Genomic DNA, 72,089 nt, shown 5'->3' with positions numbered 1-72,089 from the left:
TCATTGAAAATTAGTCCTCTACAAGGTTTAATTAATACGTTACAGTGTTTCTTTTTATTTTGTATGACCTCTGTATTAATGTTTAGAAAAGTGCATTTGAATTCGAACTACAGCTAATTACTAACAACAATTTTATTGTTTTTATGAAACATTTGTATTGTACTTTTTAAATTATAATTTTTAAAACAAACTTTTTTAAAGCCCTTCAAGTGGGCTCTGTGGAAGGTAATTTAGTTAACTAAGTATATTCTTATATATATATGTATAAAATACTTCATACTTTTTATTACAACTAATTAACTATAGTAAGACAGTAAGCACTTTAAATCGATTATTTCAGTTTTAGGAAATAAATTTTAAATACGTACACTTTTTTCGCAGCTTCTATCGTTACAGTACTAAAATACCGTTTATTAAATGACGAAAAAAAAAATGCCCAAAATAGTTTATTCTAGGACCTGGTACACGAAAAAACGGTTTAAACTATGTTTACACAACAAAAATTTATAATATAGATATCTAAAGCCAAAAAAAAAAGAATTAGTTAGCTGGTAAAAATTAAAACTAAAATTCCTTGCTGTTTTTAGGCAATTAAATAACGCTTCAACCTATTTTGTCTTTTTATATTTGATTTAGTTTAAAAGATTTCGTAAGTAGCAAAGTTATTACTTGATAACCGAATTATTTTGTGCACCAGGTCTTAGGACCAAATTGTTTGAGCATCTTTTTTTGTTGTTCAATAAAGTATATATAACTTAGAATAAGTAAGTATTGTCGTTTAGATATTGTGTTAAAACTTTAACTAACAAACCAAAAGAGTTATAGCTACAACATTTGCCTTTGAAGACTATATCAAATTTATATCAATATTTGGATTGAAAAAGAAAGTTTAGTGTTCTGTGGTATAATAACATTAACATTTTGTTAACCTTGGTCTAAAAAGTTAGTAAATGTGTCAACTTAAAAGTTTCAATTTGTGTTAAAGTATTGTCTGTTACTTATCATAAGTACTAAAACTGTAATAGTTAATCTTTTTTAGTATAAACCTATTTGAAATAAATGCAAAAACTATTTTTGCTTAAACTTACAAGTAATCTAAGGAACTTCAGATTTTATTCTAAACCAACAAAATTCAAGTTAACAGAGTTAAGTTGTCTTTAAAAATAATTGAAGCTGTTTCAAAAACTTTTGATTATCAAAAGTTGATCTTATTTAAAAAAATATGTTTAGTAAAAGTTCTTTTATAACAAAAAAAAACTTTTAAGTTTTTTATTTATCACTATTTTATTTTACTTGAAGGGGTAGCAACTTTTTTGTCACCAAAGCCTGGTTGTAAAAATGTATTTAATTTGCACTTCTCTATTTAAATAACTTTTTTACATTTCAGTAAATTGAGCACTCATTTTTAGTTAACAAAAATAACTATTAGTTTTAAGTATTTTTTACTTTATTTTTATTTTTAGGAAAGTGGGTTGGGAATTTTGCATTAATTATAAATTAAAGGTAAAAATGGTTAGCAATTAGGAATTATATTTCATCATCTTACTTCTGTAAAATAACTTTACCTCATTTTTCTAGTGTTATCAATGAAAAAGATTACAAAACCTTACAACTGCAGCCGATTACTTTACGCCACAACTTTATGGCTTTTAACGTAAATTTGCCACTTTTGCTATTATGGGGATTTAAAAGTTTGTTGTTTTGAAAGAATTGAATTTACTAGCACCATAGTTCACACCAAACAAATTACTGACTTTAGATGTTATTAATTCAAGTCTTACATAGCAAAATGAAAGAAAGAAAGAAAGAAAAAAGTGAACGCTCACAACTATGGTCAATGGATTGGTGTGGAGAAAGACCTTTCGGTCATCGAGCCTCACACCATATATGTATAAATAACTTTGATAAGTTTTATTTAAAACTTTGATAAAATCTAATTTAAAGTTAAATATGATTTTTTTTTTTAACTTAAACTAATTAAAGAAATTAATTCTTAAAGGAAAAAAAAATGGTATGCACTCTTTTTTAAACCCATTACTGCCAATATTAACCATGAAAATCATAGTCTACCATGGGCACCACACCGTCTCCTCCCAAAGATTTCAATTTTTATGATCATGTACGTTCACATTTTTCTTGTTGCCCTCTCTACAAGAGCAACCCTGAAAAATGCAAAAAAAAGGTCAATAATAGAACAAAAGGGAGAAGTTGTGAAAATGCTATAACTAACATATTTTCTTTTTCTAAAACTAAATGTGTTTAAAAAAGAAAACAAAAATAAGAAAAAAGACTTAACAACTACTTAAGTAAAAAAAAAAATTAATTTAGATCTCACTTAGAAATAAAAATAAACAAGGTAAGTTTCAACTATACCTGTTCAAAAACCCTGTTACTCTAAAACAAACTCAACAATTATTTTTAAAAATTTAAAACAATAATAATAACTAAATAAAAAAATAATAATTCTTAATTATAAACTCACATAAAAAAAAAAATTAAGTTAGTAAATAAAAACTGCTTGTTCAAAAACTATACCCAAGACCAAATCAACTCTGCTCATACCCAGCCAACACAGCTGCCATTGATTTTTTTCAAAAAAAATAAAAAATAAATAGAGAGTAAAACCTAATAACTAAGAAATCATTTTATGAGATACTATTTAAAACTGAAAATTAAGATTGACTTTTGTCTGATTGATTTCTGAGCAATACATTTTTCAGTCCAGATTGAAATGCTATAAGATAGTTTTGTTCTTTTAAGCTTTTTGGAATTTCCTCCCATATCTTACATCCAAGATATGACAAGGACTTAGAACCGTAAAGACTATTTACTCGAGGAAAAAAGTAATTTGTCTCTGAAAATCTCGTTGAATGGTTGTGAATCTTGTTTATACTTGTAAAGTAAGGATTGAAATTAACAGGCAACATACTTTTTTTGAATTTGTACATAAAGACTCCTAACTCATACCGAAACATGTTTTCAACATCTAAAATTTTTTCGATATTTTTATATTACTAATATTTTCCTTCCAACTTTTAAAATGTATGCACCTTACAGCTCTATTTACAAGTTTATTGATCTCAGAAATTTTGGTTCTGCTTGCTCTACCCCAACAAAGTAATCCATATCTAACATGACTCATAAGAAGTGAGTTAAAAATGTAATACAAAGAGTTTTGATTTAAATAGTACCGTGTTTTGTATAAAATACCTATTGTCTTTAATAATTTTGTTTTTAATGTTTCAATATGGTTAGACCAATTAAGATTACTGTCAATTGTAACACCCAAATATTTATAATTATTTACCTTTGATATAGTTGAATTACCAATTTTTATATCTAAGTTTATGTTTTTCCAAATATCAATCTTGCTGGAGTGAAAGAGCATGTATCTTGTTTTATTTACATTTAGTCTAAGCCTGTTGTCCATTAACCATCTTGATACGTTTTTTAATTGGGAGTTTAGGTATTCATTATCTTTGTTATAGGTGTTTTTCTTAAATGTTGTATATAATAAAGTATCATCAGCAAAGTTTATGATTTTTAGTGTTGTATTATTCTGTAAGTTATTGATGTACACCAGAAAGAACAATGGTCCTAAAACCGAGCCTTGTGGCACTCCTGCTTTGATAATTTCACAAGTTGATGTGTACCCTGCAAAATCTACAAATTGCTTTCTTTCAGTGAGATACGATTCTAAAAATTTAAGCATTTTCCCCCTAACTCCATAATATTCCAACTTGTTTAATAAAATTTCTCTGTCTACACAGTCAAATGCCTTACTTAGATCTAACAACACTCCACAAACAGCATTACCTTTATCAAAAGAAGTTAGTGTAAACTCCACAAACTCTGATAAGGCTAGAGTAGTAGAATGTCCTTCTCTGAAACCAAACTGGGAGCTATTAAGTATACTATATTTACTAAAAAAACTATACAGACGACTATATATAGCCTTTTCAATGATCTTATTGATATTTGATAGGAGTGAAATAGGTCTGTAATTACCTGGAACTGTTTTTGAACCTGATTTAAATATTGGTAATACTTTGGCCAATTTTAAACAACTAGGATATACACCTTCTTCAAATGCCAAATTTATTAGTTTACTAATTATTGGAGCTATATGAGAGTTCATCAGTTTTAGCATTTTAACAGAGATATTGTCAGCACCATTTGCTTTATTTGAATCTAAACTTTTAATTATATCATATATTTCTTTTTCATGAATCTCAAACCAGACAAAACTCTTATAGTAACTTCTTGGGCCATTTATAGAAAATTTTTGGTTGTTTATGGAATTTAGACAAGTTTGTTTTCCAATATTTGAAAAATATAGGTTTAAATTATTTACAATCTCAACTGGGTTAGATAAGGATTTGTCATTAATTTCAAGTTTGTGGGGAAATTCATAGCTTTTCTTTTGTCTGTTAGTAATTTCATTAATAACCTTCCAAGTATCTGCTGAACTTTTATTACAGTTTTTTAATCTTTTTTCAAAGTATTTTTTTTTTGAAATAGTTTTAATTTTAGTTAATTTGTTTCTATATGTTTTGTACTCTTTTACTTTCTGTGTATTACTAAAATGATTTTTGCACAGCATTTTATACAGTCTATTTTTATACCTAATAGATTTCAATATACCTTTAGTTATCCAGGGTTTCAACATTAATTTTTGTTTGGATTTTGACAGCTTTTTTGTAGGAATATTTTTTTCAATTATTTCCTTAAGTTTTTCTAACAAACGTTCAAACTTAAAGTCTATAGAATCCTTGGAGTTAATTATCTTATATATTTGGAATTTATTAAGGATATTAGAACTATCAGTTGAGAGTTTGTTATTGTTAATTTTAGAATAATCCTGGTAAAGTTGAGTTTTAACATTTTTTTGAGATTTTGAAAAGTTACAATTTTTAAGTCTTACATATAATGGAAAATGGTCAGAAATATCGGATAAAAAAACTTGGGTATCTAGAACTCTTTGAGGATTAGTATAATAAAAGTGGTCGATTAGTGTTCCTCCTTGTTGGGTTACTCTAGTTGGGACATTAATCAAGTTTGTAAGGCCAAAACTAACAATTTCATTAAAATAGTTTCTGATTGATGTTTCTTTATCTTTCTTAAGTGAATTTATGTTAATGTCACCAAATATGCAAATTTCCTTATTTTGAAGTATATTGTTCATTAGTAAAAGATCTGAGAACTCTTTAGTAAAGTCACTTATTGAATTTCCTGGATGGCGATAGATTAATCCAACTAAAAGATTTTCATTATTTTTTCCTATTAATATCTCTAACCAGACAGATTCATAATTTTCACTAGTGAAAATAAGATCTGTTCTTAGTGTATATGTTACAGAGTCACTAACATATATACCAACTCCTCCTGCTTTTGATAAGGAATTTGTGCAATGAAATGTGTATTTGTTTAATAGTATAGAGTCCAGATCAACATTCTTATTTAACTTTGTCTCACAGACCCCTATTATGGATGGTGAAATTTTATAAGATAATATTAATTCTTCTAGTAAAGATATGTTTTTGGATAAGCTTCTTATGTTTAAATGTAAAAAACTAAAGTCATTATCAACTTCTTTGGTATCTAATTTGTCTGCAGAGGTGTACTGGGTATAAGCAGAATGTGGTTCAGTACAGGTATCTGTAATAATATTTTTAAAAGCAAGATTATAATTTAACAGCATTAATTCTGTATTGTTTATTTTGTTAAAGGGAAACATGGCATTATAACAAAGTTTACAAAAAAAAGTATCATTCTCATTTAGTACATAGTTTTCAAATTGGTTTGATGTTAAGGCTGAACATTTAAAGTGAGTCCATACGTTACATAAGTTACACTGAATACAGTTTTGAGATATTTTGCATGCATTATTGCATACTTGACATGGATATTTTAACTTTTTATTATCATTTTTATTGCAAACATAAAGATCATTAAACTCTTTTTTATTTACTAAACTAAAAGGTATTACCTGCATTAAACAACTATAACAAAAATAGGGTTCATTAGATTGGCTTAACAAAAAAAACTGAGATTTTGATAGGTTGCTACATCTGAAATGCAACCATTGGTCACATATATTACAACAAATACAATCACTATTAACATATTTTTTACAAACTAAACATATATATACATTGTTATTATTATTTGACATTATAATTACTGTTCTTTATAAATAAAAACAGATAGTTCTACATTATCAAACTAATTTTTCTAAATCTACAATGCTTCTAATTGGGACTGCGTCAGAGCTTTCAGTTTTCCTTAGAAAAACTATTCCATTTGCTGTCCAAACATATCTCCAGTTGTACTGTTTCCTGAAACAGTTGGCATGATAAAACATTTTTTTGTTTTGGGGAGTAAGATTTTCATTAATAAAAACTTTTTTAGCACCATTGATGACCTTTTCAAGTTTAGCTTCAGCAAGATATTTTTTATTTTTGAATACGTAGTTTCTTTGACTTATGTTTGTAAATCTTACTAAGATAGGACCATATATTGTAGCATTATTACTGTCTTTTTTCATCAATCTTCTTGCATATTTAATATCACCTTCCCTTAGCTGAGAGTCAACTTTAGTCATTACTTTAACAGCTAAATCAATTACTTTCTCATTTTTTGTGAAGGGTACTCCACTAATTTCTACATTCTTCCCTTTGAGATTCCTTTCCAAGAAGTCTACCTGTGAACTCAAAATATTATTATCCTCTATCATACCGTTTAACTGCTTTTTTACCACTTTATTTTCATCAACCAACTTGCTAACTTTGTCAGTTAGTTCTTTATTTTGGTTCACAACAGTTTCGAATTTTGCATTCATAAATTGAATTGTATTATCTAAATCTGCAAATTCCTTTTTTATTTCAACTGCAAATTCTTTTTTTATTTCAGCTACCAATTCCTCCTTTAGCATTTTCTTCATCTCAACCATCAAAGCATCCTTCATTGTTTGAAGTTCTTCTTTAAAAACTTGAGCGTGTCTTGTTTCCATTTTATTCATTTTATTCATATTATTTAAATAAAACTCACCTTATTCAAATAGAATGAATGGGTTTGTTAAGAGCTGTTATATTACAATTTAGTTTTATTTATACGTTTATTTGGTTTTTAATTGTTTTTATATTTTTGAAGTTTCTAATTTTATTTTATTTGTGTCTAAATTTTTTGTCAATTTTTTTTAAGATGAACATTAATAAATATAAAGTTTATATTAATTTTATTCTAATAGGTAAATTGTAGTTAATTTGTATTAATAGTACAACCACTTGTTTACAATTTTTATATTCTTCAAAATACATAAGATCTACAGAATGGCCACAAAACCTGGAATCCTGGAACTTGACAATTTAGGCTAAAAATACCTGGAAAAATCTGGAATTAGAAAAAAAATTAAAATAAAACTGAGAAAAACTCTAATATTAAACAGTTTTTATATGTTTAGTTAAAATTTTGATTTGACACAAAAAATCTACCATATTTATTAGATAATTTTTTATTTCATCATCAAACTTTTTTTTATCAAAAAACACATTTAAAGTAGTTTTACAGTATCTTTTAAATTAAGACAGTGATTTCAATCTTAAGTTTAAATTAAAATACTACAAATGGACAAAAAACTATCTTTATTTAAACCTGGAAGAAATTAACAAACAATATTTGGCAGCCCTCTTTTACTGAGAATATATAATAAATAAGTACAAATTTTTTGTACACTATAACAGAAATATATCTAAATTAAACTATTTTTATGTTTTCATAGTGGTCTTTTTGTTTATTTTTAATATTAAAAAGAGAAAAGTTTATTTTTAATATTAAAAAGAGAATAGTTTAACTTTGCTTATTCAACTAGTACTATCTATATTTTTAAACAGGGCTGCACACATTCAGATTAGTTTAATATTAAAAAAAAAAATTAACTTATACATATTTTTTTTTGTAAAACTCTTAAATAGTTTAAATATTTCAAATTTCAGGCTAGCTTTTTACTTGGAAGCTTTTTTTCTATTAAAAATGTGCTTGAATTTATTCAATTTTTTTTTTGGTACCTGTATATATATATTAGCTTGTAGTGTGTACTTTTCAGTATTTACAGAGTTGCCAAAAAACCTTGAAACCTGGAAAAACCTTGTATTTGACAATTTAGGCTAAAAACCTGTAATTTGAGAAATTTTGAAAAAAAAACCTATAAAAATCTAGAATTTTGAAAAAAATATCACTAAAAAAAACCTTGAAGTTTTAATATATTAAGTAGTAAAATTTCAATTTCACTCAAAAAATCTAACATATAGGCAAGCATTTTTGTCATCATCAAATTTTTTTTTATTTAAAACACATTTAGAGTAGCTTTATAAAGTTTTTTTGATGTTTTCATACTATTTAACACAGTTTCTTAACTTTAAACTTAATATATACTAAAAAATGTGTACTTTTAAAACCCTGGAGAAAATTTTGAAAACTTAGAGTGGTTTGCAAAAAACATTGGCAACCCTGTATTTAGATTTTTTTCCAATTTTCTCTTAAATTCAGGCTAGTTTTTAATCAATCACACTGGTCTATTTTTCTTGAAGACAGGTAATTCAACAGGTAATTTACTAACTATTTTTTGAAATATATGCTTATTGTTGTTTGAAAAACTTCTTAGTTTTTCATAAGTACTCTAACTTTTACTACAGTTCTTCCATACACTTAAGCTAGTTTAGAATTGAAAAAAAAAACAGGCTATTTTAAAATTCTATTAGTTGGTTTAAAAACCTAAGCCTTGAATGAAAGTTTACTATGAAATGAATTTTTTTCAAGAAAGTAATGTTTTTCTTCTATATCTAGATCATTAGTTTAGTTATATTACTGATATTATTTATTTTAATTGTTCAAGCTGGATTAACATTAAATTTTATTATTTTTTATTTTATAACATATAACTTTCTTTTTATTTGACTTGAATGATGCAGCTCAAACTAACTTCTAGTCTTTGATTTTGTTTTTGTATTTAAGAATGGATACCCTCATTTGAAAACTTAAATATCTTAAAAAACTAAAAATTATCAATTAAAACATTTTTGCGTTTTTTAACTACAACATAAGTATATATTTTTTTAAAGTTTTCACAAAGTTTTAATAAAACTGGTGAATAAATATTATCTCAAAAAGATTTAAGCATTAGGTTTTATGGAAATTTGTATTTATGAATAAAATAATTAAAAAAATTTTTAAGGGTCTCTCAAATACTTATAGAAGAAATAAATCAAAACAGCTGCACAAAAGAAAGCAGAAAAGCTGTATACAAATATACACAAAACTAAATTATTAAGTTTCTTCAAATGTTTTATTTTCTAGGAGTAAAGACCACAATCGTGTATACATTATTAATTTACTAATTATTTAACCTAGTTAACTAGTTTATTTAGTTAAATGTTTAGTTGTATTTGTTTATCAAACTTTGCTATGTACACTTTTACATCCTTGTTAAAAATAATTGATACTACATTATAAACTATTTAAACAAACTAAAATTATTGAAAATCTAAATCCAAATTCTAGTGATCTAAAAAGATGTAAATTAAGCTTAACTTTTCTACAAATCTAATGAGTGTTTACTTGTATTTTTATTATATAGTTTTCAAACACATGTTCTGTATATTACAGAGTTCTAAATATTTATAAAAAAAGAGTGTTATTAAAAATTCTTTATAAGTTTGTGCTAAAATAACAGTTTTGTGCAAAAAAAATATGTTAAAAGAGACAATGCAAGCAAAAAAATAAAAGGCAAAATTGATTCACATTGCCAAAGTGACCCACCATGTAAAGTGACATTTTGTAGTTAAGTGATACCATGCAAAAGTGATGGTTTGTGTAAAAGTGACACAACATGCATTTTTTGACACTGCAATTCTGACCAGCTCCCATTTAATTTAGCAAAGTAGTCTTTGCTTTAAATATATATAACCCCTTTTTAAATATATCAACTGTTTCCATTTTTTTCATAATACTAACTGTTAATTACATTTCAAATAAGGTAACATCATAACTTTGTTTTATACTTAAACAGTAAACTTATTTTTGTAATTATTTTAAGTATTTTGTTAAGTTTGTTAAAATGAAGAAATACTAGATTTGAATAATTTTTTGTTCACTTGTTTTTTTTTGAAGTTGAATTTATTTTTTACTTTTCTAGATATTAAAATGTTTTCAATAAAGATAAACAAAGTTCAATGAAAATAGATAGCTCTGTAAAGGATTTGAAAAGTTTGTGCATTGAAAAAGTGGTGATCTATTACAACAAAGATGTAAACTTTTCTGTGTTAAATAACTTTTGTAACGTTGAATTTATTGTTAAAAAATTTGGTCCATTGTTATCTTATCAGAGTTTTTACAAAACTTTTGGAGAAAAAGATGTTGACTTGAGTAAATTTCTTTGGTTTTTTCATTATTTTGTTAATAATTTTAGTTTAAGAAAATCTTATATAAATGACTGTAGAGCAAATGTCATGACTAATTGGCTTACAAGCACCTGTACCTACTTGTGTGAAATTAACTTTGTTGGTTTTAATTATAAATGTGGAAATATATGTGTTGGACTTCCATTTATGTATGAAAATGGTCTTGGATTCAAAAAAGTTGATTTAAACCATCAAATGATTAAATACTGTGGTAGGGTGCCTATTGAAATCAAGAAAAATTGCCTTAAATTAGTAAAACTATCAGTTATCAATTCTAGTTTAAAACGTTCCATACTAGATACACCTCTTGTATTTTTTGATATTAAAAATGAAGTTTTGTTTGATTATTATAAAACTTTGAAATTTATAGATTACCCTGGAATTGTATGTAAAGTTGAGATGTACTACTACTTTTTATATAGACTGTTCAATGAAATTGCTCCTAATTGTGATATTTATATGGGTAAAGATACACTTTCAGTTCCAGAAGATAGCCTTAACATTTTCAAAGTTGTGAGCAATAACACCAGGAAGCAATGTTGTTTTAACTTTTGTTCAAAAAGTAATAGAAATTTCTCCAACTTGCAAAATACTCTTAAAAGTCTTACTCATGTTGAAGATGCTGAATTGAACTTACTAGGAATTACAAGCAAACAAAAAATGTCAACTATAAATAGTTTAAATAAAAACTTAAAAAGTCTCAAACTAATATTTTTCCAGCCAATTAGTTTTTTGTTTTATGTTGACCAAAGATTCAAAAAGTTAGAGGCTTTGAGTGTTGGCTTTCTAGGTGCTCAGAATGGTGAAAATGAAAGCGATGACTTCAATAAACTTACTCAAGCTAATCATTCTGTTTTTAAAAACTTGAAGCACTTTAGGTTTTACTGTAATTGGATAAGAAAGCCCAATCCTTTGTTGTTTAGTACTATTATGGCTGTATTGGATGGGTGTCAAGAAACTTTGGCTAAGTTTGAATTAGAGTTTTATGATTTTAGTGACTTTGAAGAAATAGTTGATTTCATTTGCACTAAAAGTATGCCTCTTAAACTTATAAGTTTTAGGTATGTTAAGTTTTTTACTAATATAGATCTCATGCGAATTGCTAAGCTCAATATCAGCGTTGAACAAGTTATTAAGATTGAAAAATGTTGGAAAATCACTCGGAGAGGAATAGAAGCTGCTTTGCTTTATATTGAGCAAAATGATTTGAAGAAAAAAATAGTACAGGATATATTTTGAACTTGTGTGGTAAACCATACACAGTTTGTATTCTATTAAAAACAATAAATGCATTAGTTGTAAAAGATTAGCTATCAATTAACTTTTCTTTAACTTTTTACTTCTTATACAGTTAACTGCTATGTAGTTAAAAAAAAACTGTCTTTATTGAAATTTTATTTTTATAAGACTTGCTATTGCAATGAAACACTAAATTTCTTTTAATTTTTTTAAACTACAACTAGGCTTCAAGTTGACTATACTGCAGTATTTTATAGTACATTTTATTAAAATTAAAAAAGAAATTAAGTCTTGCTTACAGGTTTTAGATTTTGTTCTGATTTTTTTTTTGAAACTGTACATATTATTCTAAATTATGTTTAAAATACTTTTTATCAATTACGTTATGTTTTAGTTGCTTACTCATTTGGTGTATTGATGCTTTTAAAGCTGTGGTGGTTTTAAAAACGATTGTCCGTTTCAATTTAAAATGCTATAGTGTTTACCTTTTATTATGTAGTTTTTTTTGGAAGTGTGCATACAAATTTTAAAACTTATATCTAAATTAGATGAAATAGCTAGTTTTAATCAAACTGTATATGCTGTAGAGTTTTTTTTGTAAATATTACATTTGTATACAGTTTTTGCTATGTGTAATGACTACTTTTAAGTGTAGGAGGTTATATATGCTCTGAAATTGATTGTTATAGTTTAAAGTTAGTAGTAAAATATTTTTATAGTTTATAACAATATGTACAATTAGAAATCATGATTTCTACAATGCCAAAAATCCTTTTAAACACCAAACAGTATCTTGATTTTGATTAATCACCTAATTATTTTGTTTAACCATTAGATTAGATATTACATGGCCAATTTTAGAGTTTTCAAATCATAATTTGTTACAAAAAATTTGTACTATGCAAGCGTCTACTGCTATCAAGTGCATTTAATTAATATTAAATGGTTATACACAAAAAACAATAATATTTTTTAATAAAAATAAAACTTCTAGATTTAAATTGAGACCAAGTTTACTTTTCTTAATAAGTTTTAAGCTATTTATGTGTAACTTTAATGCCTTTTTATCATACAAATATAATCTAGTACTAGTTTTGCCTTGAAAAAATATTAGCTGCCACGTTGTTTGTACTTCTGCGACATTGACAATCTAATACATTCTTCTAGGGTTGTTTTATTGTAAACAATATAATCATCTGTAAAACTATCATAATGAGTATGTCTTGAACAAGGTTGCTACTCACTTAAGCTGGTTCAAACTTTTTTTAAAATTTGATTTATTAAAAATTAATTTTGTGGAGCACAATCTAATTTCAAGTTTTATGACATTATTTGTTTGTCTCTTAAAATTTCGTTTTTGTTTTAGTAAAAGTTTTGTAGTTGATATTAAAAAATAAAAGCTTAATTTTTCGTTAAATTGAATATTTTGTAACACAACTGCTTTTAAAACTTTTTATTTGCTTCCTCATAAACTAAGAAAAGAGTAGCTATTTTTGTGCAAAAAGTAGCAACTTAAACAGTATTTTTTATCATTCTTGGTATATTGAATTTGTTTAGCTTTGTTACTGATGAAAGAAAGTGCTTTGTTTATTTCATTTCCAAGTTTTTGTTTTCATTTAAATTGCAGTGAAAATTACATTGTATAAATTTGTAACATTCTTTTCAGATATTTGAAATATAAACAAATATACTGTTTTCAAATTGGAATGTGCTAAAATTCGAGTTTTGTATTAACTATATACTTTGAAACTTTTTTAATAAAAAGTTATTTTTTTAGAAGTAAGTTTAACAAACAATTTAACGTATAGTTATAAATATGGTTAATGACTTGATAGAAGTTTAATAAAGTCTTAAACTTTACAATAAATATTTAAAATCTGAGTTTATTAAGAATTAAAAATGCTTTTAAATATTTCATTTAGTATTTTAATTTTTTAATAATCTAATAAGTATAAAAAAATTAGTTTAATTTCATATAAATATAATTCTGTTTGTTTAGTACTTAAAGTTATTTAAAGAAAAAATAGAACAAGCAATAATCTTCACTAAAACAATTATTTATTATTATCCTAGAAATTTAAATATTGGTAATTGCTTAGTTAGCAAAATAGTAAAGATTGTCAACTAAAAGATATAACTTACACTAAAAAATGTAATTTCTCTAGTCTAAAACAAGTATTATTAATAGTTTTAAGATTTCTTTAGTCTATAATTGTTATGAATTAATTTTTAGAAAGGTAACTCGGAAATTTTAATAACATTTTAGGCGACAAAGGTGGTTAAAGACATTTTTAGTCTAAGTTTCTAATTTTTATGGATTTTATGCTATCTATGAAGTATTAGCAATCAAAGTTTGAGAGTAACGTAGGTTTCTTAGAAAAGGTCCGAAAATAAAAGACAAAAAAGAAGGATGTTTTACTAATAATGTATCACCTCTTTAATTAAAAAAAATCATCAGTCTAATCTTTTACATGGAAAAACCTGAAGTTTTATACTTTTCGAAAAAAGTACTGAATTTTTAAAAACTTTTATATGTAATTAGAATTTTAAATTTTATAAGATATAATTAAAAGAAAAATAACTAAGTTTTATTTTTAACATTTTATATTACAGTATATTTCAAACTATATTTTACTATTGATTTTTTTAAATTTCTATCAAAAAAGTATTTTAAACAATTAGGAAAAAAATCAAAAACCTGAAAAAGTTCTAAAAAAACAGTGGCCACCTTAAGCTTTGGATGCAAAACTGATTTAATGTATAATGAGTTTTATACAATCAAAAACAATAAAAATTTCTAAAAAACATATTCTGATAATTTTAAAAACTGTTCTTATGAGTGTGAAACAGGGTTTCCCAAAGTGGGCGATATCGCCCCCCTGGGGGCGATTTTAGTAAGTTGGGGGGCGATAATTAGTAAGGGGGCGAAAGGGTGGGCGATAACTAGTAAGGAGGCGAAAAGGGGGCGATTTTAAAATTTTGGGCTGTCATAAAATTTTTATTTTTATATTGCTATTTACTAACTTTAGCTTGCTATTAAATATTTGACCCTGAGATAAAACTTAAACAAAAAAAAATTGTTTATGTAAAACTTAGAGAAAAAAATCAAGTACTTATGACTCCTACTTTCAAGTAAATTACATATTTTCATTCATATATTTTCTTATTTAACAATTACATAAATCATAGACGATCGGAATCCCTTTAACCATTTTATAACCTGACATATATGTTATTTGTGATCATAAATGGTTTGTAAAAATCTATGTTATATGTTATTAAATTTCTAGGTAAACTGGCAACCCTGTATAATTTTATTTTTATTGGAAATGTCATGAGGTGATAGTTATATCACCTCATGATGTTTCCAATTGTTTTTTGATAAGTCACTAAGTTAGACTAAGAAATAAAACTATACAGGGTTGCCAATTTACCTAGAAAACTGGAACTTGACAATTTAGGCAAAAAAAAACCTGAAAAATCTGGAATTTTTAACAATTTCAACATATTAAGTAGTAAAATTTCGATTTGACACAAAAAAGCTATCATATAGATAAAAATATGGATCCCTTCGAGGCAGATCTTTTTGAAGTAAACGACTTACAGGAAACCTTCTCAGACTTACAAACTGACCTTGAACTTAAAGTAAATTTTTCCAAAGAACATTATGAAAGCTTTTGGACTCAACAAAAACTAAGGCAAAAGTATCCGATCATTTGAGAGGAATTTAGATTGTTGTTCATAGTTTTTCTTTCTAGCTTTGTTGTTGAGAAAGCTTTCAGTTCAGTTATCAACATCTTGAGCAAAAGATCTAATCTAAATATTTGTAAAGGAGACTTTACATTACTGATTGAGAATCAGATAAGAAAAACTTGCAAGCAGTCATGAACCTCATCCTTCACATCATATTAGACTTCAGTAGCAGACATTATTTTATGAAAGTTTTTTTTATTTTATTTGATCTTTTAAAATACTTCCTATTTAACCTGCTTTGTTTTGTATTTAAGTAGTGTTTTTATAATAAAACTTTTATTAAGTTATTTATTTTACAACAGGTTTGCATAATGCCTAATTAATAACAATTACGGTTTACTTCCTCTTGAGTTCGCACATTTTACCCAAAAAAACGTGTAAATTTATATTTTCTAAAGTTTAACTTAAATAAAGTCTATTACTAACTAACTATTAATAACAAAAAAAACATAATATTTAATAGCTTATATAAATCTTTTTTTAATAAATGTTTGTTTTATGTTTTAGTTGGTTTCATGTTTATGCATAACGTTATTGCATACAACATATTTAAATTTTGTATAAAAAATAACAATAATTTTTGAGCTTGCACTTTTTGATTTTGTTAAAAAGCGAACTCAAGCGGAAGTCTACTGTATTTTTTAAATGGTTTATGCTTTAAATCTGATAGTTTTATTTTGACCTGGTTAATTTTGTAGTGTATATTTGTATATAATTAGCAATTAGATTGTGTTGTTTTTTATTAGTTCAACACTAGCTGTTAGTTTTTCACAATTTACTTCTGGTAAATTATTATAGGCTAATAACTAGAGAAAAAATAAATTTAAACAGTATTAAATAAGTCACCAAAAAGAATGCGACAGTTGCAAGACAAAATTTTAACCTAATTAAAAGAACTTTCTAATCGACTACTTTTTGTTCACAAAAATAACTGTAAAAATGTTGATTTTATTTTTTTGAATTTAAATTAAGATTAAATAAATTGTTAAAATTAAGGTTTAGTTTCCTAAAGGTTATTCCACGTCAAATACTATTTAATTGTATTCTACTACAAAACATATAGTTTAAAAAGTTTAAAATTAAGTTTTTAACTTTATAACTAACTTGCTTATAATATATCTTTGTATTGAAATTAATAATTTTACTGCATTTACTGAAGCTGTTGATGAAACCACTTTTAATGTGAGATAATTAACCAGTCGGTCAAACTTCCTCAAACTAGATCAAAAATTATGTTTTATATATATTTTATTATATTTAAACGAAACTGTTCATTCTTTTATAGTTTTTTAATCTCTGGTATAGTAATTTTAGAGTATGCCTATCTATAAAATAATTTAAGTATTTTGTGTGGCTTAAATAAGTCACTTATTATTAACTTCTAAATGTCGGAAATTCGTTATATGAGATATTATTATAATGTCAGGTTTAAGTTAAGAATTTAGATGGGTAACTTACGGTTAAGATCCAGTCAAATTTCGACCCGCTAAGTAACTTGAAAACTACTTGTGCAAAATAAACAAAATTAAGTCTTTTGATACTTAATATTTTGAAATTTGGTTTTCAGTTCACAATAGTATTTCCTAGATCATAATAATACTAATTAATTTTATTACAATTTTGCTCGAGTTTTTTAATTTTCATATATGTTATTTTTTTAATTATGCAGCCCGCAATTACATTTTTTTAACGAGTTGAAACTAGATCTTTTAGTAAATATGAATTGCTGATTACAAAAGTTGTCCACCACTACCCTAAAAGTTTCAAAACAATTCATATCTTAACAGGATTGATTACAGATTACACAAGGCTTTTAAATAATTAAATATTTTAATACACTTTACTGGACTTATAAGAAAACAAATGTAACTCATTTTCTCAAGCCCTGTAAACCACTTTGAACACAGCCCAAAAGTGCGTGCATAAGTAGTACCAAACTAAATTACATTTCGAACACAGCTTTTCCGGCTCAGAAGGTTTGTACTCAAGAGAAAAACTATTTTATAAAATCGTGGGGGCGATTATTTTTTAAATATCTGAAAAGGGGCGAATTAGAAAATGAGTTTGGGAAACCCTGGTGTAAAAGTATGTTGAGATAAGGTTAGCGAGCTCTACTAAATTTTTATTACTATATTTCAAGAGCATATTGAAAATTATTTTCTATTTTAGTAACTATTTTATACCCTTTCTCCACCTGTTTTATATAAAAATTGAACTTCAGAGAATAAGATGTTCATTGACATCATTTTTTATAATTTGTATTTATACCAGTCGGATTATTGTCTTAAAAATTTGAATGACGAAATATTTTTGCAACTCATGTGCTGGATATAAGTATAATGAATGTCTTCTTTAGCTTACTTGAAAACTTTAAATTTCACTGCAGCTCAAGCTTGTTTGCTCTATTAAAAAAAAACTCAGGGTACCATGGATTTTTTTCAAATTCTCAAGCTAGTTTTTATGACTTCAAAATAAAATAAGATACTAATTCTTGCTCTCATCTTTATGATTTTATTTAGCATTCAAGCTTAAATAACAGTATTTTTCAGTGTTTTGCTAATGCTACTTATTTTTTAATTTACACTGTTGTAAACTTAGACTGGTTTGATGCAACTCAGGCTGAATTTTTTGCTGCATTGAGTGGCAACCCAGGACCTACCTGCAAAATATTTGTCTAGTAAATCTGGCTGACAACTAGAAAAGTTATCCGCTTTTATTAAAGATAATAAACAAAGAAATATACTTGATCAAATATTACAATTAGCTTTCTTAATTAAAAAAATAATAATAATCTTCATTTTATCTTGGCTGTATCTTGATTTAAAAAAATATTGGTATTATGATTGATGTCATCTGTTTTTCAAATAAAGTTTTTATTGTTTAGTTTCTTAATTTTTTAGCACTGTGTTTCAATTAATTTATTTCCAACTTTTTTACTACTACTTTAAACGTTAACTTTTAGTTTTTACTTGAGAAACAAACTCAGACTAGTTTTTAGTACTCTAATTTTTATTTTTGCTTCTAAGAGTGACAACTAAGTTTATATATATTCGAGTAGTATATTTCGTTCACAAATAAAAACTACTTTTAATAGCTAACAATTATCTTTAAAATATAGTTTATTTTTGTTAAGAAATTTTTATACACCTTTATCATTTAAGTTATAATATTTAAATAATTTACAATATTGGGCACTTGCTGTTCTTTATTTTTTATATAGACATAAAAACAAGATATAGACAAAAATAGACAAATAAAGTATATATAAGAAAACTCCAGGTAACTTCAGTTTAGTTCAAACATCTAGTTAAATTAAATTATTTACATATTTCAAAAAAAAAACCTTAGTCCAAGTCTATTACTATATTTATTTAAAATTTAGTACTAACGATTTAACTTGTTTGTATTTAAACATGGTAAATAATAAACAGGAATACTTAGATTTAATTTAATATTTATTAATCATAATATTGTGGGAAGAAAGTTTATGAAAAAGCAGTAAAGTTTCATCTTAAGTTTCTTTACTGTTTGATTCAACTCCTTTAAATTAAGTTAATGAAAAGTATTTTAGGTCTTAATTATTTTAGCATCATATGTTTAGAAAATAAAGAAAAACAAAGTTCCATCAACTCACTTGAAAGTCAATGGTGTAGTAAGTTTTAACAATTCTTATTGATACAGTTATAGAATTTCACTTTAACCATACTTAGTACAAACAGTTTAAGACTCTGTATACTTTTATGATTATTTTGTATTTTTTTAATGAAGTTAATTTTCTTTAAATATTTTTGCAAAGTTTTTTTTACAAAAGCTTTGTTATTAACAACTTAAATAGCTTTTTCCAATATGTAAAATGTTTTGAAATAAGTATGATTTTTGTCTTAAACAATTATTTACATATATTATATTGTGCAGTTTAAAAATTTGTGAGTACTAAAGTTTTGTGAACATTTTAAGTTGTTGGTGGGATTGAAAGTAAGTCAATTCAAATTAGTATGTAAATACATGTTTTATTTAAAATATTAATACATATATATGTATGTATGTTCACTTTTTTCTGATTTACCTGAAAAAATTATCTAGCTCATAGATTGAGTTTTATCCAGGGTTGCTACTGAATCAGGATTGTAGTTTTTTACTGGTATCTAAAACTCAGAAAATTTTAGGTGGTTTTTAAGACATTAACATTATTTATCCATAATATGTTTTATACATTTTGTGTAATGAGATAACCTATAGAAAACTTATATAGTAATATTGGGTTACTTTATTTAGCTTGTTAAAATTAATTACAGCTAGTGTTTTACATGAGCTAAGTTTTACGTATAATTTAATAATTTAACAAACTTTGAATCACATGTGCTTTAAATGCAAAAATTGAATGTACTTGTTTTGTTGTTATACCAAATGAAATTGTATATGAATATATATTTTTAACTTGTTTAACAATAGATTTTTCTTACTTTTGTTACTTTATTTTGTTTAATTATAATAAAGTAGGTTTAATCTTGAAACAAAATTTTAATAACAATAAACTAAGTTAAATTAGCTATATACACTGACCAAATATTTGTTAATAGGAAAACATAGTAGTAAAATTATTAGATAAAAATTGTTAGTTAAAAATTAGAACGCATTTAATGTTTTCAGACAATTTGTATTTGTTAAAGATAAACAAAATAAAAGTTTCGTAATTTTTTGTTAGATACTTTTTCATTTTATTTATGGTGGCAACCTTGGTTTAGTGATGTTGTAAAGTAGTAAACTATATTTTAATTAGAATAAATTTATTTTTAATGCTTCAAACTTGTTTCATAGATTAAAAAATGATAAAGTATAATTAAACACTTAGATTTTTTAAAATCAAATATTCAATACAATTTGTTTTAAATATACCACATTCTTTCAAAAAATAAGTTTATGTTTAAGAAATTATGTACTAATTGGTATATATTATCTTAAAATCTAACTAAAAATCTGTTTCTAAAAGTGTAATCTAATCTTTAAAATATGTGTTTGTTTCTGTGCTTCAAATAAGTTATTGTTATTTATTGTTAATGTAGATCAGTTACAATGTGAGATCAATTAGTTTTTCCCAATTTTGTTTTTAAGCTTATGCTTATTTTCAACTATAATACTATTCAAAGGATTATAAATTTTGGTGTGGTATACGAATATGTTAATTTGGTTATTAGGAGTTTCTAAATTATATATTAAGCTGTCCAGTTTACTTAAGTCTGATTATTACAGAATAAGTATACTAGTAAGTTTGTTGTACTCAATTAAACTGAAATAGATTGCACACTCTTGAAAAAAAAATCATGGCGTCATTAGAACAATTACTTTTAGACTCTAAAATAACAAAATACAAAAGTAATGTCAGCAACAAAAGAGACAAAACAAAGCTCCATAATGAGCTTGAAAGAAAAGTACAAAAGAAGACAGGAGCTTAAGAAGGCAAGTTCTTCGAGCAGTTATAGAGCAAGCACGAAATTTATTGAACCTTCCGCGGGAAAATCCTCAGAAAAAGTTGAAGCATTTACCCAAAAAATCTCCTCTGAACCTGAAGTGAAAAAGAAGAGGCTCTCCCCACCCCGAACCCAACCCAAAAGTTCAAACGGGTCCAGAAACGACAAAAGACTTGAGAGCAGCAGCAGAAAGTCAAGCGGCGGGATTAAGGTCGAGAAGAAGAGAGATCACCAGAGACCTCGGCAAGATCACAAGGGCGAGAAGAAGAGACCCCAGCTGGATCACAAGAAAGATCAAGATCGCAAGAAGGAGCATCGCAAGGAGGGAGAGGACGAGCTGCAGGAGCTGCTGTCGATCAGGACGACGAAGGAGGAGGAAGAGACGAAGGTGAGCGACGACATTCAGGATCTGCTCACCACCAGGTCGTACCAGGAAGACAAAATTTACAACCATTTCAGGTTTGGATTGTTGTTTTTATTAATTATGTTGAACAATATTATAATATTTATTCAAAACTTTTCTTATGGTGTGAATATCATATGGTTATTATACATTTTCTTTAACAAACTGTTACCAAGTTTCTTTAGTTTTAAAAAAGTGGGAACTGCTGAAAATTCTAAATATTTTATTATTTTAAACCTTTGAGTATTTAGTTGAATCTGACTAAGCATATTACAAAACTTAAAGTTAATTAACAACCTTAACAATGAAAACTTAATAAAGCTTATACAGTGTTGCCAAAAAACCTGGAATCCTAGAAAAACATGATATTTGACAATTTAGGCTAAAAAAAAAATGGAAAACCTGGAATTTAAGAAATTAAATTAAACCTGGAATTTTGAAACAATTACTAAAAACCTGGAATTTTTAACAATTTTTGCATATTAAGTAGTAAAGTTTTAATTTGATACGAAAAATCTAACATATAAATAATTTATTTTGTCATCATCAAATTTGTTTTATTAAAAACCACATTTAAAGTAACTTAACAGTATCTTTTCAATGTTGCATTACTACTTAGCTCAGTTTTAACCTTAAACTTATGTTTAAACTAAAAATATACCCAAAAACGTGTACTTTAAAAAACCTGGAAGAAATTTTTCAAAAAGTTTAGCAACCCTGCTATAGCAGCAAAGTCAAAAACTTCACTAACCAAAAATACGCTCCAAGCTAAAAGTCAAAACTCTGGCAGGTCTCAGGGCGGATCTCAGGTCCACGAGTTCTGCGTCCACTCCACCCGGGACTCGTGCCTGAAAGTGATGTCGTACAGCTCGTGCAACAAGCTGCACTTCAGGAAGCTGCTGAAGCCGCACACGGACGAGAGCCTGGGAGACTGCTCCTTCCTCAACACCTGCTTCCACATGGACACCTGCAAATACGTGCACTACGAGATCGATTACAGGTAGGGTTGAGGGTTGTGTCGAAAACTGTGCGTTTGGAAGACTTTAAACTGATTGACGTTTAAATGTTTTGTCTTTTTTTGATTCATTTTCTGTTGTTGATAAATTTGACCAACTTTCAAAACTTCACTGAATTTTATTTTATGTTAAAAATAAAGCTGGTGATTTTCAAAAGTAGACACAATAAATAAGTGTTGTTTTATTAACTTTAAATTGCACATACAACAGTAAAAATTGTGTAGAACCATGCTTAACATCTTTTGTAAAAAGTTGATATCAAATTAAAAAATATTTTATTGTTTAGTATTAAAAAAAAGAGTTTAATGAGAGTTTTTATATTGATTTTCTAACTTCAGAAGTAGATTTATAAATACATTTAGATTAGCTTTATTGTATATTCAAATTGTATATGTTTGGATTAAAATATCTCAAAAAGTAGTAAAAAATATTTTTTCCCTAGGGGCAGCTCAGTTCAGAAGAGCAGACACCAGAAGGTGTCTCAAAAGAGCAGTAAACTGAGTAATGTGAAGAGTGTGAGCGATGAGGAGTACCTGAGCAGGAAGATGCTCCCTCCCCAGTGGATCGACTGCGATATGAGGTTTGTTTAAAATTTGAAGGTTTTTCTTCGTATAAAACTAAGTTTAAATACGTTAATCATTCTCTTGAGTGCTATACTTTTTTTTCGCGATTTGGTTTTATTTTAAACATATGCTTAATTACAACTACTAATTGGTATTTAAAATTGTAAGATTATCATTTTTTTTAATAAAAGTTGTAGCTATAAAGTTTTAAGGACTGTGTTGTATCAAACGAGTTTTCAATTGATTTATCTTCCAGGTACTTGGATTTCAGCGTATTGGGCAAGTTTTCAGTTATAATGGCAGACCCGCCATGGGACATTCACATGGAACTTCCGTATGGTACAATGCAGGATCAGGAAATGAGAAATCTAAAGGTTGTACGTATGTAAATAGCACAACTTATGTTGATCTTTATTTAACTTTCTATAGTATGTTTGGTTTCATACTTTACTTTTGAAGGTTTATTTTGGTACCTTTTTACTAAATTGTGTGATACATTTAATTACAACTATTTTTCATTTATAACTAGATTAATTTTATAGCTTTTAAGTCTGCATTGAAAAGTTTTAATTTATTCAGTCACCATATTATATCTTGAAAAAAATAAAGCTATGTGTATAAAACAGTTTCAGTCGTTTTTGAAATAAAATTTTTATATATGCTTGTTCTAAAAAATTTGCTATCTCGGGTTTTAAAGTGAACACTTGTTTCAAAAATTTTAAAAGCGCAGTTGAACAACTCTCCTTCCAAACTACGCCTTTTTAACTTTACGCACTAAAAAAGATCGAACGAAACGATAAAGAAATTTAAACATTTTATCACAAAGGTGCAGGACTTGTCGGACGACGGGCTGATATTTTTGTGGGTGACGGGGCGGGCCATGGAGCTGGGGAGGGAGCTGTTGAAGGTTTGGGGTTACAAGCGGTGCGACGAGCTCATATGGGTGAAAACGAACCAGCTGCAGCGGCTCATTCGCACCGGAAGGACAGGTAGTGAGATGTGTTTTTTAGCTTTGAAATACTTAAGAAATACACACGAGAAAAAACACATAATGTTTTTTATATCTTCAACTTCAGAAAAGTTAATAAATATCGTTGAGACTAGTAAAATTGGAATACGTTTTGAAAGTATCAGGATTTAAACTGTATTACTTTTTTTGTCCTGCTTGTTAAAAACGTGTAATAAACAAAATTTATGATATTAATAATACCGAATTCAATTTATGTTTTTATTGCAATCATCAATTGGAAACGATAAAAAATAAACAAAAAAAATCAGGCCACTGGCTGAACCACGGCAAGGAGCACTGCCTCATCGGCATCAAGGGGAATCCCCCGAACGTGAACAAGAAGCTGGACTGCGACGTGCTGGTGGCGGAGGTGAGGGCGACCTCGCACAAGCCCGACGAGATATACGGCATCATCGAGCGGCTGTCCCCGGGAACCAGGAAGCTGGAGCTGTTCGGCAGGTCCCACAACGTCCAGCCCAACTGGGTCACCATCGGCAACCAGCTGGACGGGATCCACCTAGTGGAGAACGACCTGGCCCGCGAGTTCAAAAACAGGTACCCCAAAGGCAAGGTGGAGAAGCCCCAGAAAGTGGTTGCCAAGGAGACGGTGGCGCCGCGGGTGGTCATACCCCAGCAGAATTATTTCAACCCCCCGGTTCAGTTCAACAGGAACCAGCAGTTCAACCCCCAAGTGGTCAGGCCCCATTTCAACCCGGTTGTCAGTGGCAACCCCAGCTTCTACCCGAGGAATAATTTCAATTGAATTTTAGCCAATTTGACAATTTAAATAATATACTTTTAAACTCATACTGATAAACTATAAATGTCATTTGAAAGCTTATGGCTTTTAACTGAATTAATTTTTTGCGATTAGGTTTGTTTTTTTAACTTTTTAAAGGAAAACATTTTAAGTCATTTACATTAATTTATTTTTGTGATTTTTAGAAAACTAGACATATTTTAGAAAACATTTTATATATTTTACTAAAAGTACTTTTTAAATTTTATTTATATTGTTTTTAATTAATGAAGTACTAATTAAACTTGATATTTTATTATAGTTATACTTAAAAAACATTATTTATCAAAACTTTCAAATTACTTCATTCCTCAAACAACCGTGTATGAGCGTATTAATTTGTCTTTAGTGATGTTTTGCTGTTTGATTTGTTTATTTTAATTTTTTTTTGTAGTTAATAGAAAAAAATACAACATTGGAAAATAGGTAGAGTGCAACTTTGTATTTTTATCAATGTTTTTTTTTTAATTATCAGAAAAAAAAGTTAGTGAATAGCTTTTTGCTTAATAAGCTAGTATGCGTAAACAAAAACATCAAATTTATATAGAAGACGGTGTTATTAGGTGTTAACTATTGGCTAAAAATTTCTTAGTACCTAAATGATACTAATAACTAATTTTGAATTTAGTTTACCTACATCTAAAGGTTTAGATAAAAAACTTTTTTGTTAAATCAAGTGATATAGAAACTTTAATAACCGACGAACTCTGTAAAAATAGAAATAATAATTAAAACTACAATAAGTTTTGTATACTTTTAGTTTATTTTGGAGTTGCAATCTAAATTTTTAACTTGCATCCGAGGAGAAAAAGTTATTGATTCTCGATTTTATTTTAAACCCATTTTTTGCTCAGATAATAAGATTAAAGAGGTTATAATTCAAAATAAGATCTTATTCAAACAAATTTACTAGAATATATGGTAATAAATTAAATACTAAGTAAAAACTATAAAGTGTCGTTATAAAGTCTTCTCAATTCTTTCTAATATTTTTTTTTCAAGTCTAAGTTTTTATTTCCATTGCTTAAAAATATCTTTTTAAATCAGTTTTTTTAATTTAAAAAATCTTATGAATTGAAGATGTAATGCCACTATAAAAAGTTATGGTCTTGTACCTAAATTTTAGCAATAGAATTAATAATAAATAAAGAAAAGATTTTTGGTAAAATAAAATTTTAAAGAATATGTTACAATTTCACTATACTAACGTCGTTTTTAAGTACATACTTGAAATGATTTGGTCAGTATTTAGTAAGCTATAAGAATCAAAACTTGAGGTATTTAAAATAACATCTAACACTGTTATAAAAATATCATAGTAATATATGTGCAAGATTCTGCTATAGTACAACCCAATTTTGAATTGTTGAATAATAAAAGTTTGCTCCACATAAGTTTATTTTTTATAAGCAACTAAGTGTATTTAAAGTTTAGTAGTTATCACCGAATATTTTTGTGTAACACTGAAATTTCTAAAACAATGCATGATCATTTAATTACTTATTACTAGCAATTTGATAGAAAACTTTGTGCAACTTAGTAGACAGTTTACTTTTGCAATTAGGCTCTCGAAAATATGTATTCATTATGACACTTTAGCTAGTAGAGCGCAAACAAACGGTTTAAATTTATTAATCTTTACATATTGTAAGTTTAACACTACTACTTTTAAATTAGCAAAAAAAAAGCATGAGAAATTAGTATTTGTAAATATTATTAAATTACATATCGTTGGTGAATTTATTATATACTCTTAGTTTTTTTTTTTTCTCAGAGGTTGCACAGGTTTCAGGAATAAGCTAAAAACACCCCCTTGTTTAAAAGTAATGATCACAACATAAAAATTTCTTTGTTTTTTTTTACAATGTATATTAACTAATTAAAAAAAACTATATACGAAGTCTAATGTATATTAATAAAACTTGACCTGACTCATAATTTTTCAAAAACATTTTCACCTAACTCTCTTTTGTAATTTATCAAGTCATTAGATATAGGATTCTTTACGGGAAAAAGTCTTACGCACAGTAGATTTTTTAAAAATAACCGTTGGGGGAGGCGATGACTTTAAATTTCCTTATGATGAGGTGAAATAAAAAAAAACCACTTGTAACACTAATTTAGTTTTATAATAAGAAACAAAGACTTTTTTTGGGTTTAATATTTTGATCAAATTTATATTTTTAAGCATGTTTCTACCTACTATTAAAACGCCATTTTGTTAATCATGTAAAAATTACTATACTGAATTAATTGTGTATTACTTTTTTAATCTGTAGGTTTATATTTTTTCGAAGATTATTTTTAAAACGCTAAAAACATTTTTTACAGCCTAAAACCAATTAAAGTTAACAAGTGGTGTATAGCTGACAGTCAAGAGGTCTTTTTATACACTAGGTCCTTTGACCATTTGTATAAGCGTCGATTTCTTTTTTGTGTTCATATCATCCGTTGACAACTAATTAGTTTGGCTCAACAGCTAGCTAGTAGTTAAACTATAAAAAGCACCTTACATTATTTCTCTAATTAATAAGTTAAAGTAAAAAATACTTACTTCTAAATTCTGTTTAAGCGTGTGCATTTTTATCTTTTTAAGTAAAACTTAAGTTTTGAATTGACAATAACTTGTTCTGGACAAGACGTTAAAAGGTATTGATTATTAAGCTATTCAAACATTGTTAAAGTAGAACTATTAATAAAACCACTTGATACATTTGATTATTCCCGTATACGTTTAATGATACGTTTTTCATTATTTATATCAAATTATCTAAAGTTCGCTAATTAAACTAAATTTAGATCTCAAAAATTTCCGAACTTTCGTAAAGTTTTATTAAGAATGTGCTTGCTTATAAACGGTTAATGACATACTTTACTTTAAGACCCTTAAAAACATTGTTTGTAACGTTTAGAATTTATATTTTTTATTTATAATTTCCCTGCAAATTTGCTATATTCTATGGATTTTCTTATAACTTTTTTTTTTCAAACTTTAGTGGGAACCCTGTATGTGTCTATTTCATTCTAGAACAAAAAAATGGACAGTATAGCATAGAACAAATATTTACTAAAAAAATGTAAGCAGTTAGTTGTTTGTAGCTGCTTATATTTTTTCAGCTAAAATCTGGGTTTTTTATAGCACAAAAAATAATAGCATCACACATTTTATTTATCAGAACTAGTTTATTTATCACGATAAACAATGCAATTGAAAACAGACAAATATAATTATCCTAAAAGCTGTTAATTACAATCATATTACAATAGAGTTTACATTTAAGTTGAAAATTAAGCATCGTAAACAAATTAGCAGCAAAAAATAACGGAATTTACTCTCCAACTTTCTTAGCGTGCAGTATTGCCATCTCTTTTGCCTTCTTATTGTACGCAGCCCTATCTGACTTGTATAGCCTGAATGTAAATGAGAATATTTTATTTAATGTCATATAAAAATTCATTTCTTAGTTTAATAAAACTTGAATGTTGTTTATATATTTACAGTGATATTATTTTGTTAGTATTCATTTTAACTTAATATTTTAACATAGTCATATCTATTTAACTTTTTATACTTCTTTTAAATATTAAATTAACAAAAACATTCCTATAAGTCTGTAAATTCAATACAAATGTTGGTTTTATCCAACCACAAAAAATAGTAACGTAGAATACAAAAGTAGAAATATTGTGTCAGTACATGGCAGCTTCAATGTTCATTGCACTGTTTGGGTTGGGGTCGCAGAGAAGACTGGATAGAGAAAGTAATACTTTCTGGGTGTTGAGCGCAGGTGACCATTTACCTTTTAGAATGTCCAGGCATACCTTGCCATTCGGACATATATTGGGGTGGTAAATCTGCGTTGCCATGTCTACCTGAAATATGTATTATTTTAATTAGTATTTTTGGAAAAGGCTAAAGTATGTTTTTCATCTAAAGAGCTTGTATAGCACTAGTAGATTTTAATTTGCACTGGAGCCTTTTAAGTTATTGTATGTACAAATAATGCATTTTATTATTTTAGTTTATAGTTTAAATGGTAAAGTTGAAGACAAGGTTTTCAGTCACAATAAAGAGCCTAAATAGGCGTCTAAACTTCAACGTTAAAAACAGGTAAATTGAAATTTAAAAAAATAAATAGAGGCTTAAAGTAGCATTTTTTCATACTAAAATATACTAACTTGTTTTTTGAAGAAGAAGCCAATTGTAATTTTTAAACTAACACTGATCTAAAATCTAATGAATAAATACAACTCCAAGATGAAATTATCCTTAATTTGTTAAGACCAATGTAATAGAAATACAAAAGATTGTATACATGATAGTTGATGATTTTTACCTTTGGTGGCTTGAATGGGTAGTCTGTGGGAAACTTCACAACAACCTTGTACACACAACCTTCATAGGGACTGTCTTGTGGTCCTGTGATAAATGCAGCCCATTCAAACATGTTACTAGGATCAAATTTAATTTCTATGTTTTCAATTGGCTCATTTTGAAGTTCCTTTATTTCCTTGTTGAGTCTTCTTGTTGCCATTTTGCTTTTTTTTTTGTGTTAAATACGTGGAAAGTTAAAAAAGTTTCTGTTGATAGGATACAGTTTATATTACACCTTTACTATAAATTATAGTATATAATAAAATTTATTTAACTAACACTTATATCAAATACTGATCAGGGTTACTCTAAATAAAAACTAGGCATGACATGGATGAACATATTGTATTAAAGAACAGTTGCAAACACTTACAAGTTATAAAAAAAAATTTACTTTAGTTTGTTTAAATTTAAATTGAGTTAAATCACTAAACACAATTAAATATAAGTAAGTTTAGTTTAAGAAATTTATTAACTAGTATCGTAATTAACTTTTGGAATTTAAATAAAAATAAAAATCATTATAATGTTGTTAAAAAAGAACTGTACAATAGACAACAAATAATACAAATGTCTATTTGAACTACATGTTGGCAGCAGCAATGTGGTTTAAAATGAATTCCCTCTCCTACTGATGATTATTTATATATTGCTGTAATATGCTAATGCAATCATTCTTAAGTGTTTTTTATACTTATCTTAACATTTAAAAGACGTTATTTACGATAAGTTGGTTTTAAAATATAACTTAAACAAGATTTAAAACTAACAAAGAATAAAAATTTATTAAAAAAAAATTTTCTAAGTGAAGTATTTTTTTTCAGTTAAAAATGATCTGTTTAAAATTTTTTAATGTTACGTACAGTAGGTTTACAATAAGTTTTTATTTTTTGTAAAGTTTATAATAAAAACACAGTTGAAAATCTTATTTTATTTAATAAAATTTTAAAACTTTATTATAAAAAGTTCTTTGACCATTTTAATGTGGTTTTGAGAAATTAAACTATATATTTTAATTAACCATTCACATATGAATGATAAAAAAACGACTAAAACTGTTAAAAAAAACTTTTATGTAACTAATGACTATAAGGACATTTTTTATTTAAAATAGAAACAAAAAAACTGTTAAAATTTCTTAAGTTGAGTTTAAAAACAATTAAATCTGTAAATCGAACCAAAGTTTTATAATCAGATATCTTAGTAGATTAAAACATTGTAAGTTTATAGTTTCCTAGATATTATTCTTTTAACTGAAATAAACACTAGAAAACGTTTAAACGACCCTTTATAAGCCTTTATGAGAATAAAAGACAATATTTGATAAAAGCAGCAATTATAATCTTAATAAAACATCCTTAACAGAATCCTTTTATTAAAAACAAAAAAAATTAAATTAGTAGTTTTAGTATTAAAACTAAAGAAAAAATACTTTACTTATAACAAAGATAAAAACACCGTATAGCGACTTAATTATAACCCACTTTTTTACATGTGACAAAAAAGTACAAACACGGAAATTGAGCAGATTTATTTAATATAGCTGATTTTGCATAAACATAGTATACATATAGTTTACAGTTTCTTGATTTAAAACAAAGAAAAAATATCTATTCCAAACAAACATATTACAACAAATTTTTGTCACTGTGTTACAACTGAAACAAAACAAAGAATATTCAGTACTTTTATTACTTGATAATTAAATCAGATACTAGTTAATCAAGCAAAAGACAAAACAGTAATTAAAATGAAATAATATGAACAAGGATGAATATGTTTCTAAAATGTTAAAAATAATAATAATTGAGACGAAGTTTAAAAAATTAAAAACTGAGAAAGAAAATTTAACGACAAATAAGTCGGAAAAAAAGGTTTGTTTAATACTATTTAACTAATTTTTTTAAGATATATTGCTTAAGACTTTTTCGAATTTGTAGATGAATTGAAATTGAAGCATCAAAAAACTAAGGCTACTTTTTTGCTATTTAGATGTAAAGAGCTTATTTACAAATGTACTTCTCAAAGAGGTGATACTTGTGCTGATACACTAAATACTTTAATTACTTTTTCGTTTAGTTTTTGCTTTATTAACTGATATTTGTTATTATATGAAGTATAGGCTATCTTAGTTGTTGTATTTATATCAATTGAATACCAAAACCGAAGCAAAAATTTGTAAGTTAAAAAAAAAGCTTCATTCAGATTGGCTTAACGAAAAAAAAAACGAGTTTTGAATCCACCCGAATTCTAGTCTAAGTTTTAAAACTAACATTAAACACAACCAAAAAATCTTTTACGGTTGAACGTGAACTTTAGAGTAATTGGTGTAAGTTTCATATGTTCTTGTAATATCTAGTATACTTTTAAAAACTGCTCTTAAGTATTATTTTTAAAACCTTTTTATTTTACTTTTCATCGTTAACTCCGCAGTATCTAGTAGAAGTTTCTAATTAAAGCCCCCTTATAGCCCATTTGTAACTATCTACGTCCCCTCTATTGACCCATTTACACTTTATGACCCCCTAACTTTCTCCTACTTTAGAAAGATAATATTTTCTAAATATTTTATCAATTATCTAACATCCAACAAAAATAGAGTGAAAATGTTTATTTTTGAGATTCTGCTAATGCCATCTGAACCTAGTTAATCTAAAAAATAATAGTTATTATAAAAAACAAGGCTGATATAAGAATTTTGATAAAATGTATGAAAATAACATTCATATGTTACCTGTTTCGTATTTATAGTCTGATTGGTGTTTCAATGAAAATTACTTCAGTTCAACCTATTAATTTTTAAGATGACTTTATTCTATCAAGTTATTAGATACTTTTAGCTTGAAGCTAAACCTTACTACCTTGGTTAAGCTAGAGAATTTTACCACGATCGATATTGAATATCTTTAAAAATAGTTTGTTCTAGATAATCGTAACGAATATAGTATACGTAATATTGAAGTTATCTTAAAATTAACACTTTAGTGAAAAAGTGGTGTTTTTAAGCTTATACGTAAGCAATTTAAGCCAATAAATATTTTTACTCACGTGCAGTACTATTTGTTATATATAGACTTTTAACTCTTTCATCAAAACCTTTTAATGAACAAATATAAAGTTCTTTATTGATAAGTGAATTAAAGTCTTTTATTCTGACTTCTTTGTTCTGCCACTGCACAACAAACCGTATCTATTGTAACTCATGAAAATAATAAACAATGAACTTCACCGCACGACCAACCACGACAGCATCCGAGACATCCTTCGACCGGTTTCTTCCTTTTTAGGACTCATCAGGCATGCATAGTCGCGTTGTCTGGGATGCTGCTGTTGTTGTTGTGCGGTGAAGTTCATTGTTTATTATCGATCGCGAAAAATATCTTAACTTTGTTGATGATAGCCGAAATAAATACTGCCTATAACTCATTAAAAGTGAGTTAAAGATTGAATACTGCAAATTTTCGTTTAAAAAATACTACTTAAAGCAAAATTTATCGTTGATTACTTGACTTTAAATGTTCTGATCAGTTATGACTACTATCATTTTTGACTCTAAAATACAGTGACCTGCCAACTAGGTACGAACTTCCTAGGTTCGTACAGCCGGTATGGTACGTACTTTTAAGCCAAAAAACCTTAAACTAATTTTTTACCTAAAACACGAAGCTAAAAGCAACAACATGAAAATAGTATACCTAGAAATAAATAAGACTGTATAAAACTGAATAAATTAAACTAAAGGAACCAGAGAATAAGTTTTAAATATATAAATTGTTTATCGTATTAAATTTTTAAAGAAACATATCACAGCTTATTTATTTAACCAAAATACCGAACATTGCAGTTTAGATAAACCTTATTTTATTTTCAATAAACACTAAAAATTTCAAACGTACTAACATAACAAAATTAAGAAATATGTTTTGTTTAAATGGTAAAAGCTTCTGTTTGTTGAGGATTTTATTTTGATAGTCATTTGTAAACATGTTTGTAAAAGGCTTAATGAAGTAATTAAAGATCGAAAATTCCTAGGTACGCACTGCCAGTTGGGTACGCACTTTTGCGTTGTGTTCAAAATTCGTACTTAGTTGGCAGGTGACTGTACTTATAGATATGTATAACTGATTTACCTTTCCTATTGAAGTATTCTCATTGAACACTTATTTATTTAGAATCTTAAAAGTATGATTGAATTAAAAGTTTGTTAAAAAGTGTACGAGGAAAAGAAATTATAGACAGTTATGACTAATTAGAAACTTCAGATAAAAATTGCAGTTATATCTTGTGTTTCAGTTATTTTTTAACTACATATGTACTTTAATAAAGTATTTCTGTAGAAGAAACAAAAAATATTGGATTAAATACAACTTTTATAATAGTCAAATTGTTTTACTATCACATGCATGTTTTTGGACATGAAAAATATGACGCTTATACATATAGTCAAATGACCTCATGGTAGTCGAGCAACCTGTTTACTTTAACTGTTAAAAGACTGTAAAAGCGTTTTTCAATAACTAATCAATTATTCTTCAAAGAAATAAAAAAACATACAGTTGAAAAATATTTTAGATTACAGTAGTACATTTACATATTATTTCAGTATAATAAACACATTATTTCAAAATACTGGTAGCTATTTTGAACAAACAACAAATCATAAGTTAATCAAACAAAGTATGTTTTAATTAATTTGTCGGCATTTAATTAAAAGACAATAATAAATATGTAAAAATAACTTGCTGTATAAAGGCAAAAAGTGTTGTATTAACCCAATTTTATACTTTTAACCAAGTTTCCATCTATCATTCAGTTGCCTAAAAGTATAAACTTGGGTGAATACAACACTTTTTGCCTTTATACAGCAAATTATTTTTACATATTTATTATTGTTTTCCTATTTAGTGCCTATAAATTAATTAAAACATACTTTGTTTGATTAACTTATGATTTTTGTTTGTTCGAAATAGCCAGCAGCATTTTGAAATAATGTGTTAATTATACTATACTGCGTCTATCGGTCTATGTTTTGTGTCAAACAGTTCAATTTTTCCATTTAAAAAAACTTTTGATAGATAATCTAGAAAGTAAATTTCTTAACCATCTTGGTTACTTGTTTATTCACAAAGGTATATATTTTTTTGTTTTATTTGGTATTAAAGATATAGTAATCAAGTTTTTATTTAGTAAATTTGTGTCAAAATTAAACATAGTTGCTCACGTAGTATTCTTAAGCAAATAAAATATTTTTTTTTAAGTGTAATAACATCAACCTAAAATTAATTCTATATATGAGGAATTTTAAAACTAAAATAACAAATTCAGCTTTATTTTAAAGTTTTTTGGCAACACTTACTAAACATACTGATTTGATCATAACGTAAAGACGTTTATATTTATTTAAGAATTGAGTTTTGTAAAAAATATCTAGCTGTTCAAAGTTATATTTAATGATATTAGTTTCTAAATAAAAAATCCTCTTTTTTAGAAAGAAATTATATAACTTGTCATAGTGTTCATAAAAAGTTGTACTTATCAAAAAAATAAAAAGGTAAAGTGCACTTTATTTTTATAAAACTTAAACAAACTTAATTATTTATTATTTATTTATTTAAATTAATTTTTTCAGTTAGTAAAAATCGTTAATATTTTAAAAAGTTAATATTATAAAAATTTAATATACAAAATAACTGAAGCTGAAATCTGTCAAAATGGTAAAAACAACAAATGAAAATTTTTCTTCAAAAACACTACTATCGAAAGTATCACACAACACAAAACTTAATTAATTGTGAAAAAAAAAACATGAATAAAAAAAATATTATTATGAGAGTCATATGATAAATATGAGTCTTCTTAACTTACTCAACAAAATCATAGAAGTTAATTATAAAATTTAAGCTGAAAATTATTTTCATTTACAGCTAATAACACATAAAGTTTGTAAAAGTTAGGATTTAAAAACATCGTTATAAAACAAACAAAAAAATATAAATATATCCGTATAATATTTCTATGAAAAGAAAGTTTGAGCTTGACAAAAAATATAATAAAACAATAAATATCAGTCCATTTAACTGTTAGGCACACCAGAATCTCTTTTAAACAATTTATGCAATTTTTCCATTCCTGTTGAAAACCTTCTTTCATTTTCCATAGACTTTTCTTTCCAACTAAAAAAAAAAAAAACTATTTTACATCAAAAAATATAACTTTACAGGTACAGAAAATATAGAAACAGTTTTGTTAGTTGTAATTACATTTTTATTTATAGTCTAAACAATGTTTGAAAACTATTATTAAAAAATATATATAACTAATCAAAAGATAAGTACATTTATTCATAGAAAAAAAATATCCAAAATTTTTGAAGCGAATCGAAACAAAACTCTCTTCAATTTATTATATTAAATGAATTTTTAATATTTTTAAAAAATAATTAATTAGCCGTCATTCAACAACTATGTTTATTAACCAAGCACCTTGAAATATTTTTTAAAGTTTAACTAACTCCAAAACTTTCTAGTAAGATTTATAACAATAATTTTTTTTTAATAACCTAAAATAAAAACTGCACATAAAACAAATGCGTAAAATTTATAAACTCAGAAACAAAATTGATACCATGTTGAAAAAGTTTAGCGCACAAAGGAATTCAAGCTTTATATGTTTTTGTTTTAAAAGTTTATAAAAACAGTTTACATACTTCTAAAATGATTAGAACTCAATACAAGAATGGTTGTTTAAAAATAATTAAAATAAAAAATAATTTGCATGTTATGATAGAATAACAAAGTATAAAAGAGGTTTAAAAACTTTTTAAGTCTGGTTTTAACAACAACATGATTAAAAGATAAAATTATCAAAATGTTACCATGTTCAACATAACATAAGAGCTTTCATTTAAACACTTAATTTATCATAATTAAAAAAATTATATAGTCAAAAAACAAAAATCTAACGTTCGCCTGACTTTTTTCCAGTGTTTTAGGTTTGATTTGATGAGGTAAACCGACTCGGGACTTTCTATCGTGTTTTTGTCGCATATGTAAGCATCCAAAGGTAATCTGTTGACAGTTTTTATACATTATAATGTTACTTCTTGATTCAATTTCACAAAAATCAAGTAAAAACCTACATTTTTCATCAAGTTTCGTATAGAACTAAAATAAAAACTTGTTTTAAATAAATCATGTTAAAGTATTAAATAAATAATATTTTATATTATCGTTTTATAAATTTATCAACAAATTTATTCAAAGTTACATTTAAACACTATGACATTTTTTCATTTGGTAAAAGTTTGATAAAAACTTGAATTAAAAAAGTATTACAGTTTATAGTAAGTTTGAAAAATAGTGCTTTCAATTTTTTTTATTGAAAACCACAACATTTATTTAACCACTTAAATTTACAACTAACTAATAAAGCCAAGTAAAGTTTAGACTGTAGATTTTAAAAAATGCTATGTAAAATTAAATAAACTTTCTTAAACATTTCGTTTCGTATTGACTTAAACATTGAACACGACTTTTTAAAATACTTCCGCATATAGTGAACTAAAGCGTTTTGAAAAATTAGTTATGTCTGAACAAAAAAAAAACTAGTTTCTAGTTACTAGAAGTTTTTTGGTTCCAAAGTAAAAATACAACAAGTTTCTATCAATGCTAACACAATTAATATCAGAAACTATAAGAACAAATTTTGTAACTAACACAGTCATAATCACTTTAAAAAAATATTGCTTTAAAATGAGAAAAAAAACTATTATCATTCATAATTACTCATCATGAAAATTAGTAACAATAATATACTATAATTAATAAATACATATAAAGTATAATTTTTTAAACATGGGCAATACATAAAATTTAAATATAATATACTAAAATCCATCAGTTTAATTAAATCTTTTAAACCCATCATGAAAGTTGTTGTTTATCAGCGGCTTGGGTATCCTCGGGTTCAGGTACTTTCCCGTATCTGAGAACTGCACCCACTTTTGATCAGGGGGCGGCAACTCTTCCAACCCTAACTCATCACCAGCTTCCTCCTCCTCCTCCTTCACTTCCTGTGACGTCATAACTTTTGTTACATCATAATGTTTTAATGTCATAACATGAAAATTAGTTGTATATAGCGAATTGCAGACACCATTGTATTTATGTAACTTATTTTTTTACTCTTCCTGAACATTTTGTAACTTCTATCTTTTGTAGTGCTTTTTTTAATAGCTATATTTTGTATTTATTTATATCTATTCAATAAATATTCGAACAGACAGTTAATAAAGATCCTAGCTAAGTAAGTTCACTGGAATACACGATGAAAACAAATATTCACAGTACTTTTTCTTTATTACACATTTGTTTCTGTATCTTAAATTAAACGAATTAACAAACTGTAACGGAGCTACTAAGTATACTCTTTGAATTAACTTGTTTAACACACAAAAAAATATTTCAGTTCAATTTAAAAAAATACTCCGCGAATTAATTCTGTTATTTATTTTTTACTGATAGATTCTAAATTATTTAAAGAAAGTTTTCAGTAAACTATTTTAAAGATTTGAACGAGGCTTACTGATTTGTTACTAAAAATATGTACAAAATTAAAATCTCAATTCGATAAATTTACTTTCAACAAAGCATCCAAACATTACTGAAATTGTCAATGTTTTATCTAACACAGGGTTTCCCAAAGTGGGCGATATCGCCCTCCTGGGGGCGATTTTAGTAATTCGGGGGGCGATTATTAATAAGGGGGCGAAAGGGTGGGCGATAACTAGTAAGGGGGCGAAAAGGGGGCGATTTTAAAATTTTGGGTTGTCAAAAAAATTTTTACTTTATATCTTGCTATTTTACTAATTTTAACTTGCTATTAAATATTTGACCCTGAGGTAAAGCTTAAACAAAAAAGTTTATTGTGTTTATGTAAAATATAGAGAAAAAAATCAAGTACTTGTGGCTCCTACTTTCATGTTAATTACATATATTTTCTTATTCAACAATTACATAGATCATAGACGATCGGAATTCCTCTCCCTATTTTTTTACCTAAAATATATGTTATTTAGGATCATAAATGGTTTGTAAAAATCTATGTTTTCTATATAAACTAAACCTCATGATACTTTCAATTGTTTTTTGAAAAGTCATTAAGTTAGACTAAGAAATAAAAGTATACAGGGTTGCCAATTTACCTAGAAACCTGGAACTTGACAATTTAAGCAAAAAAAATCTAAAAATCTGGAATTTTTAAGAATTTCAACATATTAAGTAGTAAAATTTCGATTTGACACAAAAAAGCTATCATGTAGATAAAAATATAGATCCTTTTCGTGGCGGCAGATCTTTTTGAAGTAAACGACTCACAGAAAACCTTCTCAGACTTACAAACTGGCCTTGAACTTAAAGTAATTTTTTCCAAAGAACGATATGAAAGCTTTTGGACTCAACAAAAACTAAGGCAAAAGTATCCAATCATTTGAGAGGAATTTAGATTGTTGTGTATAGTTAATCCTTCTAGCTATGTTGTTGAGAAAGCTTTTAGTTTAGTTATGAACATCTTGAGCAAAATATCTAATCTAGATATTTGTAAAGAAGTGACTTGAGGCTTTATTTGACTAATTTAGAATCATATTAGAAAAATTTGCAAGCATTCATGAACCTCATCATTCGCATTATATTAGAATTCAGTAGCAGACATTATTTTATGAAAGTTTTATTTATTTATTTGATCTTTCAAAATACTTCTTATTTAACCTAGTTTGTATTGTATTTAAGTAGTCTTTTTATAATAAAAATTATTCTAAGTTATTTATTCTATAACATGTTTGCATAATTCCTAATAAATATTAATTATGGTAGACTTCCTCAAAAAAAAAGTGCAAATTTATATTTTCTTAAATTTAACTTAAATAAAGTCTATTACTAACTAAATATTAATAAAACAAAAAAACACAATATTTAATAGCTTATATAGATCTTTTTTTTTTATGAATGTTTGTTTTATGTTTTAGTTGATTTCATGTTTATTCATAACGTTATTGCATATAACATATTTAAATTTATCATTTTGTATAAAAAATGGTAACAATTTTTGAGTTTAAACTTTTTGATTTTTTCAAAGTGCGAACTGAAGAGGAAGTCTACTGTATTTATAAAATGGTTTATGTTTTAGATATATTAATAGCTTTGTTTTGACCTGGTTAATTTTGTAGTTTATATTTGTCGATTTACAATACACTAAAAATTTTATAGCATAGTGGTTAAAGTATTTGTTTGAAAGAAATTTATTTGACATATTTTTGTCATTACATGTTTAATCTGTATAAAATAAATTGATGACCATTTAAGTTTTTATTTCAAAAATTGTTTTTTGGTTTTAAAAGAGTATAGATTTGATGTCTCTATTTGAAATGACTTCAAATTTTTTATTTAAAAGATTGTTAAACTCAAATTTATTTTCTAACTTGATTTATTATTGTTAAAAAATCTATATATTAAATAATTTTAAACTATTAATACAACTTTTTTTGTTTTATCTTGTTTTTAATATATTAGCAATTAGAATATGTTGTCTAATTTAATATATCAACAATAGCTTTTAGTTTTTCACTATTTCTTCTGGTAAACTATTATAGGCTAATAACTAGAGAAAAAATAAAATTAAACAGTTTTAAATAAGCCATCAAAAAGACTGATACAGTGACAAAACAAAGTTTTTACATAATTAAAAGAATTTTTTAATTGATTACTCTCTGTTCCCAGAACTAACTGTAAAACATTAGATTTTTTTTGAATTTAAATTAAGAAAAAAAATGTTAAAATTAAGGTTTAGTTTCCTAAAGGTTATTCAAAGTCAAATACTATTTAATGGTATTCTATTACAAAAAATATAGTTTAAAATGTTTAAAATTAATTTTTTAATTTTACAACTAACTTGCTTATAATATATCTAAGCATTAAAATTAATAATTTTACTGCATTAACAGAAGCTATTGATAAAACCACTTTTCATGAGATAATAAGCCAGTCGGTCAAACTTCCTAAAACTAGATCAGCAATGGTGTTTTAATATTTATTTTACTATGTGTAAAATAATCCGTTTATTCTTTTATAGTTTTTTAATCTCTGGTATTTAATTTTAGAACATGCCTATTTATAAAATAATATAAGTATTTTGTGCGGCTTAAATAAGTTACTTAGTATTCACTTCTAAATGTCCGAAATTCGTTAAATGAGAGAAAGTTATAATGTCAGGTTTCAGTTAAGATTTCAGATGGGTAGAGTACGTTCCAGATCCAATCAAATTTCCACCCGCTAAGTAACTTGAAAACTACTTGTGCAAAACAAACAAAATTTAGTTTTTTGATGCTTATGATTTTGGAATACACTTTCAATTTGGTTTTCAGTTACTTTAGTATTTCCTAGATCACAATAATAGTAAATCGTTTTATTACAATTATGCTCGAGCTTTTTTATTTTCTCTATGTTGTTTTTTTTATGTTATGCAGCCTGTAATTACATTTTTTTAACAAGTTGAAACAAGAAAAGATTTTTTAGTAAACATGAATTGCTGACTACAAAAGTTGTCCACCACAACCCTAAAAGTTTCATTAGTTTCAAAACAGTTCATATTTAATCAGGATTGATTACTGATTAAACAAGGCTTTTTAAAATTTAAGTAATTTAATACACTTTACTGGGCTTATAAATAAACAACTGTAACTTAATATCCCAAGCCCTGTAAACTACTTTAAACACAGCCCAAAAGTGCCTGCATAAGAAATACCAGACTAAATTACATATCGAACACAAATTTTTAGGCTCAAAAGTTTGTACTCAAGAGAAAAACAAATTGTTAAAATCGTGGGGGGCGTATATTTTTCAAATTTCTGAAAAGGGGGCGATATAGTAATTGAGTTTGGGAAACCCTGATCTAACAGTTTCCTTATCAATAGTTCATGGCAAAAACCTGAATTTTGTTTTTCTTGTCGCCATGACGACGAGGATGGTGGTTGCCAGGGATTTGCGGGTCGTTCTGCATCCAGGCCCTGCAAACCGGGTACAGAGGTGTGTCCTCGGAAAACTGGGCCAAGTCCACTGACCGCTCGAACAATTTCACCATGTACGTGTCTGCAAACAAAATTATCAAGTTTATTTTTCATAGGTTTTTCATCTTGCATAAATGTTGTAGTTTATCATAAAGGATTTCAGTTACAGAATGTATGCAAAGAGCAATACAAATATATAACTTGTAAGCAAATACAACAAGTGTGCAAACTTTTTTGCTTGTCATCTCTGTTGACGTCTTTTCGCCTCCTTTTTCTTGGCCTCGAAGACTCAACTCTAAAAAAGTAGAAATTGATACAAATAGAAAATGTTTAACTTAATTTGTACAACATAAAATTTACTATATGTGGTAAATTGTTATAGATCAAAATATTTAAATTATTAAATAAATTGAAGAGTTATGTCTATTTTTTTGTGCATATTTAGATAAATTGATATATTGCTACTTACTTAAACTTTTTTTTACTGAGTTTAAATGTTTACAATAGTTTTTGGTTTATCTAAATATATTAAAGTATAAGAAAAATAAACTTGGCTTACAAAAACATTAACTAAATTTTAACAACCCAACAAAATCCAAGTTTTATTTATTTATTTAATGATTAATATTTCAAATTATTTTATACTTATGTATAGCTTCAAACATATCATATTTACATCTACAAACACTTTCGATCAAGATTTATTATTTCCTAAGTTTTTTGAACTATAATTGTTTGCTTTTGAAAAACAACATCATAACAGTACAAATATAATATATAAAGCGTAGTTAACTAATCAATAACAAAACAACTATACCTATAAATGTATTGAACTTCTTAACTAAATTAGGAGGCAGTATAATCAAATAATATGATAAATAAAAAAAAATTATCATAAGTAGACTTTTAAACCTATAAAAAACAGCAGACATTTTTGTACAAATAATTTTTTTTTTTAATCTAACAATTTACTTGGGAAAAACAATCTGACAAACACAATACTTGTTATAAATTGATATACATATACTTTGGTAAATTTAATTTGTATAAGTTGAAAATCTAACTGTGTTACATTATAAATAATCATTAGCACAACCTTCCAATAATACTTTTAAAAATAAAATTTTAAAACAGAAAAAAAAAACAATTTTTAAAACCACAATTACTTTTTAGGTATACATTTTAAAAGCTTGAAAAAGAGTTTATAATGTAAAATTTAAGCTATAAAACTAATTGACAAGTTAATACGAAGTTAAATGTAAGCCTTTTAGTAATTGTATTTTAAATAATAACAATTTTGTCCAAGTTCAGAACTACTAAGTCAAACTAAATAATAAATATTTAAATGATCAAAAGTAATAAAATAAAATACCAGTCTATTTATTTTAATTCTTCTTAAAGTCCATACTGGTGTTTAAAACAAATATCCTTTTTGAACTATTAAATAAAACAACACGTTGAAAAGTTTTTTATATAAATTCCAAATTTAAAAATTTTTCTATGGAGTCAAAACAAACTATGTACTAACCAACAAAATGGGTCATGCTAGTAAATTTTAACTTGAGGTATCAACAAACTAAATCTAACATCAGAACATATTTAACTCACTGTTTAGAAGTAGAAACTTCAAGTTGAACCAAATCTCTCTCACCATTCTCAACCTCTGATTGCGTTGATGGCAAACTGTACATTCATAAAGTTTTGAATAATTACAAACAAATATTTGTAGTTTAATTGTAAAAATAACTATGTTCTAGTGTTAAAAATGTATATGATAGGATGCCACTATTAGAGTTAAAAAAACTACCCTTTGTGATCTAAAAGTGTCCTGAGTGACCTTAACCTATCTGGAGTTTTTTATCTTTAAAAAAGTTTTTGCACCTGGGGCAAACAAAATGCTATTGCTTAGAGTAATTAAGAGTTAGCCGCATAGATTAAAATATCATAATCATTTCAAAATCAAGTTCTACTAAATTTGTTCTGAGATTTAAAAAATTCTTAAATTCTTGAGCTTTTTATGAAAAAACAAACAAAACTGTTCTGAGTAGGCATAAGTTTAAAAGATCACTTCAAAATATGTTGAGTTATCCTGAGAATTTTAAAAATTCAAAATATTGTTGGTGTCAGGAGTATCCTAAGTAAATAGCATCCCTGATAATAATTTTACAAACATCCAAAGGTTTAAATAAACAAACAATATGAGTTACATATGGTTGATATAGAATTTATTCAGCTTTCATCATATCTTATTTAGGATATATTTTACAGCTTCATCTTATTATAAAATTTTTAGATTAAAAAATACATAATTTTTATAACTTCACAAAACTCCATAACTGTTTTGATAATAGAAGAAGAAAGTTAGAGAGTTTAATGGTTTCTTATAAAAAATGCAATACCAAAAGAACATAATAGTATTCAATTTTTCTAATTTTATTGCATCTAAAAGTTTTGAGATTTTATCAACCTCTGAAATTCTACTTTAGTTTCATTAAAAAAAATTGTATGTCAAAAAATTCTTTTACTTATTTTTTTTTTAATAAATCTAACATAATTTGAACAAAAATATTTTAACCTATGAAATAAATACAATTCAGAATTATTTTTTTGTTTAAAAAATCCAAAAAGCTTTGAGAGTTTTTAAGAAAATTGACTACTATATTTATAATAATAAAAAATATTGTATTTAAAATTTGAAGGTTTAAGTTCATAAGAAAGTTACTTCTATTATATTTTAAGTTTTCTTTAAGATCAAGTGTTAGGTTTTTAAATAAGTACTTGAACTTATAAATAGCCTAGTATAGTTAGAATAACATTAGTTGCTTAATGTTTATGAAAAATCTTAAGACTTGAACACTTATATAGTAAAAACACATTTAAAGAATACTCTAAAAAACAAAAACTGTAACAGAAAGTTAATTATAGTAAAGTTATTGTGTATAGTTTTTCAAAAGTTTTTGAATTATTTAATTCTTCTTTTTTATACATGTTTATTGATTTGTAAATTTATTTCTAAAAAAATGCTTCATTGAATTAGTATTAATAAGATCCTCAGATCTTATGATTACTTGACAAAAACCTTGATTGGTAATACTGTTTTGAGTAAATAAAGTAAAGTATACAAGGTTTTTTTCTTTATTAAGCCTACTTAAACAAACATACTTACCTTTCAGGAGCTGAAGCTTTTTCAAGTATTCCTTGCAAAACATTGTTTAATCCAGCCCTGGCTTGACTAGACTCCATATTAAAATGTAAAAAACTATCCATTTTAAAAATAATATCTGAAAATTTTTTTGTTATAAGTAAAAACATTTATATATGTAAATATTTCATTTATTCTAAATTAAAATCAAAAAATCCAATTTTTATTCATCTGGAGAAAGTTTTTAAACTTAAATTTTTTAAAGTAACAAAATATAATAGTTTTATCATCAGCATAAAGACATACAAAAAACTTTACTCTTTTGCTTTTAAAATTATGTTGATTTTTTAATTGCAAAAGTGACAGTATGTGACTATATTTAAATCTAACCTAATTTCTATATTAAAAGTGTATACTTGTAGTCTAAAAACTTAACAATATAATATAAGTAAAATCTTATTTTAATTTTAAGAAATTCAATATTCTTAACTGTCAATATAGAGGTTTTCTGAATTTCTTCAAGGTTTTTGAAATTGCATGTTTTTGAGTCTATTCTTAGTTTAAAGTTAAGTTTAAGGTTAAAAACTGGGTAATTACTTAGTATAGTGACTACAAATATCAAGTTGAAATTATAGAGTTTTTGATAACTTAACCATAATTTTAGGCTAAATTTTTTTAAGCCTAATATATTTAATCTAAAAATATACTTTGTTCTAAACAAGCTATATAAATAGATAGTAAGAATTAAATTTATTTAATTGATTTATTTTACAATTTTGTAATCAACATAAACTATTGTGTCAATATAATTGTTTCATAATGTAAAATAAAAGCAATTAAATATTTAAGTTTTTGTAGTTGAAAATATTAAGTTCAAGTTTATTTATGTATTTACAAAATATAAGTTTTTAGCCTAAAATTATGGTTGAAAAAACAAATAATATAATACAAATTCAGCTAGATATTGGTGGGACATCATCCTAGTTAATTACCAAAAACTGTGTAAAGTAGTATAAAGATATTGAAAAGATACCTCAAAGCTACTTTTGTTTGTTTTTAGCTACTAAAATTTTAAAGGTACATTATTTTAAATAATGTGTTTTTTAATCAAAAAATTTGTTGATGATGACAAAATATTTTATCTATGTTTTAGATTTTTAGTGTCAAATAAAATTTCATTGCTATTCAAGTGAAAATTGTTTAAAATTCTAGGTTTTTAAGCCTAAATTGTCAAATTCTATGATTTTCAGCATCCCAGGTTTTTTGGTAACCCTGTATATATGTATGCAAATAATAAGTTTATGACTAATGTTTTTTTTACAAAGTGGCCACTGTTTTTTCTCATTATTCCAAGTTTTTCAAAAATACACTTATTTTTGTTTTTTTTTAGTAGAAAAATTAAGTCTTATGTTAAAAAATATTTCTAAATACTGATAAGATACTTTAAATGTGTTTTATAACAAAAAATAAATAAAACTATTATATTATAGGTTTTATATATTTCTTATCTAACTTAAATGTCGTTATTATACACGAAAACTGTTCAAAATTTTACTCAGTCTAAAATTTCTGGTTACTTTGTATAAAATTTCAAATTCCAGGTTAAATAACATATGTGTTTTTAACTTATTTAGTAGGTGAATAAAATTATTAAACAAAGTTTATTTAATACATTTTAAATTCTTGAAAAAAACGTTCTGAAGTATAAATGAAATGAACTCAAATTAGATTATTCAAATAAATAAAACAATGAAATTTGTATTGTTTAAAGCAGCTTTAAAAAGTGTTTTCATGATGCATTAGCTGTAAACAAGTTGATTTAAAATGATTCAACAGACAATTTGCATTTTTTTCAAATAATGCGCAATGTCAGAGTAATGTTTTAGTCACGCAAATTGGTTGAGGATAAAAAAACGAGACAAGATATAAAATAATACCTAATGTGCTAGGACTAGAGCTGCAATAAGAGTCAAAATATTGTTTTTTTAGTTAGTGCAAGTGTTAAATAGTAACAATACAATAATACAGTACTAACTTCAAAATTTTATCTGAGACAACACTTGCTGGAAAAAAACTAATAGTAGCTGTTAATTCTCAAGCGTAGTTTATTTTATTTGTTTTGATTTATTCAAAAGCTTTTAACTTAGTATTCTTTTCAAAAAGTTTCAAAAAATTGAAATTAAAGTTGAAATTAAACACCTTCTGGCAACTCTGCCCCGCCCCGTTTTATTAAAAATTTATAATCTAATGAAACCAGGGTCGATGCTGCTATGCAAACTGAGCACTTAAGCTTATTAAACATTTTTTAAATTAAAATATCACGCTCGAGTTTTTACAGCACTTCGTTTCAAAAAGCATAACCGTATAGACTCGGTAAAAAGCAGTGTTGAAACGATTTAAAAATCCAGGGCTGTAGAACTTAATTTATTTTCCTACGGGAATTTTCGAAACTTTTAGCATTGTTTTTTAACAAGTCTGCCCGTAACCCCACTGGACAACCTATTTTAATCATTTAAGAAGTAGTACATTTGACAAATAATTGATTCTTGAAAACTAATTAAGCTTAAAGTACACATAAATAAATTCGCCGCGCGAGTGGAGCATTAAAGCAAATGCACTAAAAAAACTTTTGATCACAAACGATTACTTATAATTGTTGTATATTTGTTTTGATAAATAGCTTTTTAATTATCATACTAAAAGATTTTTATTATTTGTAAGTTTTCAGCACCACTTGGCCCTTACCATGCTTCGCCGCTGATATAAATCAAATTCAAAAATAATATTAATAATTTTGACCAGTTCTATTTTAGCAGGGATAACTATAATGCTAACTAAAAAAACTTAGATATTAAAGTTTTAAACCATTTTTGTTCTGATGCTTTTGATTTTAATAGCTTTATTTAAGTTTACTAAATACTAACTTAAAAGTAATTTAAGTATAACACAGTGTACTTATTTATACTGCATCAATGATTTGTTTCATTTAGTAAGTATAAAACACAGTAAGTCAAAACATTCAAGTTAAACTAAAAAACAAACTTTTAATTTGTTTTTAGAAATCGCAGCACTTGATTTTTAAAGTTTATTTAGCATTTTACTAAAAGTTTTAGAAGAAAAAGTTTTAAACAAGGAAAAGAGCTACAACTTTATTTAATTAAAGTTAGGATTCACAAAGAGGTTATTTTTTAATAAAGTCAACATCATCTTATACAATTTTCTTTTAACTAAGAAGGTTTTTTCATGTAAATATTTTAAAGCATATTTTAAAGCATATTTTAAAACTTATGTTTTATAAAATCCAAAAATTTATTAATTTTTGAAGACGAAGTTTATTTGACGTGCGGTGTAATAAAGTTGTTTATATAAGAGTATAACATAACACCTAAATTATAAGATACATAATCTCTCGGCAGACTGAGACCCGGATTTTATTTTCATTAAATTCGCTAGTAAGTCGGTGTTTAAAGCTTATTAAGATGTCATTTAATTTATAGCTTATATTTTACCTTTAAACTAATGCTTGCTGACATGAGAAACATATCTCCGGTTGCCATATAAACAAATGCAAGTTTTCTTAACCCGTCTGAATAACAGTTTTAATGAAAACGAAGTCCAAACCTCAGTAAACTAAGATCTGGTTGTCTATTCAAAACTTCTTGTTAAAAATTTGTGCAAAAGCTTATTAATTAAGTATAAAAATCTAAATTAAAATTAAAAAGTACCCACGATGGACTTAATTAAATCTGATTTTTTTAGGTGCATAATCAAACTTGAGGTTGTTTGTAACTTTCTTCTAGTGTTCTTAATAAATATAAAGCTAAAATAAAACTAAGTATATAAGTGAATAATTTTGTAATTTATAAACTTTTGTGAGTCTGTAAGAATAGTTTGCGTGATTTATTAATTTTTTTAAGTTGTGTGAGCAACAAATAAACCAAATAAAAAAGTGAATACTTTATTATTTTTTCTAACTGAAAAAAATTATATTTAACGTTTTTCTTAGTTTAAATATGTTTTAAACATATTGAGAATAAGATGAATTTTGACTAATGTTAAAAAAATTAAAATACTTTTATTCTTAAGTTAATTCGGGATCACTGTTTTCAAAATTTATTTTAATAGCTAATAAAACACTCAATGACTTGGAAAAGCTCAATTTTTTTCTATTGAAAACTTAGTACTAGGTTTTTTATGTGAATTTTTTTTCTGCTAAAAACATATGTAAAATTATTCAGTTATTTACTTTGAATCCTTATTTTATTTATCAAAGCTATGAACTATTAAAGCATGTGGCAAACTATTTTTTAAAAGTATTACTTATTGACATATAACTTTCAAATATAAAGTCGATCTGTATACGCCTCTGTGACTACTTATCATGAAAAAAAACAAATCGTTTTGCGTTACTTTTGAATTTATTATTTGTTTTTTACTTAATGCGAAATAAATAAAATCAGATTTTAAATATTATTTGTGTGTTTTAATTAGTTAGCTAACTGTTTAAAGTTTTTCGCTTTATTTTAAACGTATTTATACAAGAATAATTCTTTTTTGAAAATTATAAACCGTCTACCAGTGTTGAAAGTAACTTTTGCTCATAACTTTGACAAGTTATCTTCTCCACATTCAATCATTTTATTATTTTCTTTGTTTTTAACTTATAGTTTTATAGTGTAAAATATTGCTGATGTTTGCGCAGTAAAATATTTTGTTTATGGTTTGTATAGAATGATATATAACATAATGAACAAAAAACAAAGCAAGTAATTATATGTACTGATAGTTTTTCTATTACTCTTTATACTTCGATTTTTTTATTTTTGAAGCATTATTTCTAAGATACATGACTTTTATTTTTGTTAAGTTACAAAACGCGCTATTTTACATTAAACGACGCAATTTTTTATTCTATTGTCAATAGCAAAAATTAGTGTTTAGTAGAGTAAGTAATTACTATTTCAATAACTTTTTCAAATAAAACATTTTTCACCATTTTGAGATGTATATTAACAAAGATATATATAAACATTTGAAAATAATTAGTTCTAAGTTAGAAATATGAAGTAGTTTTGTTAAAAAAGCTTTAGTTACAATTATTTGAACCAACTTAAAGCTAGTTGAGGTAAGAATATGTAAATTTAAAAATAAGTTTTTACTTTTTATGCTAGCAAGCAACTGATAGTTTTTTTTCTGCATACTAATAAAAAATCGTGGTAGGTGTCAAATTTGCACCAGAAGACAATTTTGCACGGGTTGAACTTCTTGTGTTTTTTTTAATTTTAATTATTTTGTTTTACTATCATTCTTACCCCTAATCCTCGATCGGTTACTTTTTTTTATTAACTAATTTTTATTCATTTTTATTATCACTGTTACCCCTAACCCTCGGTAAGTACCTTTGATTCTCTTTTTAATTGAATTATTTTTATTTCTTCATTTTTTTAGATTAATTTTTATAAATTATTATTTTATTTTTATTATCACTGTTACCCCTTACCCTCGGTCAGTAACTTTTATCTTATAGTTTTTTTTATACATTTTTTTAATACTCTCGTGCAAAAATGACTCTCCGTGCACAATTTTTTAGTGCAATTTTGACCCGTTCCCAAAAAATCGTTGTAACAAGTAGTCTACTGTCGTTTAGTATTTGATATAATTAAAATTGCTCACTTGGAATTATTCGCTGAAGTTCAAATTATTCTAGTTAAAAGAGCTATGTTTAAATAACCAAAAACTATTAAGTCAAATAAGGCACTTTCGAAAATAAAATATTTTATAGAACACTTACAAGTGAAGTTTTTTCATTAGACCGATCTTCAAAATAAATAACAAGCAAGTTACTTTCAACCTAAATTTTCTATTGAGCGTTTTCAGTAACCTGAGTAGATAGAAGCAGTTGCAGTATCGAAATTTATTAAGTTAAGATTCAAAGCACAACGTAAAAAAATATTTATTATCACATATATTTTAGCTTTAGTTTATCTTATGCTATAAAGCATTATGGCGATAAAATACTTCAACAAACTATTTTTAATAGAAACAAGCGAATTAATAAAATTTCAAGCAAATAAAATTTTGATTACTCTAAACGTTGTTGTTGCTTTTTAACACAGTTAAACACAAAGATAACCAACTCCATCCACTATTGACCATTTTAGTTTATTAAGGCCTTCATTTCAAAGTTAATATAAAGGATTTATTTTTATAGATGCTAACTTAACTGTTTTTAGTTTCTTAAGCTTCTCCATAATTTAGTAACAAGTTTAATTTATAGTGTTACTTAAAATAGAACTAGCATTCACTAGTTTTTAATACATTTTAAAACGTAAGTTAAAAGTTTCTTTAAAAACAATATTCAGTAGATATAATGTTTTGTTAGACTTAATAGTTAAGCTTTTCTTTTGGATAAAATTTCTTAAATAGTTTTATTCATAGTAGCTTTAAACTTTTCTACTAATTTTATTAGTTTTTAGTTATGTGTTCAAATATAGTTTGTTAGCTCAAGCTATATTTAATGTTTATTTAAATTTCCATAATTTGATTGTAACTGAGGATCTCATTGATTAACTGAGTGAAACATTGTTTTTAGTATAAATTCGTAAACTAATAAGTTTGATAGGCTAAGTGCATTTACTGAGTTATATTTTCAATCAACCTATAGGTATATGTTTTTAAATGCTACTATATTTGAAAGGACAAACTTTTAAGCAAGTTAGTACCAAAAAGAAAGTTTTGAAGTCAATATGAAAGTTTGTTTTGTAATACGACCATTAAATTAAAATTTAAACATTCTCAGTCTAGGAATACAATGTTAACTGATAAAAATATATATAGTTTTAAACTTAATTTTGAAAATATGTTGTTCAATAGGTTTTACTCTTTAAAACCATAGGTGATAAAAAACTTTCGATTAATTTAAGCCCTTATTGTTTACTTGTGTTGGTGAAAAGTTTTACTAAATTAAATAACTAAACTGCAAAGTTTTATTTCAAAAATGCTAAAAGCTTTTTAATTTTGTCATCATTTTATGAGCCAGCAGTATAAAAAAAAATCAAAACTTATTCAAAAGACGCTAAATAAATTTCCCATTTTCTAAATAATCAAAAACAAAAAAAGTCAAAATACACAATTAATATTTACAAAGATGAAGAATAAAAAAATGTTTAAAAGGTAGTTAAATTTAATTGTGTCAGAAAAAAAAAATAATTGTGTTTATGATTATGTTGAGCTGAGTACATATGAAAAGTGAAAGACTTTAACACATTTTAAAAGCTATACTTAAAATCTTATTAAAAAATAAGTGGTTGAATAACTTAAAAAATAAAACCATTTTAATAACTAATTAGAATTAATTAAACAAAAGTTTGTACGACAAATTTACATTTTAGATATCGCCATAATGTTTAAAATTTTCTAATTTCAGTGAAGAAATTAAAATTTATCGGTTTAAAGAATAAAATGTCGGACATAGAGCAAATTGCATATAACAAAAAAAAGACCAAAAAAGACAAAAAACTACATTTCGTATCTAATTAATTTTATAGGCACTCATTGAAAGACAAAAACCGCGCACTTGCGCTACTTTCAATAAAAAAGCATACAATATTAACTTTTATAAAAACCTTATTAGATCATTAAGAATTAAAAAGACTACTACAAAATGATACTGCATATTACTTATATTAACTTAATCAATAGAAATCAAAATACTATAACAAAAACTCAAAAATAGCAAATTTAATAAAATTAAATTCACAGTGGTCCTACTTATCTTTCTTGCTCTGAAATTCATCCGCCAGGTCGCGCAGTTTACCAACCCTCACTGCGCACTTCCTCGGAAACCACCCCTTCTTACCCTCATCCCGCACCTCCCCGTACAGCCAGTGCTTGACGCCCCTGGTGACCAGCATCACGTCGCCGGTGGTCATGGCAACGCGGGGCTCGTCGGTGCAGGGGACGCAGCAGCAGGTGCGGCATCCCATTGAGCAGGGAAACCACCTGCCAGAGTAGGGAGAAGTTGCCTTGTACACCACCGTGTGGCGGAACTTGTCCCTCTTCTGCTTCAGCTGCTCGATGCTGAGAGCGTAACGATGGCAACCCTCGGTCACTTCCCAGTTGACTCCGTCCCCTTGTGGGGAGAGCTTCCAGTTGACCACTATAGAGAAGTTTTCCTTCCAGCCAAAATCGTACGGGTACAAAAAAGGCTCTTCTTCCGGCCCAAGCGTCCTGTCCTCAGACTTTTCCACAATCCACTTCTCAATGCCCGTCCTGTTGGCCAGAACGTTTTTCAATTGGTCTAGGAACAGGCAGCCCACGGCGACGATGGTCCCGATGGCCAATCCTACAGCGACAATGTTGAGGAACATGGCGTTGGGGGAGAACATAACTTTGGAGGCGCGCATGTATTGGTAGCGGTAGGGGGAGAACATGAAATTGTACAGCGTCACCGTGAAAATCACCAGAGCGTGAAAGCATCCGATGGGAACGAAGAAGAGAAAGAGGAGAAATGAGGTGTGGTTCTTGTGGCCCACGCAGTTGTTCACCCACGGGCAGTGGTGGTCCATCTTCATGACGCACCTCTTGCACTGCCTGCAGTGGTGAGCCCTCAGTGGCTTGTATCCCTCGCACTTCTGGCAGTACTGCATGAACTTTTCGTCCCCTTCATCTTTTGGCGCCCACCCTTTGGGCACTAGACCGGGTCCGATCAGGATGGCGTTGAAGAAGTGGCGCAGGATGAGCATGACCCACATGGCGAAGACAACGAGGTTTATTTTGCCCGCCAGAGTGGTGGGAGTCCACGTCCACAACAAGCAGTCGATTGTGGCCGTGAACGAGCAGGTGAAGATGACCAGGAGGGCCATCAGCGGCCCGTAGTGGATGATGCGCTTCAGGAGAAGGACCCTATGTATTATTGCGTTCATTTCAAATTCTGTAAAATCATTGATAAATAAAACTGGTTGATTTTCGTAACTGTAAAAAGTATCTGACTTGGTATGATAGATATAAATAGTATTATACAAGACAGGTTGCACACATCAGTAAATTAAAATGTAAAAAATATATATATAAGGCGAATATTTTAAAAATAGATATACAATGTTTTTACAATCAAAGAAATTGTTTACAGCAACATACATGTGGACTACAAATTTAAACAATAGTTAATTTTCATGTTATAAATTTTTTACACAATTAAGTTTAATATATGCATTAATCATCAATGTTATTGAAATTTTTTAAATTTTGGTTTTCAAGTATTGATATAAAATTTAATATTTTCACAGTTTCCTTTTTAGAAATTGGACCTTTTGTACAGAATCAATCTTTGTTTTACTAATACAAAACATTACTTCTTAATAAAAATTAAAAGAAGTTTCTAAAATAAAATTTGTAAATAACATGTACAATAAAAAATAAAGATACAAAGAAAAATTATTTTGCAGCTAAATTAAATGTATTTGAAATATACTTAATATAATTGTCAAAGATATAGGCGGCCAGCAGTCACAAAAGTTCAAGACTTTCTAAGGTTCAAGACGCTGATAGTTCCAGCCGTTTTCACCAACATTCCACCCCTCACCCCCTTCCTTGCTGAACACAATCCTGTCATGCATCCTTGTGGACTGTCCCTGCCAGAACTCTATCTTGTCTGGCCTGACGTTGTACCCGCGCCAGAACTCCGGCCTCTCAATCTTCTCCACCTCCTTGTACTTTTCCTCCAGCATCACAAACCTGTCTTTCAGCACGTCCCTGTCCTTGATCGGAGCGCTCTGGTTCTGGCTGACGTGGGCGGCTATCTGGCTTGACCTCGGCCTCTGCGCGTAGTAATCGTCCACATCCTTGTCAGGGATCATCTCAACCTGCCCCTCAACACGCACCGACCTGCTCAGCTGCTCCCAGAAGAACACTAGGGCCACGTTGGGATTCTCGACCATGTCCTGACCCTTTCTAGACCGCTGGTTGGTGAAGAAGCGGAACCCGTTTTGGTTGTAGCCCTTCATCAGCACCATTCTTGCCGAGGGCCTCCCCTCCTTGTTGACGGTTGCTATGCACATGGCGTTGGGTTCCTCCACCCCATCAGTGCTGACCGCTAGTTGGAGCCACTGCTGGAAGATTGCAAAGGGTTCCTTGCTGGTGAGGGATGACTCTAGTAGGACGTCGGTGGTTGAGTGGTAGGACTTTCTCAGGTTGGCAATGTCAACTTCTTTTTTCTCTGACATTTTGAAACTTTTATATCTGGGTAAATTATGTAATTGTTGTCATTGAAATTGAATTTTTTTTACACATTAAACATTTATTTAATAAATAACAATATGAAAGTGAAAGTAAGTTTAATAGAGTCTCCTAATGACTATTATGGTTTTGAACTTTAGATAATATAACCTATTTTGTAGTAATCACAAATACTTTAACAACTATATGTTAAATATAAAAACCATAAGAATCGTTACTGATAAAAGTTTTAATAAAAAAACGTAAAAATAACTTACACCAAATAAAAATGACTTAAGTATCAAATTATTTTGAGAAAGCTTGAACAAAGAAAAAAAAGTCTTACAGTAACAAATTTACTAGCTGACAGCTTTTTACTTAAGCTTAAACATTTTTTTTTATTTCAGAAAATATACTTGAAGTAAAGATTAACTAATATTTAAACTTAATTGTACAACAATCAATCGAATTGGAGAAAAACTTTTTTTGTAATTACAAACTTTATGACATTATGCAAAAGTATTAATAGAATAATTTTTATAGTAATATTGAAAGTCTTCTTCTAATTACATAAAGCAAAACTACACTTAAAACCATTAGTTAAAATTAGTAATAACTTTGTTAAAAACATTACTTTAGTAGTTTCAAAAAAATATATAGTTAACTTTAGTATTTTAACAATTTGCTTAAACTTTTAAACTTAATTTAAACATGTTGTAAAATATAAATAGACACATTGTTTTTGTAGGTCACATATACAAGAGCAACTTGAAAAAATTTATGGTGAAATTTTTCAACTACCATATTTAGCAACTAAAATAAAAATATCGAACAAACAAGTAGGTCATAATCATCTATAAAATTGGATATAATTTAAACATTAATATAACTACTTTGATAAATATTAATATCAACAAATTTTAAATGAAGCCAAATAAGCAAACACATATAATAATCAATTGCTAAAAATTAACTTCAAAAAAGTTACAATTGTATACAAGTTAAGACTTTAGTGATTAAAGAAATTACAGATTTTCATAATTTAAATGATTAAATAATAGAAACACATAACTTTTTAATTAACTAAAGTTTGTAGTTTTTAATAAACAAAGACTCTTAATCTTTTAAATTATAAAATTTCTGTACTTTAATCTCAAACTAAATTCTGCTGTTGTCATACTGTTTAGGAATACTTAATAAATGTTCTCAAGCTGCAGATGATCTTTGTTTAAGCTTTTTAAATCTAGTGGCTATCCGATTTCTTGTTGATTTCGATATTTATTTGTCTTTTCTTAAATGGAATCTTTTAGACGCTTTACCAACATGAATACACTCTCAGATTGGTAAAAAAAAATATTCATAACACCACAAACATATTGATGTTGTGCACCAACTTCAATAAAAAGTTAAAAATTACTTTTTTTTGACAACAGAGAATTTAAAATTTTTAATAATAACTAATATAAATGTTTCATAATTGTTCAAAATTCATCTTATCAAGTACTTAAAAGTTTTAAGACCAGTTCTGCTAGTATTCTTACTAAATTATTTAAAACCTACGTTCGCCCTAAACTCGAAAACAATACCTCAATATGGTCCCAGTATTTAAAAAAAGACATTATTAGGATTGAGTCTGTGCAGAGAAATTCTACCTGTTTTGTTTGTAATAGATGCAACATTTCAAACACCTCATACAAAGATAGATTGGTGAAGCTCAGGTTGGAGTCTTTAGAGTATAGAGAAGATGGCAGTTTGATTTGATAACTTTTTTTAAAATTTTTTGTTTTTTCTCAGACCAATTATAATTTGAGAGGAAATGACCAAAAAAAAGTAAATATTATTTTAATAATGTCTGACAAAATTCTTTTTTCTGCAGAACAATAAATATGTGGAATAAATTACTGCATGATGCGGTTTTGTGTGGGAGGGTGGAACATTTTCGATTAAAACTAAAAAATATTAATATAATAAAAAAAAAAGACTAAAATAATATAAACACAAGTTAAGGACAGTAATTATTGATTAAAAATTCAATATAATGATGGTTTGAAGTATTTTTATTTACTTTTTTTTATAAGTATTAGTATCACTAAAGATATTTTTTCCCTACCCCTTCCCCCTACAGATTTTAAGTTGTTATATATAATTTTTATAGTTGTTAAATCTTTTATAGTCTATGCATAAGTTTGTATATAAGAATTTATTTCATTTTGTTTTTTGTGCATACTAAGTTATAATTGATCATACAGGACTATTTGTTTGTAATTTTTTACTATGCTATGTTTAGTTTTTTTAATTTTCATTGAATGTAATTTGTTTGTTTTCATTTCGTGTGTATTGTTTAAGCGGCTCAGGTTTTAATGCCGAGTCCATCTTTGCACAATAAACTCCAATAATAATAATGAAGTTATTCTTATTTAAAAATGTTAGTAAAAAAAGTATTCTGGGTTCCCATATAAAGTTTAAAAAAACTACCCAGAAAACTTTTTTAAACATTTTTCCCAAAAAAATGACCTTGTAACAGAATATCAAGTTGCACTTGATAACTGTTTAAATTTAAAGGAAAGTTTTGAGTAAAAATCCATGTTCATCCAAGCGTTTAAGAGAAAGCCCGCAAGGTCAAGTGTAATACTGATGCAAGTTAACATAAGGAGAAATATGTGATGTTGAATGAAGTTTATAACATTGCTATATAAACAGCCACAGAGAGTGATGGGGGCATTCTAGCCATAGCCTGCTCCAGTAAACATGTCATTCGAGGTAATATATTGTTTGATTGCTTTGTGTAAAGTTTTTAATTAACAATGTTTTCTTCTCATAAATATATTTATGATTTTAATTTCAAAGAGTTAATCATAATTTTAATTTAAACATTCTCAAAGTATAATTACTGTTAGATCTAATTCTCGTGTTAAAGTTTTTACCACAACTAAAGTATTTTCTAAACTTAATGTTCTTTATATATTTGGTAGTGTTTGCAATAATTCTTTAATACAACATGTTTATTCATTGCCTAGTTTTATAGTAGCCACAAGTATTGTTTTTTATCAACATTTAGTATAAGTTAAGTTTATTATTTAGGTTACCTACACCCATAGGTTAAAACTTATAATTTTTTAAACACTTTTTTAATTTAAATGTATTTTAATTATAATAATGATAAGATTTATTAATAACTAAATACAGTTAACATTAAAACAATACTTTTATTGTGTTCACAAAATAAATTGGTGTGTACTAGATTTTTCCTTTATTTAATTACAGTTGGCCATGGTGCAAGAATTACAGAAATAAAGAGCTCAGAATACTGTATGAAACTTAAAATATCATGCTTGAGTAATCCTGTGGCAATCATTTCATAGAAATCTGGTAACTATACTGTGCACAGATTTTAAATAAATAAATAACTAATGACTTAATGAAAAATACATATTAATTTTTCCTTAAATTTTAAGAGCAGTTTTTTAGCTAATATAATAGTACTTTCTTTACCATAGATTTTACATTAACTTTTATAAAATAAAATAATAAAAAAGTTTCTGTGAAAACTTTATAAATTTTTCAACAGTGGTCTTTAAAATAAAATAATTCATTAGTAAAAAAATGTTTATTAAACTTAAAAAGTTGTGTTCTAACTTTTTGTTGGATTTGCTCCTACAGAACTTACAAACTATAAATGAATATATACTTTAAAAATCACTGGTTTAGTATATATATAACAACACAGTGAAAAACAATTGCTAAACTAAGTGCAGGAACTAAGCTTTAGTATACCAATATGTTATGATAAGATTCATAAGCCATATTCTTAAAAAGTTATGAATTATTTTCATTCATTTTAAAATTTGAAATCTACAGTGAAACTATAGCAATCTGCTAAGATACTGGTTGTAAAAACATCTAAAAAAGACTGTTTGTTAATGTTTAAAATTCAAGTTTTTAAGATTTTGTTTTAAATTGAGTACTCATTTTAAAAAAACTTGCTACTCTGTTAAACTCAAAAACACAATTTGTTTATTTTAACTTCAATACTTCAGTTTGAAACTATTAACCATAATTTCAATATACTTTCAGGGTTGACAATGGTTTTTTGAAATTTTTTTCCAGGTTTTCTTAATTTCTTCCAGGTATTTTAAAATAACAAGTTGTTTGGTATATTTCAAGTTTAAAATTAAATTTAAGCTACAACCTTTCTTATTAGTATGATAACATAGAAAAGATACTGTAAACCTACACATTGTTGAATAAAAATAAATTTATAATTTTTATCTATATCATAAAATTTTTGTATCTTATCAAAATTTCATAACTTATCATGTAAAAATAGTTTAAAATTTCAGGTTATTTACCAGTGATCTTTAGTAAAAATTCCAGGTTATTCCAGAATTTTTTTTCAAAATATCTTTATGCAGTTTTTCATGTTTTTCCAGGACTCCTGGTTTTTTGGCAACCTTGATAATTCATTACAAAAATAAAACTATCAGAAAAAATAAGTGACTAATCTTTTTATAACACTAGACAATAAAAGTAAAATCCAGGAAAATTCAGTATTTCAATAGTTTTTTGTTTTATAAGAATTTTAATTTTTAGGAAAAAACTCAATCTTACAGCTAGTTCTTTTTAAGTATAACAAAGGTATTTATTAATAGTTTTTATTAAACACAAAATGTGAAAGCATATACTTACAGCGCTGCTCTTAGTTACTTTAAAAAGTATAAATATACTTAAACAGAAAGTATAGTGCTAAACACCATAATATTTTATGCATTTCAAATAATTTTAACTTATACTTTCAGCAATTTCTTTTAAAGTTGAGTTGTCTTTGTAGTTGTATGACATATCCAAAACTTGTTAATATATATAAAAACAAAATAAGACAGATTTTGTCACATTAAAATATATAAAAATTTAAAAATATAAATAGCAGAAGACATTTATTTAAAATCAGTTGTAGTTAAGATAGCTGAGGGTAACAGCTCATGTTATAAAACTCAATTTAAGAAAAGATAAAAAATTAATAAGTGTTTCTGATGAAGTGCTGATGAATTAAAATATTAATATTTTGAATATGGAAGTATTTTAAGTGATCAGTACTACTATTTTAAATTCCATATATAGTTTTTTATATTTATAATTATAAATTAGTTTGTAAATTTTATAGCTTTTTATACCCTCTTCAATTTCAAAGTAAAAGATCTAAAGTCAGGGGTAAAAATAAAAAAAAGGTTCATTAACAACTAAAGTTACACACTTCACTACTAGTTGAATAACTAGTTGAATATTTGTTCTTTTACTTTAAGAATTTTAAAAGGGTAAAATCATTTAGCAGCTTACGTGCTGGATATAAATGTGTATACTTTGTAGTGTTTTAGTAAAACTTCAGCAGACTTGGGCGTGTGTGCAGTTATATATTTGGCAAAATTAAAGTTTATCTACTCCATAATTTTTGTAACAGTGTAACAGGATATCAAAATGAATTTGATATCTATTTTAATTTAATTGTAAATAATGATAAATGAGTTGTTCATTTAAGCGTTTAAGAGAAAGCTTGTGTGTTTTACTGATGCAATTTTGCATTAGCATGCTACAGCCATATATAAACACTCATCAGTTGTAGAAGGGTTTCATTCTAGACCACCTTGCTGCTGCTAACATGTAGTTCAAGTATACATTTGCATTGTTTGTTGTTTATTGTAAAGTTCTTTTTTAACAATGTTATTTATTCTTTTTTTTTTTTTGATATGAATTTTTAAAGTTAAATGAAAATACTATTTAATACATTTCTTATACTAAATAAACTTATATTTCATTGTGTTAAAAAGTTTAAATCTGTTTATTTCAGACATTCTAATGTAAAGTTTTTTTTTATTACTTATTAGTGTTTGCAATTGTTCTTAAATACAATATTTCATTCATGTCATGCCTTATTTAATTTAGAGTAGCCCTAAGTAATAACTAAAATGAGTATTAGTTAGGGTAATTTTTAACATTTATTTATAATGATTTATAATGTAGGTGTAATATAAACTATAACCTTTCAACAGAAACATTTTCAACTTTCCACTTATTTAACACAAATAGTAAAATGGCAGTAAGAAGACTCAACAAGGAAATAAAGGAACTTCAAAATGAGCCAATTGAAAACATAGAGATTAAATTTGATCCTAGTAACATGTTTGAATGGGCTGCATTTATCACAGGACCACAAGACAGTCCCTATGAAGGTTGTGTGTACAAGGTTGTTGTGAAGTTTCCCACAGACTACCCATTCAAGCCCCCAAAGGTAAAATTTACCACTATATGTATTTTTATTATTTTAGTCTAAACAAATTAAAGGTAATTTTGTCTTGTAGTTTTTTTAGTTTTTTCAGTGTTACTTTAAAACTTGCAATTAGCTTCTTCTTCAAAAAAAAACAAGTTTGTTTATTTTAGTATAAAAAATCCTACTTAATATTTACTTTAAGCCTTTCTTTATATATTCAATATTTTAAGTTTGAAATCATTTGTTTTCAAGGTTGAAGTTTAGATGCCTATCTACTCTATTTATTATGTTTGAAAACTTTGTCCCTAACTTAATTATTTTAACTATTAACTAAAATAACTACATTGCAACAAAGGTAGTTGTACATATGATAACTGAAAAGATTCAAATGCTTATTAAAATTTACCTAATTCTATTTATTACATGTAGTGCTATACAACCTTTAGAGATGAGAAACTTAATTAAGTATTTTCTAAAAATATTAATTGAAAATAAAAATTATTTCAGGTAGACATGGCAACGCAGATTTACCACCCCAACATATGTCCAAATGGCAAGGTATGCCTGGACATTTTAAAAGGTAAATGGTCACCCGCGCTCAACACCCAGAAAGTATTACTTTCTCTGTCCAGTCTTCTCTGCGACCCCAACCCTAACAGTGCAATGAACATTGAAGCTGCCAAGTACTGACACAATATTTATACTTTTGTATTCTACATTACTTTTTTTTGGTTGGATAATACTAACAGTTGTATTGAATTTACTGACTTAAAGGAATGTTTTTGTTAATTTAAAACTTAAAAGATATACTAAAAGTTTACATTTAAAAAAATTAAGGTTTAAAAAACAAAGAAAATTATTAAGAAACTAATCTTATATAAAATGTTAAAAATCAAGTTAAAAAAAAACATACTATTAAAATAATACCACTAAATATATAAACAACATTCAAGTTTTATTAAATTAAGAACTTTATTTTTTTATAAAATTAAATAAAATATTCTAATTTACATTCAGGTTATACAAGTCAGATAGGGCTGCGTACAATAAGAAGGCAAAAGAGATGGCAATATTGCACGCTAAGAAAGTTGGAGAGTAAATTCCATTAACTTTTGCTGCTAATTTGTTTATGATATTTTATTTTCAACTTAAATGTAAACTCTATTGTAATTTGATAGCAACCAAAAACTTTTAGGACTCTTACATTTGGCTGTTTTCAATTGCAGTGTTTATCGCAACCAATAAACTAGTTCTTAAATATAAAATGTTTGCTCTTTTTATTTTTGTTTTAAAAAACCAAGAATTTTCCTGAAAAAATCAAGAAGCTTTAAATAACTATACAACTTTACATATGTAATTTTATTTAGTGTTTTATAATTAGTTTTCAAAATAATATTGTTGAATTTACTAGTGTGCTCACAGTTTTTTAGAGTACTAACTTTCTTTTCCATTTTATATATGAAATGTTATCAATTTTATTAAAGTTTTTTTTTTAGTTCTAATTTTTTGAGGCAAAAAACTAGATTAAGAGACCAAAAACTAGACTGTGTGGCTAACAAGTAGACTAAATTTATTAAATGAGTAAAAAAATTACACAAAACACTCCATATACTAAAACAAAACAAAAAAAAAACTTTAGCATAATTATCTTAAGCCAATGTGGGTTGTGCACTTAAGTGCACACAATAAGGTAAAGGGACTTTAATTATATTATTTGGTGCATAATGAATTTTCTTTTTTCCAGCCTACTTTCATTGCTACTATTAAGCATAATCAGACAACTAAAACTTTATTACTATTGTTATTAAGTATAAGTTAAGTTTTATACTGTGCATAAAACTTTTATCATTGACTGTGGCTTTTATTTTCACCTTAGTTCTATTTAAATTTTGTTATATATATTTAAAGTTATTTTTACAACTTCATCTGAAATTAAACTTTTGATAGTATTAGTTTTTAAATATTTTGTACATCATACAAAACAAAACTGTTAGAATATTTTTAACATGTGAATGAGTTTGTTTTCCAAGTTAGTATAATGTATATTCAAGTCCAATATAACACTTCAACTTACAACATAAAATGTCAAAACAAAGTATACTAAAATTAAACTTTTGATAGTATTAGTTTTTATATATTTTGTACATCATACAAGACAAAACTGTTAGATAATTTTTTTGGACTACTAGCTGAAAAGTTTGAAAATGTTTTTAACATGTGAATAAATTTGTTTTCCAAATTAGTATAATGTATATTCAAGTCCAATATAACTTCAACTTACAACTTAAATTTTCAAAAAAAATTATACTAAAGTTAAACTTAAATAATTAAGGGCCTATGGTATGATTTTTTTTAAATATAATTTTTGAAATAAAAACTTATCATTTTCATGGACAGAAGCTATCAAGTTAAATAATTAAGCATTTAAATTATTAATGTTTGACTTAAGAGTTGACAAGGTCAACATACTGAAATCTCTGACCAACAACTGTTTAGGTTGAAAATATCAAGTGTAAATAATGTTAAAATAAGCTTTTTCATAACAATTATATTGAAATATGCTTTTTATTTGGTAAACATAGTAATTTTTCTTTTTGCTAGAGGTTTGGTTTGCTTATTATAATAATTTTACATCACAATTTATACAGAGGTAAAATTTTACAGTGTAGTTATCCTTAATAACGCTTATATTCAAAATTTCAGGCCCTACAAAATATTTTTTCTGGTTAATTTCCAAGTAAAATAGTTGTCCACCTATAGCTATATATTGCAATGCTTATAACCAATTTCCATAAAACATAACAATACAGGTAAAGAACCATATGAATAACTTAACAATAATAAAAACTGTGGTTCAAATCGAAAACCAATCTGGTTTTAGTTTTGAACAGTTCTTAATGGTGATTGCAACAATGAAAGCTTCATGACAATAAATAAATAGTAAAATTAATAAATAATATAATAAATTGCAAGTTAAAAAAATTTCCAGTATTATTAACGAACTAATAATAAAACATGACTATTTTAAAGTATCCTTTAATTTAATTTCTCGAGCAAAAGGTAATAATCAGAAACATTCCTTAAAAAAGTCAGTCTTTTATGAGTAAAGGGCTAATTTTCCTATAATGAAAATGTAAGAAGCTATGTATGTTTTTTTTAGCTAAAAAGTATATCTCTAGCCGCAATTAAATTTAAAGCGACAAACTTTAAATGTGTAATGAAATTTTAGTTATTAAAAGCTTTTAAAAACTTATTTATAAACTGAATATAGTGCTTAAATCAGTCCAGTCAAGGACACAGTAAATTTTTTGCTGGTGATTTTTCTACCGCATCAACAATGAAAAAATATGATTGTTTTGAAAAAATCTACCTATTTTTATTGCAAAGCATATAAGTTTAATGGGTAGCTGTCAAGTTTGCACGAGCGTACAAAATTGCACGAGTGCACAAAATTGCACGAAGATACTTCTGCATTAAGACACTTAAATTGCATAAAAATACTTTTGCATGAAAGGTCACTTTTGCATAAAGACACTTTTGCACAAGCAAAAAATTTTGCACAGCGAAATTTTTGCACGGGTTGAACTTTTTTATTTTACTTTTATTTTAATACTTGTATTAACTTTGTTTTTTTTTCAGTTTAGTTTTTATACTATCACTGTTACTCCTAACCCTTACCTTCGGTCAGTAACTTTTTTTTATTTTTTTCTTTTAATTATTTTTTTACTTTTTTTTCTGTTTTATATTTAGTAATTTTCTTTTTGTATTTTTTTTCACTCTTGTGCAAAAATGTAACCCGTGCAATATTGACCCTTGTAGAAGTATTTACCTAGTTTTAGTTATGTTTTGTATTACAGACTTTATCATTCTTGTAATTAGTTTGTGAATAAACTCAACCAAGAAAGATATATTTATTTATGATAAAGTCTAGCTAAATTGAATCAACAATGCCTGTGATTAAATGCCCTCTTGAGAGTTGCACATATGAAACACCAGACGTCGATGCTTCTGTAGTTGCTTCTTTGCTTATCATTCACAACAACGTTCACATTTGTGCAAATTCTTCAAAACCAAAGCCTCCAAAGATGGACCGTCCTCGAATAGGGACAGACTGCAATGAAGAGGGTTGGAATATATTTGTACAAAAGTAGACTATTTTCAAAGATAGCATGGAGATGACAGAAGTAGAAAAAGGCCGTCAACTGTACCAGTGCTGTGAGGAAGATTTAGGCGATGCTCTTCTGAAGGGTCATGAAGATGTAGTAAATTTAAGTGAGCAAGAGCTTTTAAGGATGATCAAGCAGCTTGCAGTTATTCCTGTTTCAGTTGTTGTACGACGATCAGACTTTCTTAGTGCAAGACAGGATTTGACTGAAAACACTAGATCATTTGCTGCACGTTTAAAGGGAAAAGCCAGTACATGCTCGTACACATGTAAATGCCCAAAGGATGGCTGTAATCAAATGATAGATTTTACAGACATAATTCTAAAAGATGTTATGGTAACAGGTTTAGCCGATGAGAATATCCGTAAAGAGGTACTAGGATGGGAAAATCTAGATGAGAAAAATGTCAATGAGACAATCGGTTTTATTGAAGGTAAAGAGATGGCACGTGATGCAATGTCAAAACCCGCTGTTACAGCCTCAGTTTTCTCATACAAATCCTCAAAGAAAACCACACAAAAACCAAGTGGTAAAATAACTTGTGGCATATGTAAAAAATCAACTGATAAATTTGTTTGGAGCAGTAAAAATATGAGGTATATTGAGTGTTCTGCCTGCAAACAATGCTGGATAAAGTCCCGTAAAAAAGTTTATCAAAGTCACCAAAATTATGCCAATGAATCAAATGCACTTGTAGTTGGTGGATTGTATACACCAAATGTATACAAATTCTTAAAGAAAACCACACAAAAACCAAGTGATAAAATAACTTGTGGCATATGTAATAAATCAACTGATAAATTTGTTTGGAGCAGTAAAAGTATGAGGTATATTGAGTGTTTTGCCTGCAAACAATGCTGGATAAAGTCCCGTAAAAAAGTTTATCAAAGTCACCAAAATTATGCTGATAAGTCAAATGCACTTGTAGTTGGTGGATTGTATACACAAAACTTTGATAACTTTTGCAGCCAAGGTCGTAGGAAAAATATGAACGAGCGTAAAAACGCCAAGAAGAAAAATGTATTTCTACACACTGGATGGCGACGAAAACCGCAAAAATCCCAAAGCAATCCTCACCTACCTCCAAATGATAAGAAGTCATTACCTTACGTCAGAAAGAGTGTTATGACTTACAATAACCCGCAGATCTCAAAAATGTGGCGTGACATTTGGAATAAAAAGAAAGAATCTCTCAGTATTCGTTTTGTTAAGTCTCTAGAAAATATAAGTATGAACAAAAAATCTTTGCCACCTTTGAATTGCGGTGATCATGTCGTGATACTAAATCAAACAGGTAACTTTCCAAGCAAGTGGGGGAAAAGTGGAGTGGTGGTGGAAGTGAAGGACTGTCATCAATGTGTTGTCAAAGTTGATGGATCAGGTCGCTTAACTGTTCAAAATCGTAAGTTTCTAAGAAGATTTACCCCTCCTGTTTGCAAATGTCTAAGTAATATCCCTTAACTGAGAAAAGCAAACATACCACTGTAAAAGTTTGTCTTTTCTGGTAAGGTTGAGAAAAAAAGATGTCAAGAAAAATTTTGATGTTCTGTTTTTCCAGAAGGAAGATTCTTTTGAATAAGCATTCTGTAATTTTCGTGACACCGATGTTGCTGATATTCATTTATTGTCAAGTTGGAATGTTCACTGTAAAAATGTTTTATGGTCTAATGAATGAGTTTCAGTCCAATGGTGACGTCCTAAAGTTTGTTGTTAACTTTGCAGCAGACTAGTCTAACAGCCATCTGTTCAAAGTGATCTTGGTGAGGACGCATAGATTGACTTTCAAAAACTCGAACTGTTGGTTGGCATCGAGTATTTGGAAAATAAGTGTAGCAGTATTTCGTCAGTGTTCAATGCTATCAGTAATGCACCTTCTACTTTGTTTAAAGTCGAAAATATGATAAAGATGTTTATCACCAAATTAAGTGAAGTTTCAAGGTGGTTAGATGAATGACGTGTGGTTTCGTTCTTCAAAGCTGAAAAGTTCAATTCGGTGAAGCAATTAAGTTTTTAAATGCTTGTATTCAGCAACTGAGTGAATAAAAGTAAAGATCAAGTCTCAAATTTTTTGTTACAGTTTGTTTATTTAAGTTGTAGTTTGTTTTAACAAATCATTTATTAGTGAACTAAGTTAATCGTAATTTTTGAAATGTTTTTGTGTTTTTGACTTTAATTTTGTTGAATTTTAGACCTAAAAAATGTGTTTAAGTTGTTACAAATTGTTTTAAAAATTTGTTTTGCTAGATAAATTTATAGTTTTATCTCCTTCGTAGATAAAATCTGGGGGGAGATGTAGAAGTATTTACCTAGTTTTAGTTATGTTTTGTATTACAGACTTTATCATTCTTGTAATTAGTTTGTGAATAAACTCAACCAAGAAAGATATATTTATTTAACCCTTAATGCAAAATTTTCTTCGTGCAATTTTGTTCCCTCGTGTAATTCTGTGCCCTCGTGCAAATTTGTCTTCGTGTAAAAGTATCTTCGTGCAATTTTGTGCACTCGTGCAATTAAGTAACTTCTGCAATTTTTTCTTCGTACAATTTTGACCCGTTCCCAAGTTTAATAGGTGTTCAGGTTCACAACCTGTCGTTTACAAACTTTCAACAAACTAATAGAACAATAAACAATTTTTATTTATTTTTATACACAAAACTCAGTTAATTTTCGTTTAGTTTTTTTTTTCTTTCATTTCGTTTAATTGATTGTTTTATTACTAAATATTTAAATATTCAAATGATAAAAAATTAAATATAATAGTTCGTAAGAAATTTTATAAGCGTGTGGTGTACGATTCGATAACCGAAAGGTTCCTTTGAACACCAGGTCCTTAGACCAAACTTTTTGAGCGCTTTCTTTTTTTGTTTAATAAACAATTTATATATGAAGTATTGAATAATTTAGTAAATATTGTTGAAAGTTTATAGACGACGGGTTGTGAACCTAAAAAAGTATTAAATAATATGTTTTGCAATAAAAATTTGTAGTTTTTTTTAAACAATCATTTGATCTTTTAATTAAGTACTTTTCAAAATACTCTTTTTTGTTTTATTTGCTTTATTCTAGTGTAGGTTTAAAGTTATATTATATTTTAATTTCTTTTTTAGCTGTACCAGTTCTAAACTTAAAACTTAACTATAAATGTAAAACGTTTATAAAATTTTATTCAGAATATATTGTAATTTTTTTGTTAATTTTATAATTCTTTTTGTTGTATTAAACTGATAATTGTGAATTTTTTTACATAGTTACCTATATAATTCTAAAGTTTTTCGTGCAAATCTTAAGATTATTCATTGGATGATCTTATAATTATGTTTATCTTAAAGTAGTATAAAAATATTTTTACTATGTACAATTGTACGATAAAAACTTTTAAAAGTATTTTGAAAACTCCAAAACTAACATCAATATTAAGCATAAAAAGTAAACTGAACTTTAGCAAGTATTCGAAACCAGATAATCTTGTATTTAAAACACTTGATAACGACAAACAAGCTTTTAAAATTTAATGGAGCTTACAATTCTTATTCAATTTAGACAAAAAAGATATTTCGAAATAACTGTTTTAACTTTAGATAATGCATTTTATGTTTAGATTAAGCGAAAAAATCAAAAAAAAAATTTTTTAATGACCGGAGAAACAAACGTTTAAATTAAATTTCTTTTAAAAAGTTAACACACTTTTAACTAGTTTAATTGAGTAAGTTAATCAATTTTTCAATTTTAGATTGTGCAAATTAAAAAATAACTTAAGCAACTTGTCCAACTTTGTAGATATCATATTTTATTTAGATTAAAGAAAAACAAAAAAAAAACGTTATATTAACTCTTCTTCAAATTAATTATCTACCATTTTCAAAGTTCATGTACCATCTTATTCCATGTAAATAGCATACTATATTTGTGCTATCTTAAGCAACATTCTTATTTATACGTCATAAAAGACTATTAGCATTTGCACGGTTCTCATAACTTCAAATTCAACTACAACTCAAAATTTATTTAACTGCATAACTGTTATTGTACCTAAATAAATGGCAAACCTTTTTTTACATTTTATGTTAACAACTTGACAATATTTAAATAATTTGATTAAGTTGTTATTAGTCTTTACTAGTACAAAATTGAAAACTCAATGAATTTAATTGGAAGCGTGTTTACTTTTGTATAGAATAAACAAGTAAAAAATTAGTTGGACGTTTAGGTATAACAAAATTGTTGATGTTTTTGTTTAACAAAAATATATATGCCATATCTATAAATAAACACAAATTGTTCGAGATGTTTTTTGTGTAAGTTGAAGGAAAATCGTAAGCTCCATTAAATTTTTTAGAAGCGTGTTTGTTTTATATAGTACAAACAAATAAAAAAGCTTATTGGACTTTTAGGTCATAAAAAACCGATTTTTTTGATAATCGTAACAACAAATACCACCCTATAAAGCAATCGATTGAGGCGTATTTTATAAAATGAATCAGAGTTATAAGATTCGCTAAGTTTTTTAGAATTATGTTTTTGTTTCGTATAAAATAGACAAGTAAAAAAATTAGTTGGAATTTTAGGCCAGAAAATCAAAGTTTTTCGATGTTTTTGTTTAATCTAAATAAAAAGTGTGACAATTAAAAAGTAAGTCAAACCGTTTGAAATTTTTTTTGTGTAAATTAGATAACTTTAATACAACAAATAGAGTTACATTTTGTTTTTTGTAAAACCATGTATTAAAAGTACTTAAACTTAAGATTAAACTTCTATTGTTTATTAAAGTTATAACTGTGTTAAAAATAGTTAGCTTTTGAATAATACAAGTTATATTCATGTTTTTAATTAAACTTATGATTAAATTTTTACTTTATGTTGTTTATATTTTCTTGATTTCTATTTGAGATTTCAGTTATAATTATTTGTCTAAAAATTTTTTAGTTATACATAACAAGTCTTAGATATGATTCTTCGAGTTTTTGGTATCTGTACAGTGTACGTATATCATATACTGTTTTTCAATTCGGAAATAGTGTACAAAATCTTACAGTACAGACGTATAAAGATTGTGCTTGTTTAAGCTAAACATATTTCAAAACACTTTGAACTTAGCTGTATTATGATATAATGTATAAAAAAAATCTATAACTTTTATTTGAAATGATAAGATGATAAAACAAAACAATAAATTTCATTTAGATAAAGACTAAAACAAAAACGATTTTTTTTTAATGTAAATACATTGTTAAATTTATGTTGAATTTAATAGTACGCGTAACATACACTTTGACAAATTAGATGATATGCAATTGTCTTAAATTACAAATTTTACGCATAACAATCAAATGTTATAATCAGATTATCAACTTTGAATAGCTAAATAATTTCCCAAGAGTAAATTTAAAGAATGCAAAGGATTCATTAAAATTCAAAGTTTTACTTTCCCTTTTTAATAAATTATCTTTTCTTTAGTTATGTACTACTTATATTAGTTTAGTAAATCTGTAATCTTAAAAAAAACTTTTAGTAAGACGAAAATTTATTTAGTACAAAATAAGAATAAGCTTAGCAAGTTTAGTTAATTTTATATATTTTAAAAGTTGAAAGCACAAATACGTAGTTAACAAAACTAATCTTTAACTATGTTTCATTTTGCTAAATAGTTATTTTCAACTTTCACTTCATGTTTTATTACTAAATGAGAGTAAGAAATAACAACACAGCAAAGAAATGATATACAATTTTTGGCTAAAACTTCAAAAATATTTTTCTTTATAATTTGAATACCGTAAGATCTTGCTTTTATTAAACCTTTTATAACAGTAAAAGTGATATAATCAATTCAGTATTGATTAATTTTAATTTTAAGATATTGTTGCCGTTTAATTTTTTGTCCGAGCATACTAACAAAATAAAAAAGAGTCATCGTTTAAGTAGATTTTTTTATAGTTTGTTTTAAACATTTAAGCTTTTTAGAAGTTAGGTAACATTTCATTAATACTTTAAAAGTATTAAATCATTATAAAAAAATGTGTTAAATATGTAGATAACGAACTTCGTTAAAATTTCATTAAATCAAGATCTTAAGAAAGTTAGCGCTTTTTACTATTATTATGTTATTTTACTTTTTGTATTTATTATAACGTATTTAAATCTTAAGTTCTAAAAATCCATACAAGCAGGGCTAGAAAAGTTTCTATACAAACTATTATTAAAATGTATAAATCTTTAGTAATCTAAGGCGTTTCTAGCAAAAACCAATCAAATTTTATAAAATGTCTTATAATAAAGGATGAGGAAAAATCTAATTTTATTAAAGTTTTATATACATACTAAGAAAGTTTTTTTGTAAACTTATTTTTAAAAAGGTTTTGTTTATAACCTTTTGTATTTCATATAATTTTTACAACTTTTTGTCTTAAAAACTTTAGAAATAATAAGTTTAAAAGTTTTTATTTGTTAATGGTATACATCAAAACACAATTCAGAAGGTCTTAACACTTATAGTGTACTAATAATTTGTCACCGTATTTCTAACAAAAAAAATTAATAACGTATTTTTGATAAACTAATACATAACTAGTGTCTGGAAATATTTTAACGAATATAATTCTTTTACCTATACTGTTAAATATAACCTTAGATGAGAGAACTTAAGTTTTTATTGTTGAAAGTAATTAATTGTTTTATTCTTATCGCCTTCATATTTTACTGACAAAGTTTGTTTTTGTTTAACACGTCCTATTTGGAAATAGTACTACATCGTACGTTTGTAAATAATTTTATGTAGAATAAAAAATTAATTAATTACAAAAAAAAAACTGAATAAATGCTGAATTTCATCTTTTCAACTGTTTACGTTTAACAATCGACACACTTAAACATGCAGCTGCTGTAAAACTAAAAACAATCAAATAGTCAATTACCTCGACCCCAAACAGAAAAATCGATGGATTCCTCCATAAATACCGAGGGTGTTTGCAGTGTAAGCTCCAGCGTGGAGGAGCTCTCGGGGATAATGTCCGGCTGCAAGATCAGATCCTCATCAAGCAAGTTGTCGAGGGGGATCTGTTCGTCCAGGTACTTCAGCTCGAAATCTTTGAACAGCTCCATGTTAGGGAAGAGAAAAACTGATTGTGGGATCAAACAACGCCTCAGTTGTCAAAGAGCGCTGTTTTTGGA

General features: G+C 26.5%; 6 protein-coding genes across 6 annotated transcripts; 2 read left to right on the top strand and 4 right to left on the bottom strand.

The window, feature by feature from the left end:
* Positions 1–20,530: 20,530 nt before the first annotated feature.
* On the top strand, positions 20,531–24,852 carry LOC145833758 (N(6)-adenosine-methyltransferase catalytic subunit METTL3-like). Its single transcript, XM_082940932.1, has 6 exons — positions 20,531–21,376; positions 22,111–22,320; positions 22,779–22,916; positions 23,156–23,273; positions 23,726–23,888; positions 24,178–24,852. Exons 1-6 carry the CDS (start codon positions 20,826–20,828, stop codon positions 24,669–24,671), a joined length of 1,674 nt encoding a protein of 557 aa, XP_082797058.1. The 5' UTR covers positions 20,531–20,825; the 3' UTR covers positions 24,672–24,852.
* A 3,184-nt stretch (positions 24,853–28,036) lies between these two features.
* Positions 28,037–29,242, bottom strand: LOC145833196 (ubiquitin-conjugating enzyme E2 D2B-like). The gene is made up of 3 exons (XM_082940394.1): positions 29,045–29,242; positions 28,405–28,580; positions 28,037–28,118 (listed from the first exon to the last, which is right to left on the bottom strand). Exons 1-3 carry the CDS (start codon positions 29,240–29,242, stop codon positions 28,037–28,039), a joined length of 456 nt encoding a protein of 151 aa, XP_082796520.1.
* A 5,881-nt stretch (positions 29,243–35,123) lies between these two features.
* LOC145835053 (protein lin-37 homolog) lies at positions 35,124–44,395 on the bottom strand. Its single transcript, XM_082942594.1, has 7 exons — positions 44,307–44,395; positions 42,749–42,823; positions 41,371–41,435; positions 41,062–41,222; positions 37,002–37,153; positions 36,045–36,149; positions 35,124–35,255 (listed from the first exon to the last, which is right to left on the bottom strand). Exons 1-7 carry the CDS (start codon positions 44,381–44,383, stop codon positions 35,156–35,158), a joined length of 735 nt encoding a protein of 244 aa, XP_082798720.1. The 5' UTR covers positions 44,384–44,395; the 3' UTR covers positions 35,124–35,155.
* Positions 44,396–51,789: 7,394 nt separating this feature from the next.
* LOC145834936 (palmitoyltransferase ZDHHC6-like) lies at positions 51,790–53,360 on the bottom strand. Its single transcript, XM_082942468.1, has one exon. The coding sequence runs from the start codon at positions 53,204–53,206 to the stop codon at positions 52,049–52,051; it is 1,158 nt and encodes a 385-aa protein (XP_082798594.1). The 5' UTR covers positions 53,207–53,360; the 3' UTR covers positions 51,790–52,048.
* Positions 53,361–53,541: 181 nt separating this feature from the next.
* Positions 53,542–54,514, bottom strand: LOC145834937 (pyridoxine-5'-phosphate oxidase-like). The gene has a single exon (XM_082942469.1). The coding sequence runs from the start codon at positions 54,503–54,505 to the stop codon at positions 53,810–53,812; it is 696 nt and encodes a 231-aa protein (XP_082798595.1). The 5' UTR covers positions 54,506–54,514; the 3' UTR covers positions 53,542–53,809.
* Positions 54,515–60,582: 6,068 nt separating this feature from the next.
* On the top strand, positions 60,583–61,858 carry LOC145833195 (ubiquitin-conjugating enzyme E2 D2B-like). The gene is made up of 3 exons (XM_082940393.1): positions 60,583–60,780; positions 61,267–61,442; positions 61,777–61,858. The coding sequence occupies exons 1-3, from the start codon at positions 60,583–60,585 to the stop codon at positions 61,856–61,858; spliced, it is 456 nt and encodes a 151-aa protein (XP_082796519.1).
* The last annotated feature ends 10,231 nt before the right edge of the window (positions 61,859–72,089 follow it).

This window comes from Thalia democratica, chromosome 4, assembly GCF_965202585.1.
Source record: "Thalia democratica chromosome 4, ktThaDemo2.hap1.1, whole genome shotgun sequence".
Taxonomy (NCBI): Eukaryota; Metazoa; Chordata; class Thaliacea; order Salpida; family Salpidae; genus Thalia; species Thalia democratica.
Note: the sequence above shows the minus strand (reverse complement) of the source record. Positions and strands in the feature narration are given on the sequence as shown.

What these genes read in the sequence shown, in the direction of transcription:
- LOC145833758 (XM_082940932.1), top strand. Translation starts at nt 20,826, where the DNA reads ATGTCAGCAACAAAAGAGACAAAACAAAGCTCCATAATGAGCTTGAAA. An exon ending in CACTACGAGATCGATTACAG is followed by an intron (nt 22,321 to 22,778) that starts GTAGGGTTGAGG and finishes TTTTTTCCCTAG; the next exon opens with GGGCAGCTCAGTTCAGAAGA. An exon ending in AGGAAATGAGAAATCTAAAG is followed by an intron (nt 23,274 to 23,725) that starts GTTGTACGTATG and finishes TTTATCACAAAG; the next exon opens with GTGCAGGACTTGTCGGACGA.
- LOC145833196 (XM_082940394.1), bottom strand. Translation starts at nt 29,242, where the DNA reads ATGGCAACAAGAAGACTCAACAAGGAAATAAAGGAACTTCAAAATGAG. An exon ending in ACCCATTCAAGCCACCAAAG is followed by an intron (nt 28,581 to 29,044) that starts GTAAAAATCATC and finishes TACATATTTCAG; the next exon opens with GTAGACATGGCAACGCAGAT. An exon ending in ATGAACATTGAAGCTGCCAT is followed by an intron (nt 28,119 to 28,404) that starts GTACTGACACAA and finishes ATTTACATTCAG; the next exon opens with GCTATACAAGTCAGATAGGG.
- LOC145835053 (XM_082942594.1), bottom strand. Translation starts at nt 44,383, where the DNA reads ATGGAGTCTAGTCAAGCCAGGGCTGGATTAAACAATGTTTTGCAAGGA. An exon ending in AAAGCTTCAGCTCCTGAAAG is followed by an intron (nt 42,824 to 44,306) that starts GTAAGTATGTTT and finishes ATGAATGTACAG; the next exon opens with TTTGCCATCAACGCAATCAG. An exon ending in GAAGTTTCTACTTCTAAACA is followed by an intron (nt 41,436 to 42,748) that starts GTGAGTTAAATA and finishes CTACTTTTTTAG; the next exon opens with AGTTGAGTCTTCGAGGCCAA.
- LOC145834936 (XM_082942468.1), bottom strand. Translation starts at nt 53,206, where the DNA reads ATGAACGCAATAATACATAGGGTCCTTCTCCTGAAGCGCATCATCCAC.
- LOC145834937 (XM_082942469.1), bottom strand. Translation starts at nt 54,505, where the DNA reads ATGTCAGAGAAAAAAGAAGTTGACATTGCCAACCTGAGAAAGTCCTAC.
- LOC145833195 (XM_082940393.1), top strand. Translation starts at nt 60,583, where the DNA reads ATGGCAGTAAGAAGACTCAACAAGGAAATAAAGGAACTTCAAAATGAG. An exon ending in ACCCATTCAAGCCCCCAAAG is followed by an intron (nt 60,781 to 61,266) that starts GTAAAATTTACC and finishes AAATTATTTCAG; the next exon opens with GTAGACATGGCAACGCAGAT. An exon ending in ATGAACATTGAAGCTGCCAA is followed by an intron (nt 61,443 to 61,776) that starts GTACTGACACAA and finishes ATTTACATTCAG; the next exon opens with GTTATACAAGTCAGATAGGG.